At 38.4% G+C, this 72,089-nt stretch overlaps 4 protein-coding genes and 1 long non-coding RNA gene across 5 annotated transcripts; 2 read left to right on the top strand and 3 right to left on the bottom strand.

The window, feature by feature from the left end:
* Nucleotides 1–14,167: 14,167 nt before the first annotated feature.
* On the bottom strand, nt 14,168–26,861 carry LOC112468769. Its single transcript, XR_003042434.1, has 3 exons — nt 26,198–26,861; nt 14,550–14,766; nt 14,168–14,397 (listed from the first exon to the last, which is right to left on the bottom strand). It is a non-coding gene; the product is annotated as an uncharacterized LOC112468769 (long non-coding RNA).
* A 1,152-nt stretch (nt 26,862–28,013) lies between these two features.
* LOC112468765 lies at nt 28,014–42,014 on the bottom strand. Its single transcript, XM_025038108.1, has 8 exons — nt 41,133–42,014; nt 37,932–38,440; nt 37,268–37,468; nt 30,016–30,440; nt 29,545–29,915; nt 29,204–29,423; nt 28,906–29,125; nt 28,014–28,735 (listed from the first exon to the last, which is right to left on the bottom strand). The coding sequence occupies exons 1-8, from the start codon at nt 42,012–42,014 to the stop codon at nt 28,429–28,431; spliced, it is 3,135 nt and encodes a 1,044-aa protein (XP_024893876.1). The 3' UTR covers nt 28,014–28,428.
* Nucleotides 42,015–43,252: 1,238 nt separating this feature from the next.
* LOC112468770 (uncharacterized protein DDB_G0290685-like) lies at nt 43,253–44,782 on the top strand. Its single transcript, XM_025038114.1, has 2 exons — nt 43,253–44,108; nt 44,235–44,782. Exons 1-2 carry the CDS (start codon nt 43,313–43,315, stop codon nt 44,711–44,713), a joined length of 1,275 nt encoding a protein of 424 aa, XP_024893882.1. The 5' UTR covers nt 43,253–43,312; the 3' UTR covers nt 44,714–44,782.
* Nucleotides 44,783–47,742: 2,960 nt separating this feature from the next.
* LOC112468772 (histidine-rich glycoprotein-like) lies at nt 47,743–50,611 on the top strand. Its single transcript, XM_025038117.1, has 3 exons — nt 47,743–48,523; nt 49,157–49,175; nt 49,990–50,611. The coding sequence occupies exons 1-3, from the start codon at nt 47,743–47,745 to the stop codon at nt 50,609–50,611; spliced, it is 1,422 nt and encodes a 473-aa protein (XP_024893885.1).
* Nucleotides 50,612–60,004: 9,393 nt separating this feature from the next.
* Nucleotides 60,005–61,333, bottom strand: LOC112468771 (spore wall protein 2-like). Its single transcript, XM_025038115.1, has 3 exons — nt 61,105–61,333; nt 60,557–60,787; nt 60,005–60,231 (listed from the first exon to the last, which is right to left on the bottom strand). The coding sequence occupies exons 1-3, from the start codon at nt 61,331–61,333 to the stop codon at nt 60,005–60,007; spliced, it is 687 nt and encodes a 228-aa protein (XP_024893883.1).
* Between the last annotated feature and the right edge of the window lie 10,756 nt (nt 61,334–72,089).

Here is a 72,089-nt window from a genome sequence, read left to right as displayed (position 1 = left end):
AATATTTGAATCAATGTGCTTACGGCCATATTAAATACCTAGAATTTTCGACAGCGTGCATCTTCAATCATTTATGATTTTTCGTATTTAGTTAAGAAAATTTTGTCGCTATAGTTATCGCTATCGCTATCGTCTAGCATTGTGCAAGGGGCTTTTGACTCGTTATATACCAAACAAACACGATCGAGTCACGCTCGCTACCGACGTCTCTTCGAATATATGTATATATATTAGTCTACAATTAAATTATTGTGTCCTGAAAAAGTACAAGGTATACATCCGGAGCATCGATTGTAAACACAAGACGAGCTCCAAGCTCTGGATAAGAGTGTGGACTGTGGTTCGCCCGGGGACAAGGGCAGTAGCGCAATGACCGTGAGAGCTATTGATACGCTTGTGTGTTTCCCGAGAATAAAGAGTTCACAACATATTGCTTACATAAATATATATACAATATATACAATGCGCACTTACTGTTCGAATAAATAAATTGAAATTACGGTGAATATTATATCCAATATCGATGATATTTCACGTGTGGTTCAGTTACGATAAGGAGACATGTAATATGCAACAAAACTATATATGCAGAGGCAATTACTTACACTTAGCGTGATAACAACACAACCTGAAGGCATTCCTGGTACCGCCTGAATTCTTCTAGAAGTTTGGCATACGTTTCAGCAAAGCTGAAATTATTAACCGCAACTCCCATATTGTGTCTCGTGCAGAACTGGGTGGCATAATTAAGAGGACTCCCGCTGTCGTTGACTAGCACGTGACTCGACCTCGGTACGGCCTGGCACATACATTTACAGACATGCAAACCGACGCGACCCTGTGAAACCGACGACGTGTCTTAGGTTCAGCTTTACTCGACTATCTGGATCTAGTTACGAATTTGCATTATAGGATAATAGACCGCCAGAAGTTTCTTCGTAAAATTGGAAGGGCTTTCGTGCATTTGCTTAAATTTTTGTCGTGTCGGTTATTCATTTAGAAAAGAAAAGAATCTTTAAATTTCTGAATAAGATTAAATTTTCAGGAAAAAATTTCTATCTCTAAAGAAACGTTGATTAAATGTAATATATTCTCTGTAGTATATTCTCGAATTCAAGATATTTTTCCCCATATCTCCGTATTTTTTATTTCTGACACGTTCGAGGATGTTCGCTCTTTGCATATAAGATAAAACGCGAATTGTATACGCCCTGCTAGTACCTGGAAAAAAAAATCGTATATGCGACTGGTGACACACCATAAACACGTTAAAATTTCGCACGATTTTCGTCGCGGCAGTCAAGACGCTTCACAGATGGTGGGTTTGAAATGCACAATGCGAGAAAGCATTGCCGGTGCACCAGTCAGCGCGGCGCGTTGATGCAACGTGAGAATGCGAAGGTGTTACAAGCGGGTACTCTTAACATCGCTTTTAATACGACAGCGCACGCAACGCGTTGCGGTTTAGTACGGACATGTTTATTTAGTAGTTCGCTGTGAAGAGGGTCATCCGGGATGTGCGGAAATAGGCGACGATACCACCCCGGGGGGTATGAGAAAGCTTTAAAAGCGCATGAGTGTGGTAGTGAACGAGGAGAGAAGAAGATGCGAAGGGAGTCCGAGGGGCCAGACCGCGGTTATCGCATCCTGTAAATCATGTATAATTGTAATTTATACCGCGCATCAGCCTATGTTAATTATAACGCAGCGTCACGCCTCGACCACGACGAAACGAGTTTACGAACGTGCCGCAACGGTAGGATTTACGAGCTTCGCGGATGGAAAGCCCTCTCGCACTAGGGGGTGTTCGGTCGCATTTCGCTCTCGAATATTCCCTTTTTCCCTTTCGTATCCGCCTTTTCTTCTCTCTTTCTCTCTCTACCGATATGACGCGATATCTCGCGGATATAGCTACGAACAGTCCGCGCAAACGTAATGAACGACCTTCGGAGCTTTCCCAACCAGCGTGAGTCCATCGGTGGATAAACTACGAAATATTATCCTGCCGCATTCTGTCCGGGGATTGTCATCTGACATGCATGTACGTATATAGCGAGGACTATGGAATACTTGCCGATGTACATCGTGAGTTACGAGCGAATGAATGCAGGTTTTATTCTTTTCTCGCAGCTCTAGTAACGCGCAGCTGATGTATTGAAAGACTGATCCGGTGTATAGACGCACCGCACAATGTTATTTGCATTTCCAAACGCTTCATGGACCAAATTTTAATTAGAACTCTCGTCATATTCATATACATGGACGAGAGAGAGCCATATATGATAAATCCTTCAAAGTGAGATGAAATACACGAGGGCGAAGCATCTATAAGAGCGCACGATGGGCAGGGCATATCTCGAAAGAAGAGGCTATAGAAAGGTCAACGTAGCGCGCGCTCAGCTCAACGCTATATGATTTTATCGTAGTGAAATACGGTTTCGAATTTTTATTACGATTTCGCCCAACGATATACGCACATTTTTAACCGGCCAGATTTTTCGTAATTCCAATTTTTCCTCCATCTTCGTCGCTCATATCCGACCAAATGCACTCGCGGCGTTTGGGCTTTGGCGCTTTAGTGCAGACACAAGCGGCATACTGCGTATAAGCGCACACAAACGCGAATTCGATGCAATCGGGACAGAATGGCATAAGAGAGCACTCGAGAGCGGCGAGCTCTAGCTCCCGGCAGTAAATGGCTGGCGAAGCGCCGGACATTCGATGGACGATGCCTCCGAAGCTCATCGGTTCGCAACTGACGTGTACAAGGAAATGGCATTTAACGGATTAAAATCAGCCGTCCGGAGAGTTAACGTGCAAGAGCCCGATAACGGCCGAGTGTATTTAAATTTTTGTGCATTCGATTTTTTTACCGAGATCGCCGATCAAGCGGCAACGTACAACTTATCAATTTCGTTATAACTGTCAACCAATGCAAGCCATTTTATTATGTTTCAGTTTTGCTGACGGAAATGAGGAAAAAATGATTGGTTACAATGTGAGTAATTAAAAATTATCTATGCTATTATATGCTTATGAAGAAAATTGAGTTTTTTTTTAAACTTTATGTAAATAAAATAATATAAAAGCATTATTATGTCATATACATACTAATCGAATTTCTATAAAAAAGTATTACTTGATTTTCTTTATTAATTACTTAATATAATTTGCAACATTTTATGCCAATACGCTAATATATCGATTCTTAAATATCTTAATAGCTTAATTCTTGATAGTTAGAGTAATAATCTTATTAAACAAAACATATTTGAATTTGATATATATTAATAAATACGTTCCCTAACAAGATACGAGCCCATGAACCTCGTCATATTTCATCTCACTTTGAAGGATCAAAATTGGACATGCCGCGCCGTCGACCCCTGAAAAAAGGGTTAACGAAAGCCGATGTTATCTGTATGAAATATACCATGTAGAACCGCACAATATTTTACCTCGCAACGATGTAGCCGCCTTTTTTCGCATTCGGCGATACCATATCGAGAAGCATAACGAGATTTCGGGATCGATGACGCTAACTGTAGGCGCCATCATCGAATTTGCTAACGAGACCGGTGACGTTATACCATGGCATCGACTCAGCGGAACTGTCATTAAAAAAAGCCAGTTATAGCGAGCCGCCTAGGTTGGGGAGAAAAACACGCGGTCTCGCGATTGCGGCAAACGAAGCCACTTTGAAACGGCGAACATAATCGATACGTCTGCCGTACGGGCAAACGAAACGGATGGAAAAAGCTGAACGCGGATTAAGCCGCGGCGCGCAATGTCGTTGACAATTCAGCGAGGTGAAAATGTTTTGCCGGCGTATCTGGTTGAGCCAGCTGTTCCGTATATAGCACCAACCACGCCAATAGCTACGTGCATTGGGAAAGATAATTCGATGTGTAACGAATTGCTTTCTGACGAACTTTCATGTCTCGTACGCCCTTGTAGACTGTGACCATATCGACTGGATGAATCGTATCGATATTAGTAATTCTTTGCGAATTACTTTGCTGCGGAAAATAAAAATGATTATATACGAGATGTGTCTATTTCTTACTTTAATTTAGTCAATTATATCTATGATTTATATTTTGCTTAACTTTAATTTTATATTTTAATTTATATTACTTGGAAGAGATTTTGACATCAAGAACATGCTTTTAATAAACTGTAATTAATTTATTTTTTATGCCATCTGAATTAGATTTCCATTACAGAAAAGTACTAATAAAGTACTAATTCTAAATCATTAATTAATATGATTATGCATATGGACATCACATATGGAAATCAAATTATTTGCAATTTTGTATCTAACGTGATTTTTAACGTAAGTGATGTATACTTGATAGACGTTAAAAATTAAGCATATAAAAGTTAAGAAGTTAAAAGTTAAACATATTTCCATATCACATATATAATCATAAAATTTCAACATTATTATATTATTTCGTATGTTACGCCACAGACAATTTTTATATAAAATAAAAGCAGAAATTTTTGAGAGATAAGTAATATAATTTGTGCGCGTGTGCGTATATGGTGCAGTCCTTCCAGAAAGCATTAACCTTTGCTCTGCCGCGGCATGCCGGTGGCGCTCTAATGTGCGACCTCATTTAAACACATACAAATTATTTTACTAATTTACCTCGGCTTAATCACCTAGACCTAGGTCATTAATTTTTAACGAAATTTTTTACATCGACATGAATATTTTATACGGGTGTGATAATCAATGCGACTAAATTGACAATTCAAATTATAATAACTTCTCGATAATAACTAAATAAAAATATTGAAAATTACATGGAAAAAAATTGAGTTAAATTTAGTCGTAAAATATGGATAACTAACATTTTTTTACATGCGAGAACTATATTTTTTTGTGGTGAGAGCTATATTTAGCAATAATAGCAAAATCTTTTGCAAAAAATGTAACTCTTGTTGAAAAAAACGTTAGTTATTTATATATTACGACTATTTTAGCTATAGTAGCTAATCTTTTTTCCGTGTATCAATGTTATAATAACTAGCTATCTTTATATCGTTAAGAAATTGATATATTTGACTGCATCAATTATCGTGGTCATTTTTATTTAGAGTCTTCTCTTAAATGAGTTCAGACTACCTGTCATTAAAATAATTTGGCAGCTAATCGACATTCTTCGCAAAGAGTACTTCGGCCGAGAGGTCATATTACTCGATGGCCGAACAAGAATTGATCCAGTTATGAAAAGGCCAATTTCACTTCGTCAAGCCCGCTGCGCGGCGTCGTTAAATCTGATTGCCGCAACGCAGCGTCGCAATTCTTCTCGGCGGCGCGGCCGCGACAGCCGGGGCCACCGTGCATTCACGATTAACGGCGAATGCATGCCAGCCGCGTCTGCATTCTGTTTGGCCCGGCGCTAACGAACTATGAATTCCAAAAGTAAAGAAGTAAAAACAAAAAAAAAAAGAATACAAAAGAGGAACGGGTGACAGAGCGGTTATCCCTCGTGAGCCGCGGACGGCCGAAAGTGCGGTCGGAACTCGATGAATTATTCACGTCTATCCTTCGTCCAACCGATTCCGTACGTAGAGGAGAGCGACGAGAGGCCGCAGCGTGCAACTACTACTGCGAGTGGCCAACTCGTGCGAGGCTGATTCGCGATAACGACGGTGCCAGATGGAAATTCCGTTCGCAGTCCGTTCAGCTGGCCGTATATGCGACTTAGGGAGCTTCGCACACGCGTGCCTGCACGCGCATGTGATGGCGCGTGAAGTAGCGAGAAGCTTCGCGTGCGCTCACGCCTCCGGTCATGTAAATTGGCGAACGTAAATACGCGGGGTCCACACGCTCTGCAGCATGCACGCGCGTACATATACACACGGAGGACCGGCCGGTTTATCTGAAGCATAACCCGACGACCTGCATTAATTGTCGTCGTCAATCAGAGGAACCCGTCACCACTGACGGAATGCGATTAATATCGATCAGCTTGCGTCTCTACCGTGAACGAGCGATATCGACCTTGCGGAGAATCGAGTTGCTCACGGTAATGGTTTCCGCGCGATACGATGTTTATGATGTAGCGAACGGAAACTGCTCAACGTGCAAGCACGCGTATGCAAGCAAGTTCGAGAAAAATTAGTAGAGAGGATTCCATTATTCACTTTATTATAATATTTATTTTCTATGATTATAAAGCGAAAAATCGAAATTTTTACATTGAATATAGAACCATTCATTGTGGTCTGCGAAATATACAATTTATATATGTTCATTGTTCAACGAACTCATATATATAGTCTTCCAATGTGCCGTTTTCATTCTTAGTCAGTTCAATCGATGTTAGTTCATTAACAGTTTAAGTATAATTAGTGAGCAGAAAGTTCATGCGAAAATGTCCCGAAGGGTTCAAGATTTCCATTATAGGTTTGCGATCTTTATCTTCTGACACGTCAGACTCAAAGATTCAGCGAATTTCTCATCAGGTTGTGGTAAATGGAAGCTGATTAGGAGCGACTCGAGCGAAATTATCTCCATAATCCGTTTCTAATGCGGATTGAGGGGATTGTACTCAAATAAGATTCACTTCCAAATTTAAAGGCCTTACGCCGGAGATCGTTTTTACCCGATCTTCATCGGTGCCGCTGATCAGATCCACTTTCGTCATTTCGTGCAAATTGATGAGAAAGTGAGTGATCGGCACAAATGCGTGTGCAAAAAAAGAATAGAACTCGGCCGCGTTTAATCTTGCACCTCCAGAAATTAATTTTACGCGAAACTCGGATTGTTTAACGAGAAACGCGTTGGTGAATTTCCATTTCACCGTCAAACTGGATTACATAAGCCGCAAAAGCTAGATTCTTAGATAAATTTATGCATGGAATTATGATAATAATCTCTAAGCGATAATCTCTATGAAAATAGTTTGAATAAAATATACATGATTATTACGACTTTAAACAAGAGGAATTTTATACTACATTAATTCTATCGAATATAAGAACTCTGTGTAATTAATTTATGATAAGAATATTTCTAAATAGCTAGAAATTAGAATTGTTAAATCTTATTGCATTACATTAATTACAAATAGATCCCCCCGAAGGAAATGGAGATCTTCCGCCGAGATATACTTGGAACAGTGGGCAGGAATAGATTTGCACGCTGCCTATATTAGTAAAGATGAATAGTAATTCAGAAAGCTAAAGCATGGCACAACAATACGCATACGTTGCATTACCAAAGAGAATGTACACGCGCGGAATGTATATTAGACGCATATCTATGTCATAGTATGGCTTATCTTCTCTCATCAACACAAATATCTTGACGAACGAGCGAGTCGCGTATATGAATAGTCATATTCATATCGTTACGCTTCATATAAATAATATTGGTAGAGTAATACATCTCCCTCTTATCTGTTGGTTCTGCAATTTGTTATTTTACAAATTTACAAGGTATCTCGACGATTGAACAATCAGTTATCGAATCGTTCAACTTGAATTTTTTAAATGTAGGTATGTAGGTATATATATAGGTACAATAACTTTTTTATTAGATTCGTGGATTGCCAGCGTAAATACTATTGATATTCACGCTATCTTTTCGTATGAGATCACAAGTTTATTTGTTCAGGATAGTACAATTGAATATTCACAACGACGTTTTCAACGTTTAAAGTTCTATTACGTAACACATATGAAAAAAAGCTATGTAATCAATTTGATATGTCCGTGAGATAATAATTATGTACGTTGCATGTGCTGCGCACTTAATTATAGTAATTTAATTATTACGTAGAAGTGTCAGTAATATTATGACGCTCTTACAATAATCATCCTTGTCAATTTTAATAACAATTGTTTGTAGTAATATTCACCGATTTTAATAGTTTTTATTTTATAATATTGATTATAATATATCTAATAATAGTTTATAACAATAATTGTCAAAAGGAGTAGCAGCAATGATTACACCGATAAAAACAATAAAAAATAGTGTTTATTCGATGAAGCGATTAATGATTATTATTTTATACTTGCTAGTATCATTTTTTTCTCGTAAAAACGCGCTTCTGCGATCGAAGTTCATCGAAGCATTCGCGATCCTTCGTTAAGGATTACAAAACGTTACGTTCAGAGCGCAATCCTCTTTTCTAAATTAACCACTTCGGTTGCACCCGTCCACCCATACCACGGTAGTATGGGTCCATTATCGTCGCGGATCCCGACCCTCTCTCGGCGAGGGGTGGATCCTTCTTTCTTTACGACGGCGGTTTTGGCAACAAGCTCGTCGTAAATTCGGCAGATAATTCTTCCACTCTGGCATTAACCTACATTTAAAAAGATTTATTACAGTTTATAACTTTACGGTATTCGGCGTCTTTCGACGGTTAAGTTTCAACTTCGTGAATTCTACAAGTGCGTATTTGCCAAGTGGCGTGAGTAGCATTCCGACGAATAGTATTTGGAGAAAAAGAGTTCACGCGAAGCGCTAAAGTGGTTTCCTATGAAATCTCGTAATAGAAGCTAAACATTATCACCATCGCCGACCATTCGTTATCGGACACTTACTCCACTTCTCGGCGATCATCACGGCAAAGAAACGTGTACTTTTGGAACTTTACTTATCGAAGTCTGGCGCCGATGGTTCCTAAAATTCAATAAAGTTCAAATTATTATTTTCTTCTCGTTATCGTTAGAGGGTTTTTGAAGTAAAATTAGAAGTTGGATTGACACGTGTACACAAAATAATATATTAAATTCGATTAAATTAGACTACACTTCTAAGAAGAACGTCGATTGTTTTACTTTTAAGGAATCAATTTCGCAATTATATGCATTAAAATTCTTTAGCAAATCTATTTTTGTATATGAGCTCGCATCAGGTTCATTTGTTCACGGCAGTACAATTGAATGTTCACAACGATGTTTTCAGTCTGGAATATTCGATTTGCATACGCCTTTATTCGCGCTTGAACTTTATAGGTGATTGATCCGCGATAACGCCTTATAGAGATAACTGCCCTGAGTCGCAATCAGCTCGGACACATTCTTCGCGATAACGTCTAGAGGTTCGTCTCGAGATCTCGACGTGAACTCTATAGCCTTGTCATAAACTGACTGTTTTTTTTACGATCTTTTAAGTAACTCCCATAATTGTTTTCAACAACGTTATTAAGATATAATTGAGAATGATTGCGTTATATATAGATCGATTTATCTTTATTATTAATTTTTTTAAACTAAATAAATTTTTAAATTTATTTTAAAGTTTATTGCAAAATTTATATATATATATATATATATGGCAAATCGTTATAATCATTATCGCTGATAAAGAACTCAATTTCATTGACGTTACATATACATATGAGAAGTCGCGATTCTAACGCACGACGCGTTTTTCTAATTTCTGAAGTCAATTGAGAACGATCGTTTCTCTAACGCTACCGTGAACATCGAATTCCCCTTGCGCGCTCTAAGAGAAACTTTCCTTTATCCTATTATCTTCCCCTCTCCGCCATCACCATCCACGACTGACCCTTAAATTTCGTTTTCGCAGGACGGCGCTCGCATGAAAACCGCTTTAAAGTGCCGAACTCCCCGTGAAACTTTTCCTCCAGTCTTTCTACTTCCGTTCCGCCTCCGGCGGTGGTGGCGGCTGCGGAATCGTCGTCTTTTGCGCTTTCCACGCACGCGCGGCGTTCGCGCTGACTCGATACACATCGAACTTTATATTGCCGGTCATTAAAAATGACCCGGGGTAGTTTGCGAGACAAAAGCAGCGAACAGGAAACCGCAAGTTCTCTCTCCGGCTATTACGATCGTAAAATAAAGGCCGTACTCGGCTACCGCCGAATCGGATACGCCACGCTGCAATTCCAGTACGACGGCTATTAGTCAGTAAAATTTCCCTCTGGAAGCGGATAACCAAGTACCACGATGGCTTTCCAAACGACGCAAAAGTCTGACTCGCGGAGATAATAGCGGGCTCCGAAATCTCCATTTCGGAGGCATTAGTCTAAGTTGAACTATGCATGGCTTCGGAGATAAGAGGCCGTTTTATTATTGCGTATACATTGCTGTAAACTCGAGAGAGCAATCTATCATTCATTTTGAAACATATACTTTTAACGAATAACACACAAAGCGCAGAGCATTATTTTACGCCATTTAGAATTCATCGCTTTATCTCTAAAAAGCTTTCGGATATTATATATATAATGTACATAACGTACAGAACAAACGTTTTAGAAAAAAAATAGAGAAAAAAAATATACTAATTGCACGTTTTTTTTATATTTACACGATATATTTAAAGATATATATAATCTTATTATTATGAAGAAAGAGAGAAAGAGTGTGTGTTGACTAATATGTTTAAAATTTTGATTATTATAATACTTTGAATTACGAGCATTCTATCTTGGTGCCAATAAAATATATAATATGACCTGTTATTTTCAAATAATTAATATCAATAATGCATTGAATCAGATTTTTCGCGAAGCAGCTTTATATTGCTGAATACTTACTTTTAGACGCTGATAAAAATTTAATTCTTTCCAGAGAAAATTACGATTGCGCTTCAACCTGAAATAAAAAGAACATTAGTAAATCGCGGATATTATCACCTTCAGAAAAATTCCGAACTTTTCATGTTTCATTCATGCTCCACGATTAATTCTTTATTTTCTCTTCAAAATTGATTTATCGTAAATAATTCGTCAGCATGCTCGTCAATATTGTAAATATTGTCAATTTTGTCGTTGTGATGACTGCATTTTTGTGTGATTTATCGCAACAATATTACGGGCATCTCGTAACAAAAATCAATCTGTCAGACGCTGATGTTTCATTAAAAGTTATATTTTATCCCCTTGCGCGGAACATACCACTATATATCACTTGTAAAACTTGGCGTTCCAACAAGATATATCGCTCTCCATTCTCAAGCGCCCGATATATCCCATCTAGTTGTTAGAAATTATAGTTAACATCGCGAATTACGATTGTCGCGCGTACAATATCGTCACTCTGGACTAAATGCAGCGTGAGTTGTAAAACGTTGCGTCGCGCGATATAGTACACCGTGCACTAATTTACAGAGTGCTACAATCACCATTGTCATTACACTGATTGTAACAAGACCGGGTTTAATCACAGTATATCGAAGCGACATTGCGAAACGCTTATGATACAACAAATTCAAGCGAATATCGGACCTATTATATGCGGAAGAACGACATCGCGATAATTAATGATCACCAGTGAGAAATGTAAGGCTAAGTTTTGATTCATAATGCTATTTCAATGCGCTGCGACAAATTAGTTTCCCGCTGCTCAAAATCCATCAACTTTTCTCTCGCGTATATTTTTCTTGAAGAGACACAGCTAGAAGAGGATGAAACGCGACAGACAGAAGTGTTTTATTCGTTCATTAGTCACATAGACCAGATTGAATTCCTCTCGAGTTTTCTTCCCTGGATACGATTGTAGAACGGACGTGGGCGGGAGCAAGCTGAGGTTACGAGAAGATCCTTCGTCTCCGAGGTTTTACGACCGGGGGGAACGTAGGGTGAAAGTCAATTTTTCCGAGGATTTTCATTAGTTAGGCTGAGCCGGTAAAATCGAAAGATGACGCAACTGTCACAGATAGAACGTGACAGTAATTGACGATCCTCAGATTGATCTTCATAGAACTAATATTATAAAATCTACTACAATTTTTTTCGCCGAAATCGTACTTATGTATTTTAATGGTATTTTATTTAAATCAGTTTGAGATAATTTTTAATAAAGACGTGGCAAACTTAAGATTGTCTTCGAAAATCTTTTAGCTGTAGATATTAAATTTCAGATTAAATCATTTCTGATCTTTCATTAATAATAATTGTAAACTCATTACTTACCATTTTGTCATTAACTATCATCTCGATTTCATTTTTAGTTACTTGCTATTAAAAATACGTATATTGATGGTTTAGAAAATGTCGTGTGACTATAAATCATCGGCTTTAACTAAATTTGTCCGAGAACTTTAAAGAACTTTTATATTAATAACATTGTGTTTCAAATTAGATTATTAATTTGCTCAAATTACCATGAAACGCATTCACTCAAAACCATCGACTAATACACGATGATAATTGGTTGAATTCTTTCGAATTCAATGAGATGAATCGGCTTTAATCGGCAAAATTGTACTTTCAATGCGCATACCGAATGCGAGATATCGGAAAGCCATGGAATTAATTGACAAGCGAAGCTCGCCCTCGTCTGCTCCATACCGATACATTCCTAAATTCGAATTCTGAAATACTCGCGACACACACGTATACACTTTAAATCGACGGACGATGTGCAACGGTGTCGCGACCGGGTTCCTGTCAGCCTCCCGTATGATTTATTGCCGGCACGAACAAGCTCCTCGTAATTTACGCACCCTATTCCCCGCATCCCTTCATCCCCAAGCCTTCGATGTTATTTCGCGAAACGTCCAAACAGTCGCGCGGTCGTGTAACGTTGACGCGACGAAAGGAACAATTCGCCTCCCGTTCATGGCGTCGCATATCCGTTCGGGCTCGTGTTTCGCGATAATTATTCCGCAAAGTTGATAATTATGACGTCTACTAGGAAGCTGTCATCCTTGCGAATGATTAATAATGTTAATTTTTACATGGCACTGTTGAGATCGATTAACCGTGAACAAAAATGAGCTTTAATGGACGCTTTTATGCTAAGGACTAACAATAAGATGACAAATGTGTCCAGACATAGAAACGTGTCCACTGACTGTCCACTGACTGTCCAGTACGTTGGTACATTTATTTTACTCAATGTTTTCTTTAATGAAAAATCTGTTTAGAGAAGGAATGAAATTTTATCAAAGTTTAAGTGATTGAAGTAGGATCTGGTATCGTTATCGTCCACACTTGTTTCAATTCAGCTTTTTCTTAGCGAGAAAACGATTTAGGTGCTGGCACAGAGGATTTGTATAAATATTTATTAGTACGTGACGAGACGTATAGTTTATAATTTCCAGAAGCCGTTCGGCTTAGACACTAGGCACGTTCGCCTAACGCATTGCCTACTAGGTGAGTCGGATGTATTACTGTCTGGCACAGAACGTGGTCAGACTACTGTGCTCTGTTAAAGTTTGTTCACGTTTATGATGATATAACGTGCAGATCGAATATGAGCATTATAGCTCTCGGATTTATAGCACTATGTTGTAAGCACTCGTGCCATTGCACCATTATTTCATTTGTCTCTACCGCGACTATATACGCGTACTATAATCCTTAAATATAAGTAAAATTGAATGATATTTAGATATTTTTGTTCACACATATTTTAACATCTTCATGGTTATTTTGTTATTATTAATAAATCTTGTAATTATTTTTACTATATCCATTGAAATATATGGATATTAAATATTTATAAATGTACGACTTAAAGATGGTTACAATTATGAAAAAATATATGCTTTGTTTCACGTATATCGTTATATGCGTATCACGAACGTATCTTAATGATTGATTTCTTCGATCGACGATCAATTGAATGCAGCAAACTGTAGGTAGCACCTGTAAATGAAAAATCTATTCGAACATGGACGTACGTTCGCGTCTGAACACGGCCAACTGAATCGATTGGCAATTGGATTAATAGCCCCCAGCGATGCTCGCAGTCGATTTCTGTACGAACACACACGTAATCCCAGTTACGTATCTGTGCGTTGATAAGTGCGATAACAAAATGCTCCACGCTAAAGAAGCATCGAATGGAGGCAGAGCATTGCTTTTTTCTTTTCTTTTTTTTTCGTAGTACATAGACCAATTTTTATCGTAATGTTATTTATAGTGCGGACCGATGTTTTATATTTTTTCTCGACTAACGGAATATTTGTGGATTAAAATTTGGGGGAGAAATTTAAAAAAAAAACATTTATATATTTAAATTTTACTTTACATATTTATTTTAATTATACATAATACTGGTTTGTGAATGCTAAATAATTCCTAAAATTTTAGAGAAAATTTTAAAAAATTAACGAAAACTTTTGTAAAATATTGGTCGAAAATACATCTATTGATATAAAGAGACCTTAATAAAAAATTTTATTAAAAAGTTTTTTTACGAAATTATCGTAGGGGTATTGTATAGGATATATATTCTCTCATCAATATTTTTGCAGATTAAATAAGATAACGGAGTTTAAGTAATTTAGAATTATCAAAAATTGATGTTGCATTTAGTTCAAGTATCGTCGATAGCGTTTTAATGCTTCTCCGTGTCACGAACATTAATGATTTGAAGAGAGACGATCGGAGTGCCTTCTTTCGCGATGACGAGTCCGTACTCGGCAATTATTCGGTCTCTGATGATCTGTGAAGAAAACAAAAGACTATGAAGAACGATCTTACCAATAAATACTGATTACGAATGCTCGAATGGCCTTGCCAAGTGACCGTTGTTGAACAAGAAGTTTTTTTTTCGATTCGCGGCCAAAAGTTTCGAGTGGAAAATATTGTACTCACCTGCCCTTGCTGGCCGAGTGATTTGAACGAAGTGGCTAGCGAAAAAGTTAACGGAGTTCTACCTTTCTTTCGTGGAATGGTCTTGTTCACAATCGCGCGGCGCCCTTGTGAAATTTTTTCTCTCGCGTCAAGTGGTAGTTGATGGTCGAACGAACTATGCTAAATGCTCTCCAAGACTCGTGACCAGACTTCATGGTTATTTTGTCTCTCGTTCTGTCTGAAATTAATCCGAACCAATTTTTTTAAAGAATCATTTATTACAAAGATGATATCTCTACGACTTGTTATAATGAATTGATAATCAGTTTAATATGCAAAAGAGATGTCATTTATGCGCTTTTGATGCGTTATAACTTCACTGCGCTGAATACGTTACACGGCAAACTTTAGTTCATCCCTCGTAATTTTGTAGCGATTCTAGCATTAATTAAAACGAGTTTCGTCGTTAGTTGTGAAGAGGCGCTCTCGCCACGCACGCATTATTTTGACTCGGCAAAATTGAGATTTATTATTAGCTCGTGTCAGAAGAGAGAGCGCGTTACAACGTATTACTTCATATTTCTGGATTAAGCCCTCCCTTCATACTATGGAAAGCTACGCACGAAACAGCCGCTTATCATACATCTTTTATCGTACGCGCCATTTCCTGCTCGGAATTTTTCCGCCTTTTTCCTCTCGGTCGTACGTTGATCGCTGTTCTTCCTAACCGTTCGCGACGAAAAATGTGGTTTGTTTTAGCGTAACGTAATGGGAAATTTAATGTGAAATTGCTCCGTTACAGCATGCGTAATATATGGGCTCTGTGTGAGCTTACGATCAACGTATCGCAATAGAAAGATAAAAAAAGGCTTGCTGGAATATCAAATCAAAATTTGCTCAACTCACTAATTGCCTCTTTACATGTGCCTTGTGCAGTTGCTACACTGTGTACATATGCGTGCATGCGTATGTGCGCATATATCTGGATGTGTACATAGCGTAATTTCGTCACAGCCGGAGTGAACTGTCCCATTATAGGTATCGCGGCTCTTGGACGTTGGTGCCCGACGGGAAATCGCGATATCTGCAGCTGACTCGGCACACAAAACGTACTCTAAATAATTCACATTTAATTACAGTCCGCTCTGTTTTCCCTTTGTACGTAATGACTGAATTCACTCCGTTAGCTCTGGCCACCTCTCGGCATTAAGCCAATATGACATTTAGTGAGTTCACGACTTTTTACGTGTCGACCGGATAAATAAATAAACTCGATGTTTGGCAGAAACGCGGTGTACCATACTTGCGTAATGTTTCTTCGTAAATAAAAAAATATTTCAAGACCACAGATTCCCGCAAATAGAAGATTCACAGTCCAACATGTTTTAACACGGTTACGTCAATTGTGTACAAACAAAGCCACAGGTAACAAAAATTTCGTGATTTGCGTTTCGCAAATTGTATATATTCACGTAGCGAACGTTCGTAGCGTTATAATTAGTTTGACATTGAAATTGGATAACTATAATGGTAACGTTACTCGTCATTAATGCCCGGTATAACTCGCAGCGAGTTTAACGGAATATTAGTTTGCAATCAGTTTGGGAAATCGCGACGATGCGCTTCCATGTATCTCGCGTATCAGTCCTAGCCAAAGTTTCTACCATTTCGCAGAAATCGTGTATTTAACATGCAGCAGACACTATGTACGGGAATCTCCCGGGAGAGTTAGTCGGGACTAAGTTTAAGTGTCTTCAAGACGTTGGTACTGACCCACTTGTGCGCGTAGACAGGCTAACCATTGGCTTCGCTCGCTGTACTTCATCAACGGGATACGTTCAAATAAGCTGGCCGCGCTCGACGCGAACAATATGCGGTTAAAATGGACTTGACAATTGTGGCGTGCGATACTATGGACTATGGACTTTCTCTCGTATGGTATTCTAGCACAGAAGTTGCTTTTCTTTATTAAAATCTAGAAATAGGATTTCTCTTTTTATCCATATTGTCCGAGATTATGTCAAATTTGGATAGACGGAAAATTATGTCAAATTCAGAAAAGTCGTCGATATTCGATGTTGTCGAGAATATCGTTAGACCTTTAATTTGTTTACAAGCCCAAGAATTGACGAGTTTATTTATCTTTTTGACATCAGCGATTTAAGAAATATCGTTGGAACAGAGATGTAAAAGAGATAGACGGTCATTTATAGTTAACAACGTGACAAGACGGTTGCGAGTAATCGCGAACGTCCGATCAGTTGTAGAAGTATAATTTATTAAATCATTATCGTTAAGTAAAATTGTGGAGCAAGTTTTCTTCTACCATCAATTCCATACATTCGAAATGATAATCGAAAAATATTATTATTGCCTGATATATTGCCTGATATCTGTGACGAATGACGAATAATATCGTTTCATCAAATCGGTTTTCTTTCAGGATCGTTAAAACTATAACCACAATTTTCCTAAATCTTGTCTGGGCACGAAGTAATTACCGCCATGTTTCACCTACGCGTGATATATGTACTTGTCGGTGTACCCGGATAACTTTAACACGGAACACGCATACTTTGAATGCGGCTTGTTAAAAGTTTCCTGGTTAGACGCGGAAATGGATTTCGCATTCGGTGGTAGGCGCGCGACTCGTAGGCACGAAACAACTTTACGATGTCGACCCCTTCTCTGAGAATTAGAGAAGGGGATCGTTCTACAACGATCAATCGATCACGTGACGAATTAATTTAACCAGAACGATGACGAAAAAATTTATTATTATTTTTAATAAAAAGTTAGACACAGAATTCAACATTTAAAAAAATTGCATATTGAAAAAATCATTTAAATTCTACATTTGCCTTATTTTTTTTTTATTCTTGGTATATAATAATAGCTAAGAAAAAGTTTTCAATAAACTAGCAAAAGTATAGGTAATTTCCTTTTACTTCGTGCACGTATAATACGTTTTATAAATTTCACACAAGAAAACCGGAAAAGCAATAAAATAAATCGTTTTACATTCGTACAGTTTACATTCGCAAGTGAAATTTTTCCTCGTATCAGAATAGTCTTTGATGTTCGTAATGAGGTAAAGAGACTAAAAGTATTGCAATGTGCAGTGAAAATTAATGAGTAAAAGAACGGCCGCGTCTCATCTGTTTCCTCAGAACTAACGTAGAAGAGAGTCGCCAGATCGCTCATAAAATCCACTCTGGCACGACGCGATTTATACCGGCGTTGCCTAAGGATTATCATATTTCCCTCGACGCACGAAAACTCACGCGAGAAAGTGTCGGCCAAGATTGCGCTCCGTTATCGCCTGCGAAATGGTGACGGCTATGCAAAGGGACGAACGGCGGCAATGGAGAAAGCCTCTTAATGTGTCCGTAAAAAGCCGTACAACACGAGGAAACAGTAATCGGTCGGGAATAGCTTTATGATGCTTCGGCGAGCAGCAATATCTCACGGTAACCGATGGTAACGTATTGAGCTTTTTTTTATTTCTCTGAAAAAGACTTCCGTAAAGCGACATGGGGGCGGCGTGAACGATCGCGAAAGAGAGAGAGGGACGGGCCCTTTCATGAAGAAAGGGCTGCAAAAAAATCGACCGATTTATTAACATGCCGCCGGTGACGGCGTGCGTGGCTATACGTCTAAGTTAACTCTTTTGACGGCACGCATGATCGCTCCGACGAGCACACACGGACACGTATGTATAACGCTTCGAACACAACGCCGATCGAAACTTTTTGCTCGCTCGCTATTCTCGCGTGATATCAATCCGCGCTCTCGCTTGTATGCTCTGTTTATGCGAAACGAACCATTTACTTTGTGACACGCGCGCGCACACTTTTATAGCGACTGGATGTATTATAAAGCTCTTCTTCGAAATGACTTTCGCGACATGTTCGACGACGATCGACAAATCAATGGATGTCGCGCCGTAGAAACAAATGCCGCTTAAGCGTTATTACGTGTCGTAAAATACGTCACTCGGTTGACAAGTGTAATACCCATCGCAGTAATAGCGCTGTTTAACGTGCCACTTACGTGCCGAAATTCAGCGTAGCGCTTGAGTTCTCAAACGGAAAGCATATACTTGTTCTGCTCGTACAAAAAGCAGGCAATAGATATTATACCAACGAATGTCGAAGCGATATCGCGGTAGTGGAAATTGGCTCTAATTAGCAAAAGATGGCGGCGATTTGATACGTTTGCACAGCATGAGCTGCTTTTTACGTCCAGCCCGCTTACTGGGCTCTTTGTTAAGTGAACGCTGTTTAAACGATAATTCGATCAAAAGAACCCGGTTCAACCGAACAACGGCATTTAATTAACAAAAGTGCTAGCCGAGAGTTTTACCCGTCGCCCCCTGACCCCTATTCTCGGAGGGAGACTCTCTTCGAATTCTTCCGCTCTCCTTACTCGCTCTTACTCTCATCCTTATCCACCCTTATTCCTACCTCTGTTCTCCACTAACTGCCGGAGAATAATTGTGAAAACATACTACCACCGAGAGCAGTCCCACTGGATTTTGCCTTTTTCCACCCTTTCTATCTTCTATTATAATTGTTCTGTTCCTCGTTCACCATTTTTCCCGTACTCTCGTCTGCCACTTCACCTTTCGATGCATATAGCCGGCGAGTAGGTATACGATTTTAACATTTTTATATCGCAATTATTAAATCGGCCGATTTGTCACTTATACAATCTCGCGAGTAACAAACGCACTCACAAATTAAAAAAAAATTAAATGAGAAATTTATTGAGCGAATATAGCTAGCAAATAGGAAGACATGCTGTATGTATATACGTAGGAATAAATTGGATTATTTACAAAAGAGTTGCAAAAATGAATAAGCAACATGTACTGTTGTTTTTTTATTGTATTGATTAAACAGCATAGCATTTTTGATACTGCGCTTGTTAAAAAAATAAAATAGTTTTATGTAAAAAAATAGATTTGTCTTTAGATGCGACGCTGGGCATTGGTATAAAAATTTGTTTTTGTTCGCTAGCAAACTAACCTCGAAAACGTTTCAATAGTTAAGCTTTGTTTATTTTTTCATGCTCATTTTATAAAATTTCGCAACAAAAGTTTGCTATAAATCATGTTATAAAGTAAAATAAATTTTTATTATGTTAGTTCGCATACAAATAGTTATAAGCAAATAACTCGTCGGGATTATGAAGATGACAGATCTGATCGCGAGATTATACTTGAATTAACGAGCGTCGAAATAATCCGGCGATTTATAATACGATAACTACGACGTGTGAAAAATATCGATTGGTTCATACAGATTGATGGGACGGACGAGAAACGCGTTGCAAGTTCGCCTTAAATCTTTCTCGACAGCGAGTAAAAGTCATGCACGTCGTAAAGTCGAGCGGGCGTCGATAAAAGGGTGAAGATGAAATGCTTGCACATCGATTTGTTTGTTCTTCCCTTAAGCGTCGGAATGCTCTGCAACCCTTCTGTCGCGTCCCTGACGCGTTTGATTCCTTTCGATCTTTTTTCTTTGTTACTTCCGATGGAATCCGATTGACATAAGAATCCTACTTAAATCTCCCGCGTTCACGTCTCTTTTCCAGGATTCGTTTTTCTATACTTACGCTTCACTTATTTCAGTTACGCATATAGACGCGTTTTGCTTTCGCTCGCGCTTTGATATTTTCCTTGCTCCCAAGAATAACAACCCTCTTTGCTTGACGAAGCGGCAGAAACTATAGTCTTCCTTATAATAATATAAGTTAATATAATTATTACAGGATGATGTTACTTAAAAATATATATCATACTATTGTTAGAGAAATTACACCGCCACAAACTCATTGTTTTTATACTTTTCGAGAAAAAAAGTGTATCTCATCAGTGTTACAAACATCTATTATTCTATATTTTAAATTTATATTGTCTATTTTGAACCGCGTGGCAAATATTCACAATATGGGAACATTTTATTTTTGGATGGATTTGAAAAATTACATTTTCATATTTCATTCATTAAGAATATAAATATGGGTTATGGTGGTTTTTTTTTCTTTTTCTTTTACGTCGCGCGTTTTGACAACCGACCGCTGGCGTACCATTAATTTTGCTCGTTTACAACGAATAACACCGTGCATCGTTTACACGGGCAATCCCACAACCGCGCGAGCACCGATTCATCATCGACCCAAAACATCGCACGGAACATTTCGTTCCATACCGGTATTCCGAACGTGCACTTTCCGCGGAATTACACCATCCCCTTCTTAAATCGCCCACCCGGAAAGCGCGGAACGAATTTCAGTTACCAGCCTTAGCAAATATTCGTTCAACATCGTCGACGCGCGATGCAACTGACAGCAAAAGCAGACGATTTCTGGGATCTTCTGCGAATCCTACCCACGTACCTCGTGGCTGTGGCACCTTGTGATTTCACGATCTAACAATCTCCTTTTTGTTATGCTCGATGAAAATCGCCCAACGTTGTATGAAACTGCAAGAAAAAAATCCCGAGACTTGGAAGTTAAAAAGACTTGTTTCTTTACAGACTTTTTCGTAACAAAAGAAGCCAGGGGAATAGTTACCGAGTTGTACGAAAGACCGAATGAGAGTGGCGCGAGTAAGGATCTTCGAGGGCGAATTCGACGGAGCAATTCAATCGCAATTCCGTCGCGCTTTCACGATTGTATAATTGACCGCGTCGTAATTAAGACACGCGGACCTTGTCGCAGCTGTTAATTAAATAATTCCGCCAACATCATCGTTCGCATGCATGTAGCGAATTTCCGTCTTGAATTCAGTACGGGTTTCAACGTCTCGCTGGGTCCGTTCGTAAAGGGGTGTTGCAGTGGGTGCTCTGTGAAGTGGAGGAGAGGGGACGGTGAGACGGTGGAAATGGTACGGGCTATGAGTTTCCAGCCGAAGTTGCGAGTGAGTTATGTCTCCTCCGTGAACTCCATGCTCCGTCCAAGGTATTCCTATTCAATTTAACGTATCCCAGCAGTATCTGCTAATTTCCCCTTATATCTTACGAATTTCGTTCGCCCATTCGCACTATTCCGCCCGGCACCTATCGTTCCTTTTGCCCACCACCACCGAGCTTTTCCTGAAAGGTCCTTTCAGACCCGCTTCTTTTGTGTCGTTTTCGGTTGCTTCTTCGTACGGACGAAGGATAAAAAGCGTTTGCACGAATAAGAGGAGCTTTTTCCGCAAAAACTCTTTGGTTGGCTCTTTATCCTGGCCGTTTCTCGAAGCAAAGAGCGATTTCATGGGAGAAGTGCGTTTTAGCAGGTCCTGTGTTGAAAGAAACGAGACAACACGCTAACACTAGTATATTTACCACGAAAATATATATAGGTTTAATTTCACACTCAATTCTGTCAAAAGTACGAGAAAGAATTACGGTAAATTAAGAATTTACGCATTGCGCTCGAGTATACGTTATTTGCGAAATCTGCGCGCTAGATGTATAATATTTATTCGTTATAAGCTTACATACGGAAGAACCGCAATCCTCAACACAGCGCGCTGCGCGATTTATCGTTGACATTAGCGTCATCAAGAAATTCAGAGCGAGACGAGATTAAATGTTTATTCTGCTAATTGCCTCGCTGTGGTAGCTCTCATCCACAGTGGAACAATTATTCGTCCGTCGATTGAAATTCTGCGGTCTTAGCCGAAAGGTAATTAACTTTTAATCGAGAAAGTTCAGTGGCTCCGGGTTACCCCGTCTCCGAATTACTTCTTGCCTATATATTTCTCACTCTATCCTTCCTTCCCGTCGATCCTTCCTCAGCCGAGTTCCTGCCACTCAACGTGTCTAAACGTCCAATCGAGAAACGTGCGCGCTATGCGATATATCTCGACTATATACCAGCGCTTCTAAGCTCTTACAAGTTTCGGCGTTCTAGCGCTGATCGATGCGCATTCCTTCTTCGGCAATGAATGTAGCGGATCGCATTATTCGCAGGCGCGCGCCGACTTTTATTTAAAATGCAACAAATTCGCGCGTCAGACGCCCGAGCGAAGCGATAAAGGATGCGGGCGCGTTACGGAGCATGACCAAAAAATACAAACGGAAATGCCGGGACGGGGGACCCTCGCGCGCAATTGCGCCATTTCGCCGTTACTTTAGCAGCCTGCCGCCACCAAAAGCGGATCACTCTCGCATTCAGGAGACACGTTATCACGTTTCACCGCATCAACGGAATTTCGAGTATTTTCAATTTCCCACGGTGCACAACAACGAGCGAGTGTTGACACGAGTGTGCGCGATTCTCGTAGACGAAGCCGCGGCCCGCAGCCGCCAATAAAGGACAACCGTGTAGAATCGCATACTGAGTCCGGTGAAATCGGTCGTCGTATGCACGCGTCGCAAACGAAAAGTCGCGTCCACTGTCCCATCCGGTTGACATACGCTTGTTCAATTACAAAAATTCGAATTTAAGCCACGTATATTCTTATAGCACTTATTGTTATCGTTCTGTTTGCTTCCTGCAATTACAATTTGCAGTCTCTGCAACGTTCTAGACGGAATCTAGGTGAACGTATATGCCGTATCAAAGGTGACCGTCATAGTAACGAATTTACGACATTTTATTATAAATTGAATTAGGATTCTCAGTAGCGAATAAGTTATATATTAATATACTTATATCGCGGAAAAAGACGAAAGATATTAAGATACAAAGGATGTAATTAGAGTAAGTAGAGTAACTCTTTACGTGTGCAGATATGTGTAAGCTTTTCGTGAGTTTCCATTAGAGTGAATTTGAAATGTTCAAATCCTACTGGCAATCGTTTTGCGATCTTTTATTAACGACGAAAGAACGTTGGCAACATTCGCGTATAGTATTCTCTTTCTGCCTGCTTTCCGTTAGATCGGCTCGATCAGTCGATGAGTCTATCGACGATGAATCGAAATAATCAAGTACAGATGGATTTGCATACAACACGAGAGACAGCTATATCTCTGTAAGTTACAGTGAAAGGATTCCTGATTGCGCACCCCATCCTTCTGCCCGGCAAAGGGACGCGTCCCTACCTCTTTGATCGAACGTTGCCTCTGTTCTCTTTATCGAGATCGCATTAGCCGAACGAGGAAGAAAGAAAGAGAATTCCAATATCGCGCAAAAATTTGTCTCCAGGCAACCAATAGTCCGCTCGGAACGTTAAACCGGATTTTTATTTCTCGTTCGGTACTACAAACTCGGCGTGAAACAGTAATAAGTCAAACTAAAACGAAGTATATCCGCTCTTCATCCTGAAAGCCGGATTTGACTTTAATTTTGAGATTTAAACTAACGAATACATCATTGAGTTTTTATCAATGTTAATAAAAGTAAAACGTATTAATCGCAATTATTGGAAAAATGACATTAGCTGCAACGTGGGATAAAACACAGGTACAAAATGTAGCACGATTTTTTTAAATTAATGAATTACAAGTTTGAATTGGGTAGAAAAGAGAAGAATAAAGAACAGCTTTTAAAATATATGTTTTTAATGTTTATAAAAATAATTGAATACATATATATATATATATATATATATATATATATATAAGTTAATAAGAGCTATTTATAGAACACTTTATGACTATCCTGGGAAATGCGAGAAAAGAATTCATACGAATTGTAAAAATTCAAATATTGCGGTTGGATGCTGTGTATGTTGAATCATTTAATTTTCTGTCATATCTTAAGACAATTAAATGCTTCTTTTCTTTTCACTTTTATAAATCAACATAGGTACATTATATTTATATCTACTTTAATTGTCTTAAGATATGACAGAAAATTAAATGATTCAACATATACAGCATCCAACCGCAATATTTGAATTTTTACAATTCGTATGAATTCTTTTCTCGCATTTCCCAGGATAGTCATAAAGTGTTCTATAAATAGCTCTTATTATGTTAGCCAACAAGATCTTTTTCGCCCGCCAAGCCAGCAGTCGCGCTATCTCTGAGATTTATTTTAATTCGTTCTCAGAATAGGAGGTTCTCGCAGTCTCGGCACGAAGTTCAGTATAATTACAGATAGTAGACAAGGCACTCTGTCAGAGTCACAGAAGCCATGTGCGTACGCGGGGTATTACGCGTCTTGAAACTATGAAGGAACAAGTGAGGGTGGAAAGGGAGCGAGAATAGAATGCGTCGTATTTACAGTTACTCACTTCCATTTCTATTATTTCCTTCGTTATGAAAAGATAGTATAACACAAAGAAGATTGATTAGGGAGGAAAAGTGAGGGGCAGGGCAAGTTAAAAAGAAAGAAGAACATATTCGATATTAGAAAGAGAAAAAAATGAATAAAAATAATAGAATATTTTTCATTAAATAAATTTTGACAAAAATGCAGGGAAGAAGGAGCACTTCCTTCACGGCTGATGATTTCTTCGAGCGACCTGCTCGTAAATATTTGCTCCTGCGTTAGTGCGGTGAAGGTAAATTCTGAACCAAGTCGTAATTATATTTGCATGATAGAGATTTACATTCGTCTGGCGGGTAGATTTAAAAAAATCAAGGAAGAGGGACAGGAGAGAGTCTTTAACTTTGGAACAGCCCGCAAAGTTAAAAGTTATGTAAATGGATAGAAGAGCATATGCATAGCTCTCATAAACATCTCCACCAATGAGATACTGAGTGTAAGTTGTTATATTGTTTTGTATAAAGTTTGCTTTGAGCATTTCAGTGGTAGAGATGGTTATATGCTGTCCTCGTATTTAACCGCTGCTCCTCAGCGGCATTTCCATCGCGATACATTATCATTTTATAAAATTAAGCTCAGTCGCTCTCTCTCTCTCTCTCTCCCTCTCGATTGTTTGTCTTTCCTTGCCAGGGGTTAATTGCGAGATACATCTTTTAATTAGTTACACGTCAAATATTTGTTCTGAGATAAATGCAAATAGAAACGAGCGTGAGAGATGGTCGGATTAAAATTGAACGAAGCATCAAGATTTTTATTTAGGATGGCTTACGAAATTAAATGCTCGTACTTTTTATTTGAGATATCTTCCGTTTCTCCTTTTATGTTCAGTGATTTCGTAAATGAATTTTTGCGTCAAGAATACCAATTACGTACCGAGCTAACTACATTTCCAGAACGTTCCGGTTGGAAACAGTCCAATGCCGCTCGGCGAGGTCTGCCAAGTGCGTTAAAATCTATCGATCCACAAATTGCCGCGCGAATCCATTTAATCTTCGCCGTTGTAGGTGGAACGGAATAAAATAGACTAATAAGAAAGCGCATTGTGGAGACCGTATTAGCACCGAAACTTCGAGATAATTTAGTAGCTGCACCGAAAGCGCGAGACTCTCTTTTCCGTAACAAAAACAACTATGTCATTTAGTCCGTTTTTTAAATGCTGCAATTAATAACAAAAATATACATATTTAATTGGAAAAAATTATATTTAGTTCAAGTATGTGTCTTCAGCATTTATATTGTCTACCTACATAACTTTTTTTTACTAAGCTTATTTAGTTACGGAATCAGTGTATCTCGAAATAAATAACTAAACTAATTAAAATTTGCTCGAACACAATTTCTATCGGTGTACATCAGCATCATCGTTTTTTAGCACAATGCGTCTGACGATCAGTCAGTTGTATCGTGAAAATCAGATTTACATTAACAGTCGACAAGTATAATGCAAACGAGGCGCATACCGCGAAGCGAGATGTTGCCTTCGTCAGCGTTGCATCCACATCACGAATTGCATTATCATCGTCGCGCGCGATGCAGCATCGACGACAAATACAATAAACACCGAGCCGTGTTGACGATAATGGCCGGATCACTCCGTATATTACTACAGCGAATTGAAGCGAACGAGGATTATTCGCGTCAGAAATTACGTCGCGCTTCGCGCGCGAACGGTTTTGTCGTCGTACGACGCGTCGCGGTTGCAAAAGCCGACCGACTACTACTACCGGTGCAGCGGTAGCTCGACGGCGCGGCGCGGCAAAGCATCGGGGCAAAATTGCATACGGGTAATAAATGAGATTTCAACCGGTTGAATGCGAATAAACGAAGCGCACCACGATGATGGTGGACCGGCGCGAGGCGGAGGGAAAAATTGTCCAGAAAATTGACGTTGTCGACGGTCGTGCGCGCCGATCTGCGCCGCGGTGTCGTTTTCAGTTTTCCCACGGTGTGGGCGAGACGAACTTTTCAATTCAATTTCCAGATGGGTCGCACAAAGGCTTATTTATGAAACGTTCGCCAAGAGTGGAAGTGAGCGCGAACGGTCGTCGAGACGCGCGCGAGAGATGAACGGAGAGAAGACGAGGAGACCGTCGCGTCGCTCCTCCGGCTTCGATAACGCGGCCGATGCCGGTCTCAGGGTCGCTGTCGGTAAAAGATATCAAAATAATTGAAAAAGTTTAAATAGACTTCAATGTTATTTACGGCGGGCTACGTAACCCATGCTATTTTTGGTCCCCGAGTTTGTCATTTTCGAGTTAATCGCGCCAGATCGACTGAAAATTCGTAGGCTATAAAAACCATTCTGCGCATTAATTATCTATTTCCTCAGTTATTTTCTCTTGCCGCTAAAAGCTTCTATATATATAAATTTAGCTAACATTGGGAACAGGCAGATAAATAAAAATTTTTAAATTAAATTTTATATAGCAGTTGATTAATGCACGGAGAAAATTTTATAGTAAATATTACTATGGTGTCGCACTAGCTGCGGACCATCGAGGAATTTCAAGTTAAAATACTATAATTATTGTTTTAAAAACGATAAAATAACGTAATTTTTACCATAAACATAGTAATTTAACTTAAAATTCCTCGATGGTCCGCAGTTAGTGCGACACCATAGTAATATTTACTATAAAATTTTCTCCGTGTGGGGTTGAATAAATTAAAAGTTTTTTCAATTATATGTCAAATCAATATCTAATCGATATCTTGATTAGTCAATGTTTCACTTTTGAGACAGGAATAGTGTAGCGTGTATGCGACTATACGTTACAATGGCGATGAATGCCATAGTCATCGGTGCCACGTGTATTTGTGTACCTGTGTACGTGTTCGCGATTCGCGTAGGTTTCACACAGACACTTGAAATAGCCGTAGATATGTATTCCGCAATGGCAAAGGGGCCTCCTAATTGTTGCTACAATGTTCGTAGAATACGTATGCTTGGTCGACGGTGTTTGGCCCTGTGTATGTGTGCGATATTAGCATCGTATACATTATCGTGCTATACATTCCTTGGGGCGAATATACGTGTTAATGGATCCTTGCACTCTGAATTAGGTCCATCTGCCAAATGGATGCGCGGACCGGCGGCAAAGGGAGCCTCATTAACCGGATATTCGAAACGCATCGGTCATGTTAACAATAACATCTGACACTTAGCGCCGAAACTAATTAAGTTTTGAATTTATCGAATGTACGATGATTGTGTATGCGTATATATCTGCATAGAATTATAGAATTGTAAAATGCAATTATTGGCCTCTCCAATTGTTCTTTTTTCAAATCTTTTATTAGTCTTCTCTTACTTTTTATATCTCGTAATTCTATGAGTACGCGCAAATGAGCATAATAGACTTCGGGATGTAATTTTGTGCGTTTACAAAATTCATTTCACTCAACGCATCAAGTTTTATATTCACGTTCTTCTCTATACCGAAATTTACCCTCTCTCACTTACCCCGACTTCCATGTTTCTCTATTTTTCGTATAAATGAGCATTGTAAAATTCACATGCAAATGCTCGAGGGATAAAAGAGGTACACTTCCATGACCATTTCGCATAGTTTGGGCATTTTGAAAACAATTCTATCGCTAAACCAAATTATGCTCAAGCTCATATACAGACGAATATAGGGGAAAAAAAGTTAATAATGGCTTAAATGTTTTTTAAATTTATACAATTTCATTACGCCAATTTTTTCTTTCTATACGATTGTATCTTTTTATGTATTATGCAATGGTTCATATGAATTGTATATAACTGCTTTGAAACCCATCCTACAATGCATAAAATAACGCATAAAACTAAAAATGATGTTATCGTCAAGAATACAATGATATCTAAATCGAATTGCTGATACCACGCGGTATCGACTCCATTGAAACGTAAATGAGGTGCGCCATTGTGACGCATTACAAACTCAATCCACCATATAACATTCTCTAAGCTATCATAAGGCTTGTCCTTTGTGAGAGCACGTAGCGCCAACATCCTATCTTTGTACCTGCAAACAGTGCACCAAATATATACATATATGCATGTTAGTTATTATATGTAAATATCACTATCGTCTCTCTATCCACATTACGATTACGAGACGATTACTATCGTACATACATACAGTATACGGGCGCGTGTACTAATAATTGACATCGTAATTACCCTTTATCATCGGCGACTTCCAGTATAGCGTCGTGCAATTCCGACGTCGTAAGCTGGACTATGTCTAGGTATCTTGCAACTCCCAGAGAAACCATTTTCGTAACTTGGTACACCTGATCGAAGACAAACGGTAGTCCTAAGAGCGGGACGGCATAATGAACCGCTTCTTCGGTACTCTGCAGTCCGCCTTGATAAATGAAGAGCTTGATGTTCGGATGAGCTGAAATAAGGACAAGGAAACGATTAATAATCCCGGTATTAATTTTTATAAAATGCCGGCTTGTCTGTTTTAATTTACCCAGCACGCCCTGTTGTGGGGTCCATTTCGAGATAAAAACGTTGGGAGGAACGTGAAAGCTATCATTCTCGAATTTCCACAGTACTTTATACGGCAAATTGGAAAAAGCGTTCGCAAAGACCTCCAGTATTTTCTTCGGCAATAATTTGCTTTTCGTGTTTGATCCCAGACTCATATAAACGAAACCATTTGTCGCATTGTCCAGGAAATCTTTTAAATCCTGTAGACAGTAAATTTTATGAAGATATATTTTTCTTAATTGTGTTTAATGCGTTAAAAGCGTGCAAGATTGATTGATATGAAATAGAATTTTAATACTAATAATTATTATAAAGTCTTACTTTTGGTAACGACGGTGGCGTCTTTGCGATGTGCAATCCGCTGAAGTGAACGATATTAGGTATTTCGGGTCTGGCGTATGCAAGCAAAGGTTCTTGATTGATCAAGATGAGACTCATATTCTTCTCAACGTCGGTGATATGCGGTATATCATTACCGAAATACTTTTCGGCGATCTTTTGTTGTTTGTTCGCGAAATTATTAAACCATGAATATATGTTCCACCAAGTATTTATGAAATTCACCAATCGCCTCCAAAATGGTTTATCTAATCCTGCGAAACTTTCAAGCTCCCAATTCGAGGGGTGCGATGGGAGCACGGGACTACCGTGAGTGAAACGATGACAGTTTTGCAAGTCCATAGACATGATACCTGAGGTTATAAAACTCGTTGAGTAACACCGTTCGTATAGCTGTTACATAATACACGACATGATTAAGTATAATAACGGCATAATTTTATTTAACCTCACCTATTAAAGGTGCATTAAATCTGTGCGCCAGCATGTAGGTTGCAGGAGTCATAATCATCTCCGCTATTACCGCGTCAAATTGCACATCGGTTCCATTTTTATGATATTCCACGAGATCAGGATGGCTGAGGACTTCCTCCGCGATATTATGACCCAGTGTTAGTAACCTCGTTTTTAATCCTGCCAATTGTGTGAGATTCCAACGGGTCTGACTTATATCAGTGTCATCAACTTTTTCATATATAAAACCGAAGTCTATTTCCGTATAGTTGGTCACGCTAGTATCATTTAAAATATTAGGAGTCAATGTTACTATCTCGTGTCCCCGCTTATTCAAAGCAAGACATATTGCCCGAAATACTATCTGATGACTGTAGGATGGAGTTGGAGTAATGATCAATAGCCTTTTGCTGCATGCTAGATTACTCGTAATCAAAATCCATAGAATCGTAATAATTGGTGAGATACCAACAATCAGTCTCATCCTGTAGAACAAGAAAAACACTGATTATACATATATATTTAATTTTTGGCTACTATAATATATATGTACATACTATATGCATGCCGACAAAGCACAATAAATTTATTTTACACTTGGAAAATTGTAAAATAAGTATTATATGTGTGCGAATTAAATAATATTTTTATATTAAATAATATTTTTGTTTTCTGACATAATCTTTTGAAATAATATAAAATCAATTTTTGTATGGAAAGATCAGATCACGAAAATTAATACAAATATCGACATTACAATAATTAATGTCTTTTTTACATATTGTGTATACAATACACGCGTAAAATTACATTTCCTTTTTGTATAAAAGAAGAAATATTAGTTTGATTATTTATATTCTATAAAGCACTCGACTAAATCAGATTATACGTTGTTAAAAGACACAAGTTATTTTAATTATCCTATAAAGCACTCGATTAAACTAGATTATATGTACTTACGTTATTAATAAGATATATAGATTATTGTAATTATCCTCCGCAGTAGGATCACTAATATTCAATAACGACAATGTGGTGCACGGTTTTGCCCGAAGAAGAGATGTGCTCAGACTGAACTTTGTAAAACGCACGAATGGCGTTATGTAGATTCCGTCGAAGTGGAATGTTTTCGTATTTTCGTCTTAATTTATGTTGTTGCGCGGCAAGTATTAACGGCATGAATATTAATAATAGGATGTATACATATATTGAGAAATTTATAGAAGAATTATAGAAGAAGAATGTGATATTAAAACCAGATAACTCAACTTTAGAATAATTACTTGCAAAGAAAACTTCAAGGAGAACTTCAATACTAAATAATGTCGTCTGAAAGCTTTCTAAGCTTATCTAAGGAATAATATTCCTTACAATTAGATAAGCTTACACTGAGAAATCCATTTTGTTGAATCAACTATAGCCTTGGTTGAATATGAGCAAACAAATTCTTTAATTAATATAACACAAAATTTGGTTAACGTAATAAAAATTTTTTAACATAACTAAATTTTTTGTTAGAATTATATAATTACATTATATAATTACAAGCTTAGATTGTCATATAACAAGCATAAGTTATAGTCTTTCCTATGATTATTGTATTACGTCATTATATAATTGCATAATTATACATAATTTTTTTTAGACAATGCATATAACTTGTGACTAACATTGTAAGTAAAAAAACGTGTAACTGGTCAACGTGATATTTTGCATTTTTCTCTTTTCCAATTTTGTAAAACAAAATTTTATGCATTATTCTTTTGTGTTGCATGAAATACTAGTATTTAAACTCTTGACTCTTTCCGTTTCAAATATAAAAATAACTTGATATTTCGAATTTTATTACTATACAAGCGTATATAACCAAAACATAAAAAAAATGAAAAAATTATATATCAAATGTCTCGTCTTTGCTACTATTTTAAATGTAATATAAATTAATAAATGTGATATAACATTATTGCGACTATTTTTACTACAAATACACGTATACTCTCTAAATTTGAATGAGTCACTGAAATGGCATACTTTAGACTGATATCAGTGAATGATAGTCACTGATGCGTTTAATGATAAGTAAAGCAACTTCAGTGACTTTTTACTGGTTCAGATTTAGTATGTGACGTGATAAGAATACTATATGTAAGCATAATTCGTGACCATTTAAGAGGTTTTTACGACGCAAATATATTTTTATTTTTTTAGTTATTTTTGAAATGTGAACAACTGAATTAGTAACAAATGCATAATAGCGGCAATTGATAACATTTTCTACAACTTTTCTGTGATAGATAAAAATACACAATTGTGCTTATGTCGATTGTATATTCGATTATATATTTAATTATGAAGCTGAACTTATTGGAATTACGTCAATTTTAATGAATTTCAATTTCGATTTAATAAGTTCCGTCTTTTTGAATCCAGGCTGCTTGCATTTTTCACATCTAGACTTCAATATATCACAACGAAAAAGAGCAAACGAAGTAGGAGAAGGGTAGCGAACTGCGAGACAGCGAAATCCAATTCTTTTACCGATTAATATTGTCTGTTGCATCTGAAAACATGGCGAACATGGTGCATCGGTAGTATCTATATATATTCGACGCGTGAAAGGAAAGACTGATTTGTCCGTAGATCGGGATTTATTTGTCAATTTACAACACTTATCTGTAATATTTATTATACCAAAGTTTGATAGTAACAGCATTGAAATTAAAAATACGATTTGAGAAAAGACAAAATATTATGATGCTGTTTCGTTCCGTCTCGCATAATGCCGTTTTTAAGTATTTAAAAGATCAAGGTTGGTGCGATGACTTCAAGGTTGATCGGATTTTAATTCAGTTCGTATCTACGAATTAAGAATAATGGAATCGCGCTTAATACTGCCACTGAAATTATGCACAGTTATACACATATATGAATTAATTTAACGACTAATTTAAGCTGTAAGCAAATCGCATATAAACTAATCGCAGCATACACATATGATTCATTATTATGTAAGAATTTGTTAATATATTTAGAGAAAGGTTTTTCTGTAATTATTATGAGATATATATATATAACCGGTATTAATTGTTACCTCGTAAGCTAGCGCCAGACTACGCGCGTATTCGCAATTCGTGATTCGTAATTCGTAATTCGTAATTTGTTAACACTAGCAAGTAATGAATCTTCCCGAATATCCAACGAATCTCTACGAATTACGAATCGCGCATAGTCTGGTCCTAGCTGTACGCGGAATGCGTTTTGTGCGTTTTTTCTCCGTATATAATACTTCCATGCACGTATATAATATTTCGAAAAATTATCGAATGTTTGAAATTGCCGTCTATAAAGTAAAAAACGTAATGCGAAAGATTGCGCGGACTGGAAGGATATATTGAAAACGATATTCGTGAGTAACTTATACGTTTCCACGATATTGATTAGAAATAAACGCTGGTTAATATGATTGAATCCCGTTTAAAAGTTAGACTAGAAAGTACCGAGACGTGTGATGGAGATATTGCAGCTACGGAATCCTTGATAGAGACTAACGCCGACACAAACGGTTACAATCGCGAAAGAAGTAAGACTGGAAGTCTCATATCGAACTATTTCAATTCAGCGAACACACAATTGCTGCGATTAGTGAAATTACTCGAAGTGGTGTTTACGATAACGCATAGTTTCGTGTACAGACGTACCTACTCGTATGTGCACGCGCTGTATGCAGATTAAGTTGACTTTATCTGAGAGTCTAGCTGAATGTTGACTGCAATAGTACGTATTACGTCGCGAAACTGTTTCTCTTGTATCGTTGCCCGGGTTCACAAGTCGATGATTAAATCGATGTCGATCATAATTTTTCGGACCGTTTGATTTGATAACGACTAGATTCTCTATTGATCTTTGAACGAGGATCGACACTGTATCAACGCTAGATTGATGTTACAACCAATGATAGATCAGGAAGATATCTCTTCAATATCATATTAATATTTAGTTGATATATGAGTAATATCTAGTAGATATTCCATTGTAGGTAGATGGTGTACCGTAAGGGCCCATGCACAATGAGAGGAATAAAGAACAAGGAATATATAAAAATTCATAGTCGCATCTTATTTGAATACAGTCTCTTGAAATATATGGTAACAGATCCGCATAATATTTTGTCGATCACTTATCGACGTATAGTCGACATCTATAGAAGTATACATATCGATTTGACATATAGAAGATATCGTATAAGTGTCGATCAATTATTGGGGATTTAGTTGATGTGTAGTAGATATCATATTCAAGTCAAGTCGATATATGGAGAAGTTAATCAACTTCAGTATATGATATCAATTGAATGATGACTAGATCGTCGACATCTACATAATATTTTCCAGATATTGCGATAAAATCTTCAAAATATTAAATTGATTATTGATTTGCATATGATCTCAACTTAATTTCAATATGATATTCACCAGATTCTTCATCGACTTATGAACCCGGGATGTCAACGAAAATTCAGAATATTAATCTAAAATATCAGGGAAAAAATAGTCTGTTAAACAGCAAGAGTTTGCTATAGGTAGCAATTAAGAAAATACATGAATCTAACCATCAGAATCTGCGTTCAGATATACTCAAATTTACTTTTTAGTTCCATAGATAGGGATTTGGCACACGTGTATAATGGCATGACAATACAAGGACGAGTTTATCGCCGTAATGGTCAGTGGAAAACGTTTATCTTTAGTCGATGCACGAGCGCTCGGCACGCATCGAGCACGTGTATTAAATGCATTTCTAGTGCACGTCAAATAAAAATCGAATCGAGCTTGGTACGTGATCGGATGACTGCGGAACCAAACAGAGACGATGGGAATCTTTTCTCGACCAAGACAACGACGGTCTTTCCGCTAACTCACCCCGCACAGTTTCTTAACTGTAATTTCAACTCGATAGTTGCCACGGTATTACGAAACTGCGCGTAGCTCCCTACCTCCATTAATCATTACGGCTCCGGGATCGGCCCGAGATCGTTTTTGAGAGGTCCGAACAGTTTCTACTTGAATTGTAATCTGTCTTGGCCATGTCCTATCCATTTCTTAGCCTCTGACAAGGGCGCGTGTTAATGCGAATATGGATTATCGTGAACATGCCAACAGAGAATACTGGCTAATTTGCAAGGTTTATATTTATGCTTACTATACATATATATAGATTTAATTTAGTAAAAATAATGTTATATTTGACAAAATGTTTTTTTCATACATATATAGATGCGCTTAGATGAGAATACATTTGAAATAAAAATCTTATACATAATAGCATTATGAGATATTTAGATCTTTCAAAAATTCCAATTTTTATATAAATTCTGACTTAAAAATCGAAATGTTACGTAAGAAACTGGTCTGACAAGAAATCTGGGACGAGAATCACCTCCGGCGCTTTCCTTTTTATCAGCAATTTATCCGTTTTATCTCCATTTAATGCTGAAGGCAATTTATGATACAATCGTGGAAGATTTAATTTTATAACGATTAATGCAGTGAACGATAATTACGAAACTCAATCTCAAATAGAAACAAATTGTTGTGGCGACCTCATCATATGCATTATAGGAAACGAATTTGTCTGTACGAGGATGATGATGTATCTAACTTTCATGAATTCTTAACAAATTATGTTGTAGGCATTTTGTATTATGATAATACGTTATCGTTTACAATATCGCGAATGTATTGGAGAGCTTGGTGGAAACAAGTTTCTATTTAAGTTAGAAATTAGCAAAATAATTTTAAAAGTAAATATTACTTTTAAAAGCAGTTTTGTTTAATAAGCTATCACAGTTGTATTGTATTTATGAACTTTCCAATTTGTTTTCTTTACTTAGATTAACAATCCAAGTTTTGTATTACGCGTTTACGTTGACAATTGAAAGGTATAAATTGTAACTTTTTAAGTATAATCGAACATAACTGTGAAATATACAAAAACGATCAGATAATAGCAGATTCTCTGTATAATTTAGATTTTTTATACAATATACTTTTATGAATTTCTTATAATCATATGTTTAGTTCATAATTTTTTTTACGATTAGTCATGAGAATGTATGAAAAACTTATGCAATTGGTTATTATAAGTTAAACGAAACATTTATGAATATTGCATTGTCTAAACATTTTTTTTCATTTTTTTTTATTGGTTTGTTATTGTTGTTCGGAGTTTGAGGATAATATTTTGGTTTACTTATTTTACGTAGGTTTAGTAACAACAGATCATGGATGATCAATGTCTGTCCTAAATTGTTTCACAAATGAGTTAACGTAATTGACGATAGATTATCCCAGGCCGCGACAATTCGATTATCATTTTCAAACACACTTCAGTTTTACCTTGCGTACACACGATAGAATTCGTTCCACAGATCATTAGTGTTTTATGACGGTAGTTTATCGGTGAATGGCCTAGTCCTGTTTGGCAGGCAATTACGGATTCTATGGAATCCCCTTCTCGGGAAGACTCGATAGACGTTCCAGACGCAAAAGAGAATCCGTCTCTTTCCGCTTAAATTTGGGAACCGAGTACGGTACACTCGCAACTCCGAGCAATCGTAATTTCGCAGGCAGCAGAAGTTTAGCCGCCGGGCTTTCGTTCGAGAGGTAGAGCTTAGAAGTCAAATATCGGGAATTTCATTTGCGCGCCGCTATGTATTATTCAATCGTACTCAAAGGAGTTTCCTCGCGGGATAAGCTACCGTTGAACTCATCAATCACTGTTCTCGGCTCTGACAGACTATTCCAATAAGCTCAACTGTCGGGATTAGTACTTGTGAAATCGATGTATGTCATCAAAGTGAAGAAAAACTTTGTTTTAGACTACGGAGGCATAGGTATACTGGCGCTTTATTGTCACGATGTACCTTTTTATTATAATTTATTTTCTATTTGTTTCAATATCGCAAAAATAGAGAATACATACGTACGTAATTAACTACCGGATTATAAACATTTACTTTAGCAATTTGATATCGTACGAAGAAAGTACATTATACTTAAAATGTATAAATTTCCTTACAAATTATTCTCACAATGCGACTAGGGCACAAGACACAAAAGGCTAGGTTTATGATATGAACATATACACAGTATGACATTTCTATAAAATATTTATTAACGTTTTATTGATGAGGCGACTAAAGCTTATGCAGATATAATTGTTAAGGCATTATTAGCTATTTTTTTTAGATATTTTTGGCGCTGATGTTATTTTGCATTTGTTGTAAGGTGGACAATAATCCTTGCAAAATGTAACTTGATCAATGTAAATCTGCACTTCGGTATGTGGCTCCTTAATATGCTTAAAAACGAGTTTGCCATTCTTTACATATTCATGAAAAGGTATTGTGCATACTCGTTTCCATCCAAAACCTTCCGCGATCTGTGCGATATATCTGTAATGGATGCGATAGGCTATCAGACTTCAGATTAATATCTGTGTGAATCTGTCAATTTAATTTTGTATGTACGTTGCGATCCTATTCGCGTAACGTATGACTGCAAGGAGACGATAGATAATGTTTTGTATCGAATAACACGCTCATACACGCTGAGAAATGCTTCAAATCATCGCATGCTATGATAATCCTAATTAATGCGATCGTTATTCTTTTAATACGACACGAAGCCATACGTCAGCTGTCTCGAGCTCTCCAGGCAGTTTGAATTACAAGGTAACAGTTACGCTGAACGTGTGATATACGGACGGATATAGTCGGGCAATCTTTCTCGTTGACGCAACCCGTCGCGAAAATTACTCAAGATTCCGCCGAGGCGAGCGAACCGCGCCGAAACGACTCGCATTCCTTACGCGCCTGTAGCCTAACCAGAATTCCACGGTCAGCCAGTTGGACTCACCTATTACTGCAGTCAACACGGAACAATCGATAGCCACAATCGCGCGCAAGATACCAGCTATCTAGCACGAGCTTTCTAGCAATACCCCGGTTCCGGAAGTCCGGCCTGACCGCGAGATAGCTGCACTCGAAGATCTTGAGAACGCAATAGCGCTCCCAGAGATTCGGCTTGCTGGTCACGTAAGCCTCGAACTCGATCACGTCGCGGGTCGGTCCGCATTCGCAACATCTAGCGAACTCGACGAACTTGTCGGGATCCCAAGGACAGGAGCCACCGTTCACCGCGGCACCTACAATACAATTGTCCTCTCCCTCAGCAATTATCGTCATACCCTCTCGGAGCTCATTGTACATAAGTTTTAGCAATGACGGCGCGGGCTCCTGTTCGTCCAAACCAATGTTCACCATGGTTGGGTCATCCTTATAGAACGCATCGCTCATGAAAGTCATCACTCTGTCGTAGTCCACCGGAAAAGCTAGTCGTGTCTTGTAAATTGTATCTGGTGGATTCTATTACATATATATATGTTTATGTACATGTATATATAATATGAAATTTTGCTTTTATAGTAAATAATAAATCAGACATAAAGAATTTGAGTATTTAGCCTTTTCAATGAGTATCTTGTAGAAAATGTAAAACTAGCACTCGTAGAATTTAACTTACAATTTATTTTACAGATTAAGCAAATGTTTGTTAAAATTTGCATTATAGCGTATACTGTCATTTATATGACATTTTTATGAAATATAGATTTCTCATGAAGCACACTTACGGTATAATTTCGCTTCGCAATGCGCAAATAATATTCTCGATTTCTAAATATGCTAAGGTGCGATTCGTATATCATGCATCTTGCAACTGGGCAAATCAATCTTGACAAAATCGATATCATATTTTTGCCACACGGTGACCTCTCTTAAAATATATACTCCGTAAATGCCTACTCCGTTTGGCAACTCTTTATTAAATTATGCAACACACCTCGTATCTGTATACATTCCACAATAGATTTGCCGAATTGACGTCAATTGATATTTTACGTGTGATTTTCCATTTTCCTTATTTTTAGGTTCGTTTATTTATGTATGATATGAAATATAATACGAGCGGCATATAAAGCCGAAAGCCCTTTATTTAGATTCTTTTGGCACGTTAATAATAAATGATAACTCGTGAGACTACACGTGTTTGATGATAAATTAAATATATTATTTACGTTTCTTTGCTTATTCTCTACGATATACTCCACGCTGACCACGCTTTTCTGTCACTTTTTTTTTAATGATAATTGCGTACTTCATGTTATTCACAAATTGCGAAACAAACGCCTCCAGAATATGGTTTTTGGTAGACTTTTCCTGCTGTTTCACTGCTAAGGTTTTTCTCACAGTGAAGATAAACGGGTGACAATAAACTATCGCGGAAAAGCGATCAGATCCCCGAAATCAGGCGTTCTCGGAGAATCGCACGAGCGCATCGGACGTGCGACGGTCAAATAAAAAGGAAGGAGAACAAGATACGAAGCGAACGTCCGCTTTCGAAGGATTGGAGATTATCAGAAGATAAATTGCATTTCTTCTCGGGGTAAAACGTCGCCGTCGAGGCAAACTGTCAGATCTACTTCTTTGACGTAAATTATCCGAGAGCTGACGTTCGTTACGTACGCGTCGAGGTTTCGCGAGAACATTTATCGAACTACGAACAAAATACCGAAATAAAACAATTTATGTAATTAGATAACGTTCATTGTTACTTTGTTTGAATTTCACGTCAAATTCTACAGAAATTCAATGCAACAGTTAAAGGAGAACGGGTTCGCGTTTTACTTCCATTAAGAAGCATTCCGGGCGGTAAAACTTAACGCCGGCGTTCCGCAGTTTCTGGAAGACCTGGTCGGACGATAACTCAAACACGGCTCTATTCATTCATGGCCGTTGTACGAAGTGATATGGGTGGCAGCCTGCAGAGCGGCATCTGATTTATGTATTCGCGCCGCGTTCCACCGCTTCCGATATACATGCACCTTTATATACACCGTGTACATAAACCGGCAGATACATATAATACAAGCATCGCGTGCGTGCACGTATATATACGCATCGACGGCGGCGTGTGTATGAAAGGGTCGTAGCTACGCGCGAATATACACACGTACGTATATAAGGTGGTACTCGCAGATACGTATGCGAGGACGGTAGGTGCTGCGGCTTATTGTTGATGAATGCGGGGAACCCGAGCTCACTGAGCCACGAAGGGGATGCGGGCTTTATACATATATCGTATAGTCAGACTACAGCGGAGTTGGTACGAGACCGATAGGTATACGTTACCGAAGTGGAATGCCCTCGCGGACCCCGGTGTGCGCTCGCCCGCAATGAGAATGTGAGGGAAATACAACGACTCGTATATGTATCAATTATGTGCCTTGATTTTCATTTCGCGGCAGGACCACTCGCGAAAGATTGCAATTTATCGGCACAATAATGCGAGTATTGTTTAATATCCATTAACCGTCCGCTGGGCCGAATGCGATTATCGTTGAGTCATGTTCGATCATCAGTATCGGTTGCGTAAATAAAACTGGGATCGCTGCGTTATGATAAATTTGAGAAAGCAGAAAATTAAAATTGTCGAGTCTCCAATTATGATTGCCAATTAAAAAAATTTTATGTCTAGATAAAAAATCGGCAAAATAATAAATGTAATAAAAACATTATCGAGCTAGGAAAAGAAATTATAAAACTGCGGTAATATTAAAATAACAAATAATATGTTTGTCTTTAATCGATTTATTGTAAAAAATCAACTGAGTAAATATAAAAATGATAGAAAGAACAGAATTTACGTTTATATAATTTTATATATTTTACTAAACGCACAACGTGTGTGTGCAAATATGAAAAATATGAGGTAAAATACGATAAATGCATGCGCATTAAATATTTGAATAATGTACATTTGTCCGAATATTTTTGTATTTATCTCTGAATTAACGACTACAATTGTAACTCACGCGGGTATCATATATGTTAACTTGGGCCGTCGCGTCGTTGCTGAAAGCAAACTTTCAACCTTTCGTTAAGCCTGTCTGCTTTATGAATCCACTCAAGTTCCCGAGGAGTCCGTCTTAGAGTGACCTTGGGCTTCTCGGTTGTCTCTCGTCTTTTCTTCGAACTTCCTCCGCTAGTTGGCTTCCACCTCGAATCTGGAACCATTAGTCTTGCCTTTCGCGTATTTGCCTTCAGCAGCGGCGTGTTTTTCGCCGTATCGACCGTGCTTCTCAAAGTGTCCACCCTGACGCCCGTTACTGTAGAAATCAGCGTCCTTTTTGAACTCATCTTTATGATAAACGTTGCGATATCCGGCGGTGTTACGAGCCTTCTCACGACTATCTCTGACCTCGTGGGTAGCTCCGTTCTTTTTCACGACTTCTTCTTTATGATTCTTCGCACGATCCTCGTTTTTGGAATGGCTCTCACTCGTGCCGGCGTCTTCGGCATGCTCCGTCTTCTCGTTCTCCTTTCTCGTGTCGCCCTTTGCACCTACTTCGAAAACGACGAGGCTGTCGGTACCGCGATCATCTCTTGCGACTTGCGTCTCGTGCTTCGACGCGGCGTAATGTGCGTCGTTATCTCGATTAAATCCGCCGGATTTACCGGAGTTCCCGTCGTCCGTCACCGAAGCTCTTAATGTCGCACTTTTGCGACCTTTTAATCTGGTTTGCGGTTTCGCAAACGCAAACTCCATGTGGGTGACCCCAGGCGACTTCACGCCCTTATAACCAACCGGTAACATTTCCGCTTCAGGTTCTATAATCAAGGGTAGCAAGACCGGGTTGCTCTTTGCCCTCGTAACGATCGCTCTCATCGTCGACGGCCCTTTCTCCTCAAACTCTTCACTATCTTCGAGGATCTCAAACAATTTAGTCGCGGATACCTGCTCCTCGAAGCCATAGCCATTAGCTATTGATTTTGGATTGAACGTGCTGCTAATGTACATCTCGTTAAGTCGGTCCCTCGACGGATACGCGCAAACGCAGAGCACGGCGCAAGCGGCATACCATCCTGCATAGATCTTCATTTGTTTTGTGGAAGTCCCCGTTGTTTAGCAGCCCGGGTAGTCCAATTTAGTCCACGAATTTGTTCGAATCTACTTCGGTAAATAGACCAGGCACGAGACAGAGGGACTTTTAATGTGGCAACGCGCCGGCATGTACTGTAATAATCGCGCAATAATACCAGCTCTTTTATATTGCACGACAATCGCTCGGCCGAACCGAAGACCATCGATTTCACATGGCCTTAGCGTATCTAGCGTAGCGTATAGCCACAATTCAAGATCAACGGCGGTTTACGGTACTATAGTCAATCAGTGATGCAAAGTAAACTCGTGGGATTAGATCGCAGTTTCAGAGAGCAGAAATGTTGTGAAATACTAGATATTCCTTCACTGTTGGAAAATTTATGTTAAATATAACGTAAATTGTATGTCCAAAATGGTCCACTCAAATTTTTGGGTTAATTTAACATAATATGGATGTGTCAAATGGTAACACCGATATTATGTTAAAATATTTCAACAGAAAAGAAATGTAATTCTGATCGTAATTTGACGTTAATTATGTGTAGGTATACAATTAACATAACTTTTATGTTGAAGTTAAGATTGTAAGATAAAATCAACACTCTTTTTCTGTAAATTTTTATTTCCACTTCTGTTATAGAGTAAAATCAGCATTCTTTTTCTGTAAAATTTAACACATTTAATAAATACGTTCAAATTGTGTTACTTTAACATATTCTTTAAATTATTTTAATAATTGTACATTTTAAATTTGTTAAGCTCAATTAACATAGCAGGCATATGTTAAATCTACATATGTATGTGTTGATTATTTTACACAAAAATTTTAACAATTAAGGACCTTTTTTAACAAACCTACAAAAATTTTCCAACAGTGTTGCAATCCGTACAAAAGGAATCGAATGATCGTTAGTTTCGTAATTTTATTTTTTCGCGGCCGAGAACGTCAACTTAAACTGCTCCGGATACCTTATTCCGTGGATTCGATCGATGAGGAATTCTTCATTGAATTATTACGCAACCCCAACGGGATATTGACTAATGTCGTGGCGAAAGAAATACACCGTTAATAATGCGCTCTGCATTTGAAGCACCGACGCGACCATGAAACTGTCGATGTCGTTAGCAGTGTGTCACTTACACGATGGCAGGATTAACTTGTCCTTCTAGCGTGCGTATATAAAGCGATAACGCTGACAAACGGATACAACAGTGTCGGACAATTCGGCCACGAGACGTAATAACGATTATTATCCGGCGTGGTGTGTTTACGAGGGCGAGGGATTTGCGTTAACATGATTGCGAGTTTGGTGATGGCCGTGCTGTTCGCCGGTATACCCGGCAATGGTGCGTCATCGACGAGGACAGCACATATGATGGTCTCTAAGATGAGAATGGCCGATCTCGAGACCTCTGCGAGCGGGTATGCGTACAATCAGCAGGGGGGTCTTCCGGTCTTATACATGCGGTATACCAATCACGGAAGCGGACGTTACTACCATGCACCGGCGCCAGTGCATTACATCGTCGGCAGTCCTGCACCTGTTGCGCCCGCCGTTTCTGAAACTGCGTCGTCGCACGAACCCGTTCTGCTCGCGTATGCGACTGCGAAACACGAAATTGTACCGTACGTAACGCGCCAGCCTTACCGGCGCGATGGATTCATTAATTATGGCGTGGGCCAATTAGCGAAATACGCGCAACCGCTTGAGCCGTCTAAACTGGCTGCACGTGCACCGTATTATGCGCCTAAAGCACTTAAACCACGCGAAACGGATAAAAATGTCGATAAAAGAAGCGATGATGAGGAGAATGAGGACGACGATTATGACAACGATGAGGACGGCGATAAAAAGGAGGGAAAAAGTCATGTGCCTGAAAGTCGCGAAAAAGCAGTTGATTTTATAGTAACCCATCCTATTCACGGCCTCGACAAATCTCGTTCAGATATCGACGTTTCGTTCGAACATGGTGAAAAGTATTCGGCCGCACAGAATTCCGCTCATGGAGAAAAGGGCGACAAAGGGTACAACAAACAAGTGGAATTTGACGTGGGTGAACGCGGACAGCACGATAAAAGCAGGCACCAAGGTGGAGCTTTGTTTATTTTTTCAACAGACGTTCATTGATTTCCTCGATACGCGTTTAAACATGTATATTTTTGCATAAATGTATTTATTCTCCAAGTGAGATGTTACTTTTTGCTGGATCTTTCAGAACATTATGACATCGAAACTGGGCACAAAAAAGGGCACAGCGACGTAGCCGGAAATTATGGACGCTACGATGAAACTGAGAGTGGTAAGAAGGGTAGCAGCTATGGGCAAACATCGTACCACAAAAAGGGACAAAAGACCAGCGGCTTTCATAAAGTCTACCACAAGGATGAATATAAAAAACATACTGATTTCTATGATGAGAATCACAAGAAAGGTTATTTCGACAAGCACTTCATTGCTGATGAGCACTATAACGCTGCCGAGGGCAATTTCAAAAAAGGTGGACATCACGTATCCGGGTTTGATAATGAAAATAATGGAAAAAAGGGGTTTTACGATAAAGGGCATATACAGAACCGCGATCAGGGTCACAATAAGAAAAAAGGTGAAAATTCTTTTCATAATAATTACGAAAATTATGGCTCCGACGAAGGCACGCGTTTAACTAAGAAGCATGAGTACGACAAGGTTGATTGACATTAATTTGAACATGTATTTAATGCTAATGTAGTTTTATATGCTCTTTTATATTAATTGTCATTTATAATATGCAATAAAGAGAAAAAAAGATTATAATTACATTTTTATGATGCAGGTTTTAAATATACAACGTTTACTTCACGTAACATTATTCGTGAATTATATATTGTTATATAGTTAGAATTATCATCAAAAACATAATTGAAATACTAGCATCGAAGAATAATGTAATTATTTGATGATATATGTATATGACGTGGTTATTATAATATTAATTTTTATATTTTTTGCATAATCGAGTTATGCAATATACTGTTAAATTCGTAGTGTCAAATTATGCTCAATTTTAGTCACTTTTTATTATTCCTATTAGTTGTCATTGCTCCTGCTCAATATGTCGTTACTTTAACTAAACCAAATGGAGTTAAAATAGTACTGTTTTATGTTAAAATAATGAATTTTGACACACATGGTAATTAAGAATAACAAAATATTATTTAACTTAAGATATTAGTTTAAATTTTATCCTTTAATATTTAACCGTGTAAGGATAGCAGGAATTAATTCAATTATTTTAACTTAGATCGTTGATATTAAAAATATGTTGTTCTCAAGTAACGCTTGATAAAACAGATATAAAACCTTGTCAATTGCACCACTGAATGCGGTAACTGGCCGATACTATTGTTTTATGGAAATAGTATGTAACGAGCGGCCATATTTTCTTGTGACAGCTGCTACACCGCAGAAGCGTGACTGATATAGCACAAAACATGAAACTCAACTGAATTATTACGACAGTTACTGATTTCGCGACACACGTTACGGTCGCAGAAATAATTCAAATTTTATTTTACGTCCAGTATACGTCTATAGTGGTATAAGGGTTTGATTAATGCAAGCTATTGCACATTTACAGAAAACATAGTGGAAAAAAATTATGACTTAATAAACACAGATCGCATTTTGCAGCGAATTGACATAATACATACATATATGAGATAATACATAAAAATATAATATGTCTACTGAAAAAGATTTATTTTGTCCGTCGTAACGTACAATAATTAATGCAACGTGGCAGTCAACCAACGCATCTCAACAAGTAATAGCAACGAAATTATAATTCTCCGCATATCCGTATATTCGTTAATGTCCCTTTTTGAATCCCCAGTGCTTATGGTCTTCATGGCCGCCTTTCTTGCCATGATGATGATGGTGATGATGATGCTCGTCGTGTCCGCCATGGCCTTTGTGACCCTTATGATCATGATGATGATGTCCTTTCTCATGATGACCCTTCTTGCCATAATGATCCTCGTGATGATGATGGTCATGATGCCCTTTCTTAAAGTGGCCGCCTTTTTTGTGTCCGTGTTCATGATGATGACCACCATGTTCCTCATGGTGACCATGATCATGATGTTCGTCGAAGAATTCCTTATCCTTCTTAAACTCGTCGAGTTTGTGAACCTCGTGATGGCCCTTTGTGTTGTGGCCTTTACCGTAGTGCCCTTTCTCGTGGAATTTGTGACCCTTCTCTCCTTTCTCGCCCTTATGGTGTTCGCCATAATAGCCATCATCGTGATGATGATGTTTCTTATGGCCTTCATCCTCGTGATAATGTCCGGAATGGCCTTCTTTATCGTGATGTCCCTTTTCTCCTTTTTCATGATGGTGCTCCGACTTGTAGCCTTCATCGCCTTTCCCGCCATGTTCATGGTGGTGACCGGAATGATGCTCTCCGCCATGGCCGCTCTCATGATGATGGTGAGTAGCGGCTACCTGTAGATCGTCGTAATGTGTCCTGCTGATCTCGCGTGCGAAGATCACGCAATGAGAGGCGATACATACTGCCAGCAGGCAGATCGCCGCCAATCTGCTCATCGTGCCGTGTTTATTCTTGTTTGATTCAGTATCAACGAGAGATATTTGACTTGGTCGCTGTGATCGGTAGGTATGATTAAGCTAGTCGCCCCGCTCGGATTATATATCGACCGCAGGATAATCGATATGAGAGTAGCCAGAGTTCTTTCTTGGCTCATTAGGTCGTTGCGAAAGTAATGTCTCCTTAACCTGTTTAAATTGTAATGCGGATTTCAGTGAGTCCGCGACAGTTGCTTAGGTCGTTATGTAATATTACTGAAATCGTTACTCTGCTTACCAAACTACGTTTGTAGAGCCTAAATAACGCGTTTTTATCCTTTTTTAACCGAACGGCGACACGGTGATTTCCAATAGCTTTAATTCAACGGGCGAAAATTTATATGATTAATATATTTGGAGATAAACGCAAGGGGGTGTAATATATATGACCGGACATTGCCATTGAGTTATATAAAAGCGAAGTACAATAAAAAAAAATGCTTCGATTAATGCCGGAAATAAATTGAACATCAGTTATGAATGAAAGACGGTAAATCGTTCTGCTGTGCGTCTCGTTTCACTAGTCGTCAACCGTTAAATTGAAAAATAGCTTTTGTTTATTTATTGATAAATTCTGCATTAACTCGATTATTTTAAGTGCGTCTAACTAATAGACGCATTATTTATATTTAAACTAATTTCATTTCTAGAGTTGGAAAGTTTCGTTTTTAAAAGACATATTTATAAAAGACAGTAATATTTCCTTACATTATACGTATGGTATGTATATTACATATTTTGCAATTTACTCTATATTTTTTAACGAGTTTTGGTATAGTTTTAAATTATAAATTAGATAACACGATATAATCGCATATACTTTAGTTTTCTATTTTCTCTCTCTCTCTAACTTTCTACTTAATATCGAGTCTGTTAAGTAATCCAAGATTGACAATAGTTCTGTATAACTAATAGCGCATTCAAGCAATAATACACAGTACGAACAAATGTTTTACGAAATACGAGTGCTATATTGTGTTCGAACAAGAGGAACGAAAGCGATTACGTACAAAGCGTTGGTGGAACCGCAGGTATATAAGCTTTGCTTTAAAGATTATTGGCAGTCAATTGCACTTGTTGGTTCTATACAGAGTTCCAACATGGCTAAATACGTAGGTCCATGCTTGTTTCTGGGATTGGCTGTGATATGCACGGTCATCGCTATATCTTCGGCGCGAGATGTTCGGAGTATGAGAGGAGATTTGGAGGTGGCCGGTACTCATCATCATCACCATGGCCATCATCACGAACATGGCGGAGGTCATGAGCATCATTCTCATCATCACGGAGAACACGGTGAGGAGGGCCATAAAGGGCATAAGGGCCATCATCATCATGAAGAGGGAGAACACGGCCATCATGGTAAAGAACATCATGAGGGTCATCATCACGAGCATGGTGGTCATAAGAAGGGTCATCACGACGAGCATGATGAGCATGGTAGCCACCATGAGCACGAACACGGCCATAAAGAGTCGAAATTCGGCCATGGAAAGGGTCACAAGAAAGGCGAAAAGACTCATGGCTATCATCATAAATCCCATAAAGATGAATTCCATAAGGAACACAAGTTTTACGATGATCATCATAAAGGTGGCCACCATGAAAAGCATGGCGATCATCATGAGCATCACCATGGCAAGGAAGGTCATCACAAGAAGGGCGGACATCATCATTCTGGCCACCATGAAGATCACCACGGTAAGAAGGGCCATCATGATAAAGGACATTATGATGAAGATCACCATGGTCATCATGGCAAACATGGTCACGAAGAGCACCACCATCATCACGAAGATCATGGAAAGAAGAGTGAACATCATGGCGGCAAAAAGCATGGTTATTCGAGCGGTCACGGTCATCACGGTCACCATCATCATCATTAATGATATGAAACTTGACAATTTAGTGCGACACAAACAGAATAAATTGTTGCACCATTTGTTCATTGCTCTTTCGTTGATTAATTTTAGGATGTCGAATAATGGATTTATTTCGTTATTGAGAAATTAAAATGTCTATACCAAATATGATTGAACGCATTATTTCCCCTAATAATTCCTGTGTATACCCGTTAGAGAAGTTTTATAATGTTCACCTTAAATATATTAACTATATTGAGCATAAATATATTACGATTTCTTATATCAAAACACAGTATTGTATGTTATCAAATGGAAATATTTTTCATATATACAAACGTCATGAATATAAATCGTATTATTTTATAATTATTTGAACTGTTTATAATGCCTATAATATTTGTATACATACATATTCATTATTAGCACAATATACTTTTTTTATTTATGTCTTCACATTCAGAAATTATTATGTGATTCGCATATTAAAAAGTTAAAATCAAGTTTATTATACTGCGTATGAATTTTCTTTTTAATAGATATATAACTAGATAAATATATAAATCGAGATAAGCGTAAGAGATTAATATTTTCAACATCCTGAAAAATACTTTATGAATATCTTGTCTTAACTTCTATAATAACATATATTATGGCCATTATGGAAGACAGTTATATGAACATCTATTTTTATATAAAATTTAAATGCGAATATTTGATTAAAAATAAATATTTTAAAAGAACTAATGGAACATGAACAATATAACGTCAATGTTCTTTTATGCACTTGGAATTAAAATCTATAAAGTCGTTAAAAAAACATTTTTTATTTATAGATATGTATAAAATGATATATGATAATCTATATTCTGTTGACTACAGAGAATGAATAAACAATGTATAAATCTGAATCGAATTATAAGAATAAAAATTCTCTCAGAGCTGTTTTAATATAAATATTTTAATCTTTTATATTTGATTTTACACAATAAAAGGCAATGTTGACGTAGTATAACTTTCTATCATAGGTTCAGTGAACAATTGAAAATCAATATAGGAAGTTTAATCAGTATCACGTAATTTAATTTATATAACTTTAAACAAGTAGTAGATTACAAAATAGAACAGACTCTATATAATCTACCGTAACGGAGGAAATGAAATGGAACTCTCCCGCCACCTTTTATTTATATAAATAAGGTACTTCTTCTTGCCGAATTTGATGGCTCATTGCACCAGAATCGTAATATAAATAACACCCCACGAATCGCTACATCACAGCAGCTTGCACTGCTAGAAAACGCTGAGATCTATTAGTGCGATAGACTAATAGATTGAGTATTAAAATAAAATTGTTATCATGTTTCCTTTACGTCGTGCATTGCCACTGATAACAATTCTTGTGGCAGTTTATATTGCCACTAATTGCGTGACCACCGCACGTGAAATTACCAGGAATTACGACGATCTTCAGGTAGCCGCCAGTCATCATCACGAGCATGGTGGCGGGGAGGAGCATCATTCTCATCATCATCATGAACATGGCGACCATGGTCACAAGGGTTATAAGCACCACCATCATCACGGAAAGGGTGAAAAAGGACATCATGACAAGGAGCATCATCATGGGCACCACGATGAGCACGGAGGACATAAGAAGCATCATCATCATGACGATGGTCATCACAAGGAGCATCATCATGGCGAAAAAGGGGAGAAGGGTCATAAGTTCCACGAGAAGGGACACTATGGCAAAGGCCACAGCACTCATGGTCATCACGAAGTGAAGAAGAAAGACGAATACAAGAAAGACAAAGAATTCTTCGACGAACATCACGATCATGGTCATCACGATGAGCACGGTGGCCATCATCATGAACACGGACACAAGAAAGGTGGCCACTTTAAGAAAGGACATCATGACCATCATCATCACGAGGGTCATCACGGTAAGAAGGGTCACCATGAGAAGGGCCATCATCATCATGATCATAAGGGACACAAAGGTCACCACGATCATCATGAGCATCATCATCACCATCATCATCATGGCAAGAAGGGCGGCCACGAAGATCATAAGCACTGGGGTTACAAGAAAGGACATTGAAATTTCTTGCTACTCAGAAGATACCACCAGCTGCTTTTAAATAGAATTCTGTTACTCGCTTTCGTTCCTACTGCTACTCATGTTCTTCCTATTATCTTCATATTATGCAATAATTCAGTAATATATACTCTATATCTGCGTTAATTGTTAATCATGCATACATCGAATATGAAATAAAGTAACACATTTAACATATCTCTTTTAAATACACGCAATTTACGTGGTATGCATAATATCTAAATAGTTACAGAATTCTACCGTAGCTGAGTAAATGGTTACAAAATTATGACTATTTTATAAAATTTAAAAATATCTTTTTTATAATTGATTATATTTCTTTAACATGAAAACTTTCCACGCAGTTATCAGAAACGTATATTTCCTCAATTAAATAGACATATGCGTTATTGATCGGCAAATTACGAGTATCGTAAATTATCGGGATGCCTGAGAGAGAGGGGGATCTTCACTTTTAATAAAAATTCCTATGCTCCAGCTATTTATCAAATTCCGATATTAATAAACAGCATTAAATCCACCGTTATCAGCATTATCGGGCAGCATAAATAAAGTGTATTACCGTGATATTAATATTTAGTTTAGCGAACTCTTCTGAGGATGTCCTATAACTGGTTTAGAACGCTCATTATCTTAAAAATAATAATTAATTACAGAGAAACACCGCCATTGTAACTGTCATATGCATGAAAATCGTATAGGGGACATACAAAAAACATTCTGTAATTTTTAATTAATATTCGTCATTTATTAGCGCACACATTCTCAATTTACTTTGCAAGATAATATTGGACGATACGACCACTTTCTGCCGCGTTGCGTATGCGTCGTTCGTTGTAAAAACAGGTGGAGCAAGAACGCACGGCGGCGCCTACTATCGTATTCATCGCGCCGCGGATTTGATTAACGATCTCACCTTGTAGCAAATGAGATCGCCACTTCTACGGCGTGCGTCCGAATTGAATTCCGGCACTCCGGACACGGATTAACGGGACTTTATGCACTTCTTTACTGCCACGTACGATGCAGCCGGTGTTCGCCAGGGTTGCGCGAGACCATTGCCTCCATCTCCGCGCCGGAGATTGCATGTGCACGCGGCAACGAACCTACTTGAAATGCTCCGCTGTGTGACAATTCCAGCGGTCGTCGAAAGGGTCCGCTATTGTTTCGGATTGTAATGCGTGCACGTGTGGGTGGTTTAATTAATGTAATTGAAGTGGATCCGGTGTGCCAGGGGAAAAAAAAGGAAAAGCGCGAAACGCGTGAGCTCGAAGAAATACGTACTACCGCGGTGTTCCGCGATTTCGCGTGCTTTCATGAAGTCAAAATAATCGTGCCATTTGACCAAATTAATGAAGACTCAGAAACACGTGACATTTGCATTGTATTTTCGCCGAATTGCTGCCGGATTAGAAGCTTTTAACAGAAAGAAACAGTCATTATTTTTTACGAAATGAAATTTACATTATCACGTCGCATTTTTTATCCATGCGAAAAATAGAACAATAAACTTCTTTTTATGAATAAACACAACCGAGAACAAGAGTTGTTTAATAAAATGTTGTTGAAAACTAGTTAAATAAGCTCTCCCGTATCTTTGATAAAATTTTCACGAAGCTGAAGTAACCCTTCGAATAATAAATGATCTGCCTGCTACAGTCGTATAATGAAAATTGCATCATGAGGCCAAGCAAGAAATCCTTTGACGTAAGCTACTAAATTAAATATTTGGATTAAGCTCATCTTGTTGGTGTATTCATTGTATCACGCTAAAAACGGATATAATCAAGTATGTTCATAATCAAAGCTTTATACTATTAGCGACAGTAAATGTTTTAACCTATTTATGTGAAACATCTGCAAATAGAAGCAAAGAAAAATAGATCGAAAAATTTATTTTATATTTAATTTAATGTTAATTAATTGTTTAGTTTGTCTTTTTTAACGACATTTTTATTTAGCAAAAATATTAATTATGTATGGAGATTGCGAGTTTTTATTATTTACAAACAATTAATTGGTAGACTTATAAATTATATACATAATGCAACTAGATTTAAATAACGTTTTCTAAAATCATTAATTAACCATGAATAATAAGCTTATACATATATATACATTGCAGAAGATATCAGCGATTAAGCGATTATATGTTTTCGACGGCAGCGCGCTGGCTGGTCAAGCCGTCATAATGCGGCAATATAAGACAAATAAAAAGCAAAGTAATTAACTAAATAAATGTACAAAAAATTAATTATGCAAAAACAACGTCAACATTATTCTTTACAAAAATAATTAACCGTTTATGTAATATTTAAACTGTTTTAATTTAATCTGAAAAAAATTAATGGTATGAAAGAAAACACAATTTGGACTAATAAATTATTCTAGAACATTATTATAGAATTTAGACAATATGATTTGACTCTGTTTTTGAACGCGATAATATTGATTGTATTATATTATAAAACTATATTTTCATTTTGATGTTTTACAATGAATAATACAATATTATTTTGCACACTATTACACTATAACACTGTAGCATATAGGCATATATGCGGTATTTACCTGCAAATTTAACGGTGTCAAATCGCAACATGCGTTCCCGCGGCACATTAATATCCGGTAATCAATTCAATCAGCTGGCCAATCGATTAACCTCAATTATTGGTGCATTAATGATCTGTGCTATATGTGACATTAAAATTCATACTGCAAAATTGCTAATATATTACTCTTGCCCGACAATAGAGACGCGGCGCTGAAAAATACTTTTATTTTACAATAAATTAATTCACGCCAGCTTGAACCAATGAAACTGTCGTTTTATATTTCAGAAAAAGTTTTATCGACACGGACCATATACCACTTGCAAAACAAATATTTAAATTCAATTTTTTAGCCGAATTGATAATAATGATACCCGACATTAACGCGATAATATGCCTCGGTTATTTTTTCTTTTTCTTTCAAGTAACTTATTGTAATGAGTAAAAATTCTGTTCGCATGATTTGAGAATAATAATGTGTTCGTTCTCGCGTAATTATTATCTTGATCTGTGTCAATAAGCGAAGGCACAAGGCGAGAAGAAATGGCAAAATTACTTTAGTTTGCCGATGGGAAGTGATAAAAGGCCGCCGAGAAAAACGGCGGCAATAAATCGCGAAGAATCGATAAGGCGTAATATCACGTTGCCGTCTTGACTATAATGTAGCTGCTGGGACAAATATGAGCCGGAGGGGGAGAAACTTATTTGCCCCATTAAGACTTTGAAGGAGAAAGAAAAGTCAACGAGCCGCAATTTCCAAACAATTTCTTTCTTTATGTTAGTGTTCGCTCTATATAAAGAATGATACAAAATACAACAGCCACGCGACATCGTCGCGTGACTTTGTCCGAAGCAGGTACATAAGCCGTAACTGTACTACGAGTTATCGCTTTTTGATACTTAATGCTTAAACGTATAGTTCTAATGTCCCTTCTTATAGCCATACTTTTTTCCGGAATGGTGATCGCCTTTCTTGCCGTGCGAATCGTGATGGGAGTGATGTTCCTCGTGGCCGTGCTTGCCGTGATGACCTTTATGCTCCTCGTCGTGATGGCCTTTGTCATGGTGGCCCTTCTTGCCGTGGTGATCTTCGTGGTAACCAGAATGATGATGACCGCCCTTCTTGTGATGGCCTTCCTTCTTCTCGTGATGACCGTGGAAGTCACCATGCTTCTCGTGGTGTCCACCCTTATGATAGTCATCGTAAAATTTGTGTTCTTTATGATACTCGTCTTTATGGAATTTGTTGTGATAACCTTTGGTTTTGTGACCCTTCTTGTGGCCCTTCTTTTCACCGAATTTTCCACCTTTATGACCCTTCTCGCCTTCATGATGCTCGCCGTATTTTTCGTGCTCATCATGATGGCCTTTCTTCTTGCCTCCGTGTTCTTCGTGATGACCGGAGTGGTGCTGCTTATCGTGCTTACCGCTGTCACCTTTGTCGTGATGATGATGACTTTTGTATCCCTTATCGCCTTTTCCGCCGTGCTCTTCGTGATGATGAGATTCATGTTTGTGACCACCGCCAGATTCATGGTGATGACCCTTGTGTTTGGTCGCTGCCGTCTCGAGATCGGTTTCACCTGTCTCTGCAAGCGGTGCAGACGACACCACAATAGGCTCTAAATGATCTACATGACGGTCATCGTTCTCTTCTCGTACATCGCGCCGGCTGACGCGCGATTCCGCACTGGCCAGATCTCGGGCGTGACACGTTGTGTGCAACGTGAGCGAACATATTGCAATGAATGACAGAAATAACATCGTACTTCGCACCATCTCGATCGCGCTCTCCGTTTCGATCGGACTGATGGTCGATGTTACAACGGTTGACACTTAAATATCGATGCTGCAGCTACTTCCGTCACGGCGCCGGGTTGTCTGTTTCCGCCGAGTCCACTTTCATCCGCACAACCGCAAGTATTCCTAAATTTCATTCCAATCTCCGTTGACACCGATGCGGTGGGGAAGCACATGGTTTCACACTTTCCCGCATCGTTGCGCATGGCGTTTATTCTACTAGAATATTCCGTCGCGCTATCTCGCAGAGTTCAATCGGGTGTTAAAATATTATAATAGTCGAGTCGGTCCTCGATTGCGATTTCTTGCTTGCGAAGTGACATAACAAATTGACTCGTTAACGCTCTTCCGAATAATATTTGTAAAATTATGAGTTCCCAACGAATGTTCCGAACAATGTAAATTTTTTTATTTGATTAATCGTATCTCGATACACTGCGTGAACGCAATGTTTCCGCAAAAAGTTGTATCCGGCGTCAGGAAGAACTTTCCATTACCACTTTTTCCGCGAGCATCGGTTTGCCGCTGGAACAATAACCACGGAAATTTCTAGACCGCAGCAAATCGCATTATCGTCTTCGTATCGATGTACTTTTTTTTCCATTTGTAATCAACATCTGCATTTTAGACTTTGACGTGATTAATTAGAATATAAATATTAATTAGAATATAATACATTTATATTTTTACTTACTTTTTTCTTTAAAAAGAAATTTTGTGCTTGTTTTTAGGGCTTGCTAAGTAAGTAATTGAATACTGACGATGTGACTGATCGTTTTTCGCTTTTTCGAGACGGTGATTAATTAATACACGTGAGAACCCGGTCGCGAATGGCCAAATATCTATATTGAATCAAAGTGGCATCCCGTTGTCCAACACGTGCATGCGTCCGATCAACACCTCGCGTAGCCGGCGGCGTGACCTCAATCGATATTTGAAGTTAAGTACCCTACCAGATGCTCGCGCAATCATTTTAATTAACGTCATGACATACGAATATAGAATATGCATATGTCGCGTTGAATGCCCTAGAAGCGCTTTGTTATCACAGCACGTGCGTCGTCGCGCTCGCTAGCTCATCGATAAGCTGTCTAATTTTATCATTAATTCTATTACCTGCGACATAAATAATTCGCCTCTCGTAAACACAGCGCCATTTATAACGTCATAAACCAAAAACAATTTATTGAATTTTACAGACGTCGGCGACGCGTATATCATGCGCGGCGTTCGTTGCGCGGGTCGTTTCGCTAACTGTTGACCCATTTGTTCCGGCATCTCTGACGGTTTTATTAGATGATCTCGCGAAAAACCATCGAAACCCGGGAAAAGTAATAGCGTCCGTGGTCTTAATCTTTCACTAATTCTAATGCAAAAGAAGAAACTCGATATGACGCTATTTAATGAATCAGAAAGGGATATTCTTTACAAACGTTATTTCACAACAAAGATCAGAATCCTAAAATTTGCGGACTATAAATTCAGACTGTATTGTCAAAAATTTTTAACATGGTAGATTATGTCAAAATAAAATAAAAAAATCATAGTGACAACGTACACGTACACGATAACAAATACAAGGAGTGGAAAATCGCGATACAATGATCGTCGATGTTGATTTCCATTGCAAATCCGAAATATCGGCTTGTTTCGCAGCCTGAAATACCGCTCGATAGATTCTGATTCTTTACGATCTTACTTGGCAACCACTTTCGATTGGAGATTGGCTCTCGCTCAGTGTTGGCGCTGCATAATCAAGATAAAGATTGGTTACTGCCCAGTTTCCACAGAGGATTCCTCAGACAGAGGGAAGACCAGGGGTTCTGCCAAGTTCGATTTCGACTCAGCGTCGTAACGGAGATTAGATTAGGTGGCATTCGCCGTAGATCTCGACTCAGATGGAAAGATTGCTTTGTAAGCAGAACCGAGGCGGACCATCCAGATCATTCGCCTCTTTGTTTGGCCAATCAGCTCGGCGCGCGGATTTTAATTAAAATCTAAAATGTCATTGAAATTTTTACGCGCACGGGCAAGAGCATAGCGAAGCGTTCATGAATCGCGGGATAATTCGTTGACTCATCAAGCATTTTACTCTCGCTCGATTTGCACCGTTTCCCGAGAATAGTAATGCTAACAAGTAGAGATTTGAAAAGTTTCCAGGGGTAATTTTCATAATTAGAATACTCAACCATATCATTAAACCTGACGTGCGTCCCAATTATAATCCTATTCATATTAATATTAGTCCTAGTACTGAAAGAAAAAGTATTTCTAGTAAGTATTTGTAATAATTTTTTTTAATTTCGAGATTTTAGCAAAGAGACGAAAAAATCACAAAAATTAAGAAAACTCTTTTGTTTGATATAATGTCATTAAAGTTGAATACGTTTTTTCTTATCGATTTTGTTAATAATGAAAGAAATAGCAAATGTCGCAGACGTCGTCTATTCCGCGCCGCTAAATTGTGAGGTGTGCAATCAGTTGATGGAACCGTTAGAGTCCCGACCCTCCCAATCCGACGACCAAACTGTCTCTCACATTCAAGTCTTACCCTCGCACCATCTTTCCTTCTTCCTTTCTTCCTTCCCGTCTGTTCTCCGCATTACCACTCCCGTGGCGCATTCTCGCATGTTGAATAAAACCGTCGGGTTATACGCCGACGCGAACAAAAGGACCTTGCGCTGGCTCTTGGGCTGCTAATGAAATTGTTTTCTAATTTAAACCCGGAGGGACCACCCGACATAGCTTCCATTTTACGGTCAAGAGCCCTATTCGAGGTACAAGCTTTTCCGACGATAGCCGCGAGAGAGCTGACAGTGATAGTCTCTAATTTGAGCGCCCCCTCGCTTTGTTCACCTCTTAAACTCATTTATGCAAACAAACAGTTGGTATTTTCAGCTGATCCACTATCACGATATTCTCTTTTTGATTGCACGCGATATTGGAAACATATTGCGGCGAAATGTTTAAATAAAATATACCAACAAAGAGCGTTGCATACCTTAATATCTATTGATCGGAACGTCAAATAATGTATTAATTGCCTGCATACACCACTCTTTGAATTAAGCCGATTATTTTCGCTCAATAATGCTATGTCTTTTAACTCGTTAATGATGGATAAATATATATTTTCTGTTTAACGCCTAATTAATTATACGCACGGCGTGATATAAAGACGAAATTGTAGAGTCAGCGAGTTTAAATATCTTCTTTTTGTTAGTCGCGTTTGATATAGATTGCGCATAGGCTCCGGAAAACGGTTGAGTGAAGCGATGACAACAAAATATTTCTTTGTCACGTGCAGCGTTTAACGATAATTATCTCGCACAATTAACAAACTGATTTTCCGCTCGGGGATGGGCAACCATCTGGAAAGTTTCCTCGTTATAAATAATTGCAAAATGCAAGTCGCCCGTGAATGTAACGCACCTATACCAATGACCAGATCTGAAATATGTGCAATGAGACACATTCTTGCGTGATGGAAAGTACTTTTTAACAAACTCACGTTTTTATCGTACTCACCTTCAGCTAGAACTGTATTTCGTCGGCAATTAGCCGCGTTCGTTGTACTGCCAACCGAGTGGCAATATCTGCGATCTAGCACGGTTTCGAAGCCTTCGCTAAAGCGCGTAATTAAATTGGATCTATAATCAGTGGTGGAATAGATTTGAAAACCTATTTGCTTTTTGAATGAATTAACGCAATCATAAAGCGTATACTGGATTCAAAGCGTTTTGACAAAGACCGCGAACGAGTTATTGCTTCTGACCCTCGGGTGATGTTAAATTAGAAATTAGAACTACTCTTCGCAACAAACCAAACTACATTCGTAAATTCACACGAAGAAATTAAATGACAATTTAATTAGCCGGTGTAACTAGCGCGTAAACGTTGCTATAGTGTAACGTAATTTGTTCGAATCAAATACTTTATCCTAAGTGAATGTCGTATAACAGTAAGTAAAAGCTGAATCGCGTTAACTCGAAGAATAAATGGCATGTCGGCTACTGTGGTATTAAGTCGTAACTTTATTTCTTCTTTACGAGAAAGAAAAATTCTCGTCCTCCTCTCCCATCATGTTTCCATTTTTCAGAGTATAATTAAATCAGCGGCGAAATTTATTCTGCGCAAAACGCGCGTACTCATTCTTGCGCATCTTTAATTGCACATACATCAGGGATGTGCAATTTTGATGAAGAAATGAACCACTTAATGGATTAACGTTTCGACGAATAGATACGTATCCATCTATACCGTGAGAACGAACTATTTGCATGCAACGCGAAATGTACCCCAGAATGGATTAGCTGTTGATAATCGATCATGCACGGACATTGCTAATGTAACAAGTTTCGCCGGGCGGTAATTTCGAGTGTACGCTCGTACTTTCGCGATCGATCCAAACGCGAAAGCGTAAAGGCAGATTTCATAATGGAAACGTTGTTATAATATTAATACATAGCATTCAGTTTGGCCGCCGGCGTGCTTTACTCTACACTGACTGTTTTAACGCAACGCATCGATGCAAAAGATTTTCACATCTTTTAATTAAAGTTATCGAAAAACCATTTGCGTAGGAATAATTACGTTAGTTACAAATAAATATATACCGCTATAATTATGTAGGTAGCACAAAAAGTTTAAAGTTAACAACCAAGTAAAATTGACATATGACATATGACGATAATACTTTATTGGCTATTAAGCATAAATTATTATTACAATCGATCTATGTTACAAATTTATTGTTTGCAAAGTGAGTATTAATCGCTTGTAAAATACCAGAAAATGTTTGTGTGCGTATGCATGCGCGCGAGTCATATCGTTTTTATTAAAAAGGTATCTATGCATGTACACGAATATACTCTATTATTTTTGATAATTTCGAAATGATAACGCGTATTTTATATGCAACAAAACATTCATATTTATATTAATAATAACAGGTTGCGGTTGAAATTGAAAAGAGAACGCTGCAATTTGAACCACACGTTAAAATGATATACACTTGATAAAATTAATAATGATCTCCCTCTTCTTCTTCCCCATCAGAGCTGTAAGAGCTATGCGTTTCGTAAGATCCGTCGTCACCATCGCCAGAGGAATATTTCTCGTTGTGACTGTAAGATTCCGGCTCTTTCTCCTCGGTGTAATGGCTACTATAATGATCTCCATCATTGCCTCCGGTATAGTATTCGCTTCCCTCACTCGAATCAGCGGCGTATTCCGTATCGATCATAGTACCTATAATTTTCATATCGTATTAAATGCTAAGTACTTATGAAGAATAATTTTGTTTTATTTGCAACATTTATTTCAAAGCGCTTTGATGCTTTGGTGGATATCGTGTTTTTACAGTTTGATTAAATTTTATTTTATCGTTAAATTGACAAAAGTAATCATGTAACGACATATACATGTATATTCTTCGCGAGATAAGTAAATCGAATATACATAAAATATGAATCTGAACTTTTTATCAATTATTAGATTTCTCTTTATTTTCTTTTCAGATTTTCGCGTTAGTATCTGCTATCGATTTGTAAATTACAGTCTGACGATTCTTTACCTGCGCCCTCGTGATCACGATTCTTTTTCTCGTTATGACGTTTCTTATCGTCATGAGCCTTGCCGTAAGAGGTTTGCGTCTCAAATTCGTATTTGTCGCCATCCTGTTTGTGGAAGGTGTCGAGAGACTTGTAGCCGTGATCACCTTTACCGTAGGTTTCCTTCAAGTAACCCTTCTCGCCCTCCGCATCGCTCCCGTAGGTTCTGTAGTAGCCACCCTCGTCTGATTTGCCTAAAACCACATTGTTGTCCGCCCTTGTTACGCTCAACAAGACATCTAACGCATTCAACACTCGGCGATAAACATTAATCTGACATATCTCAAAGAGAGGGAGAGACAGAGAAAGAGAGAGATATAATATAAATTACAACCAATTGTTTCAGATACAATATACTTGTTTTAACTTATTATTGATTTTCTTATAATTATTTAAATCACAAGCTAGTATATGATAAATTATATTTCTAAGATTGCCTAATGGTTTTCTAAACTACATATGTTTTCGTACACTATATTCTATTAGAAACATTAGTTTATAAAGAACATACCAGATGCGTTTTTCATGTGTTTTTTAGTATCCTTTTTCGGTGCGTTACCGGCGCTCATTAGGTCCCTCACTTCCGCAGCGATTTTTAACGGCGCCGGTTGGCGTACCTCGCGAATGAATGAGCCAACGGCGACGACGTCGTCCTCGACATTTTCGTAAATAACAGATCTGGCCAATGAGTTACAAACGAGCAGGTGCGGGAGCAGTGACACAAACAGTTTCCAATACATCTCGCGGGAGATTACCTTAATCTTGTCGGTTTCAATGATTCCTTACCCGTTCAATCTATCTCGCTGAATCTTTTATAACACTCCCACCTTCTTAAGTAAAATCCTTCTGACAGAAGCAATAGGCATTGCGTGTATTCGTATCGATCTTGCAAGTCGTCGCTGTGGCCAATCACTTAAACGAGCAATTTGACTTGCGCTTCGCTAATTTCGCAACATCTTCCGCAGAAGTTGTCTGCGCCAAAGAAAAGATCTGCGAATCCTATCGTGCGAATATACCTGTCCAAGATTTTAGAGACCGGATCGATCGGTCGATCTATTGATCTATCTAAGAAATTAGAAAGAACCGACGATTGTGTCATTCACTGTCGGCTTATGTAAAGGCATCTTTTCGTCATCAAGGAAGTCACGCCGGGTTTCGTCGATCGGGCTTGTCGACAATGGCAACTGATCGATTGCGCTTCGCCGTTAAGCCGAACCGTCGATCGGACTGGCGCGATATTATCTGTGCCGTGCGTATCGCATGAGTGATCTCGCGCTTTCCACGATCGCGAGCGTAAAAACCGTGGAATCGAGTTGCCGATAGCTGATAGAATTGTCTGACATAACGAACTCTAGTACGTTGCCCTTTCAAAACATTATACGACTCCACTTGCGCTACGCGCTGTAAAAGTTTATTTAGAGCTGAAATTAAGTTCTTTCTCTCCTTCTTCTTCTCTTTGCTCTTTCTCTCTTTGAATTTTATTGATGTATTGTATTCGTAGAATGTTTGTATTTGATGTGTACAAATATAAAAACTAGAATCCAACTTCGCGCTCCAAATTAATTTCAACGAATGGAGCATCTTTGAAAAAAAGACGTGATAAAAACTAAACCGTAAACCATCATATTGAATTCACTTTGATATAGGATCTGCAAAGGATTAAATTCAGTTGTATTTAATATCGAGAATATGATGGAAAAACGCATTTACGTTCTATTGGTTTTAACTTTATGCATGTATTCCTCTGTGTTTTGATCCGTATTAATATTTAACATAACGACATGAAATGTAATATAGGAGAAGCAATTAGTTCGGAATCATTATATCGCCAGAGCGATATTATATATTAACGACCCGGTATAAGTGATATCCCAGTAATAATTATTACTCGATTGGACGATTCGGTATTGGATGTAATAAAAACTCTGAGATGTGTGTCGTTACTATACGGTATTCCTAATGCTGCGAGATGAATATTCGCTTTTCAAATCGTAACACGAAAGAAAACTGTATTTTAATCGTATTTTAGCTGCAACATGCTATCTACGCACGAATGCATATACCTAAGTAGTTTAGAATAATTCAGAAACAGAGGATGTTGAATTGTTTTTTGTGAAGTGTTATTTCACGATTGTTGCACGATTGTTCCACTTTAATGATTATTCCGAAGTTTTTACTATAAGAAAGATGAAGTTTTTACCGGGATAAATGAGAAATCAATACGGAGTGGAAAAATATCTCACTTACATCAATTTGAGACAGCATTGTATCCTTTAGTAAGAAATTAATCACTCTTTTTTTTTCACAAAAATATTGCACTGATTAAATCTTATATTAATTGCAAGATAGTTTTCTTCGGAAAAAATAAAAGTTTTCTTAATTATTTTCGACGAAAAAAATGTGTATTCACATACATACATTTAGATATATATACATATACAAAGAAAATTTATTTTTGATTATTTAATCGCAATTTATCTTAATCTACAAATTGTAAAAATATGTTGTAAATTTATCTACGATAGTTCATAAATTATATTTTAATTATATCAACTTATTGAAGTGAGAAAAATTGCTTAAATTTAAATTATTCTATTATTAAAATTTTTAAGTGAATTTATGTAGTCTCATGGAATTAGTTTCTTTATTTGTTTATATTTTAAATATTTATTAATATTAACGCACTATTTGATATTAATAGTATAATCGAAATTGTATTAAACTATTAATATAAACATATGATGCGTACTTATCTAACTCGTAAACAAAAGTGGATATCCAAGGATTGCTGAAATCGGTAATACCGTTCGTCAGGCGCTGTCTGTGCAAGAAGCTACTAAATCTCGAACTTCATTCGTCTACTTGGCAAGAGGAGTCGTGGGGAGGGGGGAGGGGGGTGTTAAGATGATCGTCACTTAAAACCATGCGACCCGTGTCGACGACGTTAAGCGTCTTAGATAGTTGCTGCGCCAGCCAGTTTTCTTGGCATAATCCGGTAATTTGAAAATCTCGGATGGAATGTAACACCTCGTACCAGCCACCGTCTTGGATGTGCTAAGATCCTCGTTTCGCCAACCCCTGTTGCATCACCGTCTCCTTCCAAGTCGGCCAAATACGCGCTTCGAGCCGCAACCCTCGAAGCAAAGTAAGCCGGTGGCTCCAGAAATAGCCGAGACGGAGGGGTTGCATCGCGTCAAGGGTTGCATCCCTGATTAGGGTAAAAGGAGAAGTCTGAGTAGTCTCATTGGTATGCAAGACTCGCCGATCCCTGCGATTTACTCAGTACCCTCTTTATACAAATATGTCGCATTATATATGAGCGAATTTGTGGCGGACAATGTGGGATAACAAAATCGCAAATCGACTTTTTTAGCATTTGACTCTGATTAAATATTTAATATTTTTATAATTTAAATTGTTTGTTTTTTGACTTACACGAGATATACATATAAAACTCTAAATATTTCTATATATTTTTCAAAATATAGAACAAGTTATAAATAATGAAAGAAATACGATTAAAAATTACATATTCTCTCAATATTTCCAATATATCTTTATTATATCAAAAAACAATTTACTCATTAAAATATTATCCATATTATACTTTATATATATGAATCTCTTTACTGCCTACTATAGTTGAAAGGAGAAACTTAGATGCATGGTTCTTGTGGCAAGTAGTCAAGGTAAAATCCAGATAAATGTAAATATCTTCAAACGGTAACGCTTAATAAGCTTTATATAAACGATAGTTATCCAATGATAGTTAATCCAACGTTGGTACAAGGGTCTTTCATACCCATAGAGTTTAAAATATTGATTTTAACTTGGAATGCTTGTGTAAACATGTTATCAGATTACACACCGATATCGTGATCAATAGATTGCTCTTATCGGCAAATAGTAAGATAGGAAATATAGCAATTTTCTTGATACAGATTTTTGGTTCTCTAATATTGGATATGTAGTAAGTTATTATTGGTACAAGACATTCGACTATTGGCCATCGATAACAGACTTGCTGTTGTTAAACTAAAAATCACTATTATTAATATAGTAAATCGGATAATTTCTACAGTTCTTGATAAGATCAATAGTATTATATGTACATGATGTTATCAATCAATCAATAATATATAAAATGTGTACGTGTAAAATAAAACATATATTTTTTTTATATAAATAAATACAAGATAAATGGATACATAGCGTATTAATATTTGTATTTACATATACAAATTCACATAGTATTGAGTAATTAAAAACTACACTTATACCCAGATTTTAAAAATCTTGAAAAAATTTTCATACGTAAATCAATAATGTCATGTACTTCTTAATAGACCCAAAAGATGTCGATACCATACTCGCTTTAGAGTATGGTGTTTTCCGTAGGGATGACCGAACTACCGCACCGTCTCATTTGAGCTTAGTTAATTAAAAAAATCGAGCTTAATACACCGCGGATACTTACAAATATTTATGTATATATTCTGATCTACCTACATACTTTTCTTTGAATGTTAGTTCTATAAAGTTATAAGAATAAGAAAAATGAAATTTTTATGCGTGTTTAATATAGGTCAATCAGAATAACCAAAAAAATTTATTTTTTAGTTGTATTCTTTAAAAAAAATACTACATAGAGAGTGTTCTCTTTTATAAATCTTTTATATCTTTTTTATATCCATTTTTTGATGTCTTAAGTAAAAGGAATCTAACTCGTAAAGTTATTTTTAATTAGTCTATATTGCGCAAATAACGTAATAACTGATAAAAATCTGTCTGCATTCTGTAATGCACAAAAATTTTAATTAATACATTCCCTATAAATTAGATTGCGAAAAAATTTTATTCAACATGTTACTTTCAAAGGCGCGTATTTCTATTATTAAACATACTTTAATTATTTTAATTGAACATTTTTGTTAAGCAAGATACTCTACATCATAAAAACATGTCGTTTCACATCAAATGTCGGATTAATCTAGCAAGGATGTTAGCTCAGCGGGTGGAGGGATGGATAGTAGGGTAGACGAGATATGGGCAGACGCGAGGGGGAAGAGCGACGCAATTAGGAGAGAACATAAATCCCGCAGTTTAGCACACTTCCTCGCCATGCCAGCAGATCGCAGAATACAAATCAATCAGCATAACGGTCGACTGAGCATTTAATTTCCATTCGGCTTCTGATCGAGTGGGATTCGCCGATTTCACAGCGCGCTGCTGCGCGTCGGTGCTTTGCCGTAGAGCCGCTTGTGTGTAGCGGCAGGACCACCGTAGACACACGCGATATCTCGATCCCGCATACCCCCGTGTGCTCACCACTCATTCTATTGTGGAATCTCTCGAAACGGGTCAAACGCAACGGACGACGGGGCGCAAAAAGGATTTTGCGCGACCCGTAACGAGCTCGACGATGGCGCGATCCCGATAGGCATGCGATGCGTATAGTAATTCGAGTTTGCATGAGCGGCCGGTTTTTATGTGATCACCCTTTAACACGATACTCGGTACAAGATGTTACTTACATCTAAAAGTACCTAGTTTTCAACTAATTAATAGTGACGTATATTGCACTCTTGAACGTCATATACAGGCTTTAACGCGTAATGCTAAAATCTAAAATGTACATTCCTTATTATTGCTTAATTACGCAACGTTTTATTTATTAACGGATATTACGAATTTATTTACTTTATCTTTATTTTTCTCTTATTAGCAGCTCTGGCTTCGTAAGAGCGAACCATTTTATTGATATCTCTCTCAGCGAATCAGAGACGGCCAATATGTCGACGGCACTTTCGCTGCCACTAACCGTGGAACATACATATCGCGTAGGATTCTCGTGCACTTCCGCACCACCTCCCCGAGATTTTGCCTCCAAACTACCGCCGACACGAGCCACCGTCCGGGCTTACCTAACTTAGTCGGCAGCGGTGGCGTGGGTCGCCGTCATTGCCAACCAAGTTTATGGCCCAGACCGACGCCCATAAACTGTACAAATGGTAAATCTACCGTAAGATCATCCCAGCCGAAAATGATGTATCGTAGGTTCCGCGGGACGTATACGTACCCGAGAGCCGGTCGACGCGGCGGTGGTCCTGCTTGACCTCCCTCCCTTAAAGAACGTATATATATGTACGCGTGAACACAGAAGAGGACTCGATGGTGGCGATACTCGATGGTGGAGTGATACGATCGAGCACGAGACTCGCCATTTTGTTTCGTGGACACGTTACACCCTTCACCGGATACCTTCGAATGCCATCGAAGACATCCGGAGGACCGCCCGTATCTCAGCTGGTGATACGGTGCGATTGTCAGGCACGAGGGTCAATGACAGCTTGCGACGAACGTTTAGGAGATTGCCTGCGTATGGACTTGACACCTGCGTGCAATTGTGTCATTGTCACCACAGGATTACCAGCTAATGAAATATGTATTGGACGTGCTGAATATATTGATGATAGGCGCTATATTATTACTTGAAAGTAACGTGCCGAATAAAATTTCTTCGCAATCTAATTTTCAGGGGATGTATTAATTAAAATTTTTGTGCATTGTAGAATGCAGAAATATTTTTATCAGTTATTACGTTATTATGCAATATAGACTAATTAAAAATAACTTTACGAATTTAATTCCTTTTGCTTAAGACATCAAATGTGAATCATATTTCCTTAATTTTTAGAAACACAAAAATTTATGAAAAAAGCACTTACAATTAGTGCAAATTTCAGCATTTTTTAATCTCAAAACACATCCTTTATTTTATTTCGCTCAACTCTTGAGTTATATCTATATGTTACTTTTAAGGTCTATTACCTTGTAAATAGAATCATTTCGATCACATTGTCATCAAAATTCGATTGAGTGTTTCATAGAATATCTATTGATTTTACGGGTTAGTACGCCACGGGCACAAACGTGGAACAGATGTATGTACATCGAGAATGGCTCGTGGCAATCCGTCTCTCCTGAAATTTTTAACGTGGAAGCATCGCCGATGACAATACCGCGTAACATTCAGAAAGCTTTACGGAACACGGAGCATCGAGAAGAAGCTCTATAGTTTAGTGTACAGAAAGACTGATCGATATAAACCGCGGCTTTTCAGAGAGTTTATTTCGGTCATATTGTGGAATCATTACGCTGTCCTGATTCAAAAGTGCCATTGTGAATTTCTCCAATCGACCTGGGCGAATTAGCTTGGCCGCGTTTTCCGACTTCGCGATCGTCATTAGATACCGAATAAATACGAGTTATGAATATAAATATCATAACTAATATACATACAGTTTCCAATTAAAATTAGTACTTTAATATTTAACATATTTGCGCGTGCGTCTTTCTTCTTGTTTCTTCGTGTAAAAATGATCTTGCGCGCGTTACTCGTAAAGATTCTAAACGAATAAAACTAACAGGGAGAATTAAGTGAGCGTAAGTTGATGCAACGACGTTTTTATATAAAAACTTCGGCACGTGTTGCTTTTTTTAGAGCACTAACGCGTGCTTCCGGTAACCGACTCATTCATACAACTATTAGTAGCGGAACCAGCGATTATGACGCTTTACATTGAAATACACCGTTAAATATAGCATAGCAAATTTAACTGTGTGCCTCCGCGAGGTAAATACCATGATGCTATCGGCGATAATAAAAGACGCGCCGCGTGCTGATAATATTGATCCACCTACTTACTATTTACGTGCTAGTAACAAAGGCGTCTCGATTGTTACAGAATGAACCGTCCCCTTCTTACCTCACCACCGGATTTAACTTCCCGATACCCACACCTGTACTTACCTGCACCTCAAGTGAGATGAACTGTATGTAATGGGACAACCCTTACTAAATCCACCATTGTAAGAAATCGGTCGGAGTTAATAATAGCATTCGGCTTTTGCTTTTGTGGTCTGCGGCCCATATTGTGGCACGGAGATCGCGGCGCGCGTGAGATTGGATAGGGTTCATTGAGCGGTGCCCTTTCGTATTATAACGGAGGACGTTCTCTTTCTCTCTCACACACACACTCTCTCTCTCTCTCTCTCTCTTCCGTTTATTATAGCTATAATATACTTTCTTGATAAAAAGGATGAAACGCTTTCAACGGATATATGCAATCAATATTTCTCACGACGCGACGTACAGATTTGAACCGAGAATGAAGGTCATGTAGTCACGTTTCAGACTACGCGTGTATTTGCATTAGTTATAATTTTCAAATACAATTACGTTCCAATTAATTTATTAATGCGCCACGCGATGAACTTTGTAACGAACTCCGTTTTTAACTCTTGGAGTTACCACGCGCGAAGCTGTCTGGTCTATTACCCATTGAGATCGACTTCTACATATTATCGTGTGTACTCTTCACCTGCCGACCCTTCGTCGACGCGAAGACGGAAAAAGCTGCGGATCATCGACATAAAACAGAAGTATAGACACGCGAACGCGGGGAACGTTGATGGCAGAGAGAGCGGTAACATACGTTGCGGTCTCTCTCACTTTAGAGCCATCCCTCTTCAATCAATTCGGCCTCTCTCTTTCGCTCATCGTTATCACTCTATCCCGCTCTCTTTTTGTCGTTCGGCTCACTTCGTCTCTGTCGTCACTCCCGTTCAGGCCGCTGCCGTTGTCCCGACGTTACTTCCGTGACGATGAGCTTCAATACGCGCCGATAGTCGCGGCGGGAAACCAACGAGCCTACCCAAAGTCGTCCATGGTTTCCACGCATCCAACCCAACCCAAGCCCGGCCTAGCTCAACCTGGGACCGAGCGAACACATACAGAGGCATTTACGCGCGTATATAGACGTAGGCACGTACAACGGCGGTGCACACGTGTGGTGAACGCACACACCCGCGCGTGGAGATGGGCGCGAGCGCGCATCTATCCGCTCCTCTGAAATAATAATAGAAGAATGAAAATGAAAGAAAACGAAAAAGTAATAATCTCCGGGATCTTTTAAAATCCATCGAAGCAGACGAAGCCGCCGGATTGTGTTGTGTGTTAGGAGCTTCTCTCTTTCCCGCCTTTCACCATCTTCCAGCGCTATCTCGCCCCTGTCCCTTCCGCTATCTCGGCTCTTCTCTCGCCGCCGCATTTCTTGTCTTACTTTTCCTCACGGACCGAACCCTTATACACGAGAAGAATCCAACGACGATGAGGTCGTCACACATCGATATATGTACAGTGCGAATATATAGGTGCAATGCGAGAAAAAGATGCGTCTACGACATGTATGTACATATGTATGTACATGCGTTCTGCGGTATATGTACAACGACAATTTATCTTTTCTCCTGGTGCATCCTATCTGTCGATCCATCGATCTCTCGGTCGGTTTATATAGAGCATCGTTGCGCGACGATAAATTCCAACTTACGCTGGTAAATTTTCTGCTCTGTCGCCGTCGCTCGAACTTTTGTCACATAAAAGGACGGTATGACAAAGTGATACACATATACACGTATACACACATACGTGCGCGTGCACGCGTGATAGAAATTTGCGTTTCGTAGATTTTCACTCCGCAAGATATATCATTACAGTAATTAAATATTTAGAGTCAGTTTGAGTTCAAATGCTTAATCTTTCTTAAAAGCTACGGAAACCTTATATGTACATATTATAAGTTTACTAAACTCATCGCAAATTCAGCAACCTTGCGGCCTAATTTGGGAGAGCAAAATTCATCACTGATATGTCCTCCGTAACTTCGAGGGATCGGCTAAACCGAAATCGCGAGAGGGCTACGCATTTGACGCATTAACACAGTAGAAACGGCTGCAAAAGGGAAGAGGAGGAGAGCGAAAGGGGATTCGATGTTCGACGGGAAACGTGGATGGCGGGCGGGAGGTTGGAGGCGGTTGACGGGGATCAGAGCAAGAGGAAGACATAGGATTGGAAAGAGAAACGAGGCAGGGCAAACGGCAGCGCGAGAGAGAAACGGAGAGAGAGAAAGAGAGAGAGAGAAAGAGAGAGAGAGAGAGAGAGAGAGAGAGAGAGAGAGGGAGAGGGAGAGAACGAGAGACCGGGTTTCGTTTCGGGGTGAGTCGAGGGGGAAGGCACGGGATTTCACGGGAGGCTGATCACGAATGGACGCGTCTCCCGCAGCTCTGCCGCTGACAGCCAGGAATTGGAATTGCATCGGCGTCGCTCGATAGCCAGCCATCCCGCCAGTCAGGCAGCAAGGCAGCCAAACGGCCTAACAGGCAGAGAGCCCGGCCGTCCACGAACGCTACTGTGCCTGTGCCTGCCTACGTACCAACCGAATCCACTGCCGTCGTCGCGTTTCCTCGCGCACAATCCTCTCCGGGAGCGATCCCCTCCGATAGATCTCTCCGTGCTCTCTGTAGAGAGACAGAGAGACATAGATCCGGCGATCCATGCGAGACGGATGGATGGATGGACTAGGTGCCGATATCACATTTCGACGGATTTCGCATCTACGCGAATACATACGAGTTTACGTCTAACATCGCGTATGTGTGTAGATAACGCTAGATTGGAAGATCGGGCCGAGAATAGATGTGACAACGAAGCTACTAATGTCTAAACGAATGAGACTGTTGAACGAAAAAAGCATTGATAAGCTTATTCAATACTTCTTTTCGGCCAATTTTCTGTAACATTAATTTCGTTTTCTGTTTTCTTTATCTTAGGGACGGAAACAAATCGCGCAATAGTGATATATATTTTTTATTATATAGATAGTATAATAATATAATTTCTGTATATAATTAACGATTATAATGACAACATTTAATATAATAATATTTGTGTGTTTGAATACAATATTGCAGTATGTTAGATACACCTATCGTAAAGTAAAATGTATGAATCTTGTATACAGATCTTTCCTTCATAGTTATTGCACTTTGTGTACCCCAAAGTAAGATAGCTCTCTATTTGCCCTTCTCTGGAAACTCGTTATTTGGGTTATCGAGTGTATATAGATGTACGCCGTCGGACGGTAGATAGGTAGACACGTTACGAGCACGTATAACCCGGATTGATGCCGGTCCATGGGATCTCCGCGAAATACTGGATACCCGCCTGCTCGCCAGTATTGTCGGATCTGTGTTTTCGAGGGGATTGGATTTTTTGATTTAGGGAGCATGCAGACGCCTATATCTCGTTCCCCGTTCAGCGCCGATTGCTATTCCACGCGCGGACTCGAATTTAACGCTGTAAAACAGACGTTATCCCGCGATTACGAGCGCGAGTACACGGAGGAAGCTGAAAAGACTTGTAGAAGCGCAAAGTTAATCGTCATTTTCATCATTTTTTATGTGGCAATAATTTAGATAATTAAAATTGTACGGAGAACATAAAAAATCGACATGCATTTTATGTATCGGTTTGATGGAACATTGATTTTTATTAAAGCGCATAACGTCGATGAAGAGGTGATTTCTCTAGCCCGTTAAGAAATAATGTCTTCAGACGTGTAAAGATAATCGCTTCGCGAGAACGTATAGGAT

This window comes from Temnothorax curvispinosus, unplaced genomic scaffold, assembly GCF_003070985.1.
Source record: "Temnothorax curvispinosus isolate PA1 unplaced genomic scaffold, ASM307098v1 QBEX01001970.1, whole genome shotgun sequence".
Taxonomy (NCBI): Eukaryota; Metazoa; Arthropoda; class Insecta; order Hymenoptera; family Formicidae; genus Temnothorax; species Temnothorax curvispinosus.
Note: the sequence above shows the minus strand (reverse complement) of the source record. Positions and strands in the feature narration are given on the sequence as shown.

Coding starts and splice junctions, on each gene's coding strand:
- LOC112468765 (XM_025038108.1), bottom strand. CDS start 42,014: ATGAAGATCTATGCAGGATGGTATGCCGCTTGCGCCGTGCTCTGCGTT. Junction 29,424..29,544: donor CGCCACCGTCGTTACCAAAA/GTAAGACTTTAT, acceptor TACTGTCTACAG/GATTTAAAAGATTTCCTGGA. Junction 29,126..29,203: donor CCCACAACAGGGCGTGCTGG/GTAAATTAAAAC, acceptor TCCTTATTTCAG/CTCATCCGAACATCAAGCTC.
- LOC112468771 (XM_025038115.1), bottom strand. CDS start 61,333: ATGTATTGGAAACTGTTTGTGTCACTGCTCCCGCACCTGCTCGTTTGT. Junction 60,788..61,104: donor ACACATGAAAAACGCATCTG/GTATGTTCTTTA, acceptor ATGTGGTTTTAG/GCAAATCAGACGAGGGTGGC. Junction 60,232..60,556: donor TCGTGATCACGAGGGCGCAG/GTAAAGAATCGT, acceptor TGAAAATTATAG/GTACTATGATCGATACGGAA.
- LOC112468772 (XM_025038117.1), top strand. CDS start 47,743: ATGGCTAAATACGTAGGTCCATGCTTGTTTCTGGGATTGGCTGTGATA.
- LOC112468770 (XM_025038114.1), top strand. CDS start 43,313: ATGATTGCGAGTTTGGTGATGGCCGTGCTGTTCGCCGGTATACCCGGC. Junction 44,109..44,234: donor CGATAAAAGCAGGCACCAAG/GTGGAGCTTTGT, acceptor TGGATCTTTCAG/AACATTATGACATCGAAACT.